This window comes from Vicugna pacos, chromosome X (assembly GCF_048564905.1).
Source record: "Vicugna pacos chromosome X, VicPac4, whole genome shotgun sequence".
In the NCBI taxonomy this organism is placed as follows: Eukaryota; Metazoa; Chordata; class Mammalia; order Artiodactyla; family Camelidae; genus Vicugna; species Vicugna pacos.
Genome location: NC_133023.1, coordinates 1,578,928 through 1,651,016, shown reverse-complemented (window position 1 = coordinate 1,651,016; position 72,089 = coordinate 1,578,928). Strand labels below are relative to the sequence as shown.

At 47.3% G+C, this 72,089-nt stretch overlaps 1 protein-coding gene across 2 annotated transcripts; it reads left to right on the top strand.

Moving 5' to 3' along the window:
* The first annotated feature begins 32,802 nt into the window (after nt 1-32,802).
* MXRA5 (matrix remodeling associated 5) lies at nt 32,803-63,242 on the top strand. 2 transcript variants are annotated; one of them, XM_072955881.1, is made up of 8 exons: nt 32,803-32,818; nt 32,919-33,654; nt 36,384-36,599; nt 42,025-42,154; nt 42,346-42,736; nt 45,735-50,705; nt 54,034-54,934; nt 58,490-63,242. In XM_072955881.1, the coding sequence occupies exons 3-8, from the start codon at nt 36,412-36,414 to the stop codon at nt 60,396-60,398; spliced, it is 8,490 nt and encodes a 2,829-aa protein (XP_072811982.1). In that variant the 5' UTR covers nt 32,803-32,818; nt 32,919-33,654; nt 36,384-36,411; the 3' UTR covers nt 60,399-63,242. The 2 variants fall into 2 exon arrangements, with proteins under 2 accessions (XP_072811982.1, XP_072811983.1); XM_072955882.1 differs by lacking the exon at nt 32,803-32,818 and adding an exon at nt 34,785-35,097.
* The last annotated feature ends 8,847 nt before the right edge of the window (nt 63,243-72,089 follow it).

The following is a 72,089-nucleotide window of genomic DNA, read 5'->3' as shown; positions in this document are numbered from 1 at the left end:
CTGGTGAGATGAAAACCTGCAGCGTCTGCAGAAAGTTGGGAGGAGATCTTAGACCGTTTACCGGCGTTATCTATCACCTTCCTTTCCAAAAGCCTTCCCCACGGGCGTTTGCACCGTCCCTGTAAAACCTCCAAATGTCACCGCCTAGAGGGGGAAGAAACGTAGCCTGTTGAAAAAAATGTTGCTTTGGCCCATTGCATTCTTTTTTTTTTTTTTTTAAAGATAGCTTCTTGGAGCCACAAAGAGGGTCTTACCAGCAGTCCAGATTTAAACCCTTCTTTGGGGGGAAGAAACAAACTTGGAAAAGATAAGGAAAACGGGGACTTTCCCAAAGTGATCCTTGGAGCGTTTGGTGTGGTTGGCAACTGTAGTGGGTCTATTGTTAGAACATCCCCTTTCAAATCACTTCCTGGGAGTGAAGGAAGAGCCAACGATGACCATTTGGGCATTTGCCAAAATCAGCTCATGTTGCTCTTTTCCTGGGTAATGCTGTCTTCTCGGCAGTGACAAAAGGCAGAGGGAGAAATGTGCTACGGCTGCCACTGGACTCAGATGCCCGGGCTGCTGACCGTACCCAGGAATTCCTGGCTTCCTAGATCTCACGTTTTCCACTCTGCATGCACATCGGCTCACCCCCTCACCCAAAAAAAAGTCTTTCTAGAAAGTTATGATCATTTCCTGGCTATGACCCCAAAAGCACAGGCAACAGAAGAAAAAACATTAATAAGTAAATTGGACTTCATCCAAAGTAAAAACTTTTGTGCATCAAAAGACAGTCTCGAAGACAGTGAAAAGACAAACCACGGACTGGGAGAAAATATTCGCCAATCAGGTCTCTACTAAGGGATTCCTATCCAGAAGATGTCAGGAACGCCTCCAGCTCAACAAAAGCTAAGCTCAAATCTAGGGAAATCCAGGGAAACCAAGGAGAGGTGGAAAGCAGGTGGTACTAGCGTCCCTTAGAGCTTGTGGTCACCCATCCCGTTGGCCCTGGGGTGGGGCCGGAGCATTTGCATGCTCTGCAAGGTCGTGGGTGGTGCTGATGCTACTGGGCCGAGGACTCCAGCCTCTGAGACCCTCTGGCGTCGAGGCCACGCTCTGCACTGCGTGGGTGTGGTGAGTATCCACTGACGGTTGCTTGGTTGCTCAAAGGCGTGAGTGACACCATTAAGACAAACAAAACCATTCAGCTCTTTCGACACGTCCAGGAAGCCCCGAGTTACGGAATTCGGACAATACCTTGAAGACAGACGCGTCCACCTGAATATTAAACTCATGTTAAACTCATGATGGTCCCGGTCATGGAGTATCTCAGATGGAAGTTTGCCATGGCCAAGTCAACAACGTCTGTTGGGCTCGACCACAGGTGACAGCTCCAGGTCACTCAAGGTCATGTTAAGGGCATGGAATTCCTCTGCCACAGCCACATTGCGATGGGACACACAGAGACGGGCGCTCCAGCATCCACCTCAGCCCACGCTGAAGGTGGACTCCTGTCCTTTCTCCTGCCCCTACCTTGCTTCCCTTCGGGGCTGTGAAGTTGGCTTCTCTGGGGCTGTCCTGTCCTGGCTGTGAAGAGAGTAGCTCACGGACCTGGAGTCCTAGTGGGGGTCCTAGAACGTAGAGGACGTCCTGTCCTCCTTGGGGCTGTGATGGGAGTGCCAGCTCGGTCCGCAAGGAAGTCTGGGGGGCCTGTGCCAACCTGATAGATCCAAGAGGTCAATTCCACCCTTCGACTCCTCATTCACGACGGTCCGTTCTGCCGGAAGGAGGCACGACCTTCCCAAGAGATCACCTTTCGGTGCAGAGTCACCCACTGCGAGGCCCAGGGCTTGCGGAAAAAGCGGGAGAGGGGACAACACTCCATACATCACCGTTGACCCATCAACAAAAAGACAGAAGTGTGATAAAAACGGTAGCAGGCTTTGCACCAGGTGACATTGTCCATTCAGACGCGGTTTTCTGTGTTCTCCTATTTCTTGGTTTGGTTTGGTTTGGTTTGGTTTTGTGGAGAACATTCTACAAAAGCAAATGCAAAATGTGCACTCGGCTCAAATCGTTCCCTTCATATGTCAGTCCCACTGGAGCCAATCTGTGTGTTTTAAACAAGTGTGATAGCAGACTTGACCGTATAGGGTGTGTATGTGTGTGTGTCTGGGTGTTTGCGTGTGAATTATATCCACCTATGAATCTTCAGTCACACGACAGGGAGTGAATTAAGGCCTGAACATGTAATGCAATTTCTGCTAGAATGTCTGCACACACACGCACACACACACACGTCTTTCCCCCCCAGGGAGAGGACAAATTACTTTTCTGATTCTTTCCGTGGCTTAATTGCTTCATCGTACATCTTTACCGTGATTAGCCCATTTCCACGCTGCTTCCATTCAAAGCGCGCCTCCTGGTGTCTGGGGTCAGGAGACGGTTGTGGGATGGCGGCGGAAGGAGCGTGGGCTTCAGGGTAGTGCCAGGAAGTCCTACAGACTCTGCTTTCTTTGGCTGTGGGTCCTTCCATCTCTCCTGGGACACAGGCGGGACCAGGAAGTCAGAGATTTGTCGGGCATTTAAATGAGCAAGCCGAGTGGGAGAATGGGGAGAGGAGCGAGAAGCTCGGGTCCTGAGACCCTTGGGGAGGGCGAACGCCGTGGCACAGCGGGCTGCTTCCACCCCAAGCCGAGAGCCCTGGGTGGGCCGGGCCGGCCGAGAGCGCCCGGCCGGAAGGCGGGGTCATTGGTCCCGGAGTTCCTTGGCAGCCCCTTCGTTCCGTCGGGTGCACGTGTGTGTGCACACTGGGTGACGGGCGTTGAGCGGGGAGAGCAGAACGCCGCCTTCATGAGGGGGACGCCCTAATGTACTCCAGATGCCACAACAAATACCACAGGCGGGGCAGCTTGCACAACAGACATTTATTTCTCTCAGTCCTGGAGGCTGCCAGTCCAAGACCGAGGTGTCTACAGACGGCCGGCTCCTCCCTGCGTCCTCCCGTGGCCGGCCCTCTGTGTGTGTCTGGGTCCTCATCTCCTCTTCTTATAAGGACCCCAGTCCTACGGGATCAGGACCCACCCCAGTGACCTCATTTTACCTTCATCTCTTTAGAGACCTCATCTCCAAGTCAGCCACATTCTGTGGTCCTGGGGGTCAGGCTGTCAACATACGGACTTGGGGGAACACAATTCAACCCACAGCAGGAGATCGGGGCATTGTACGTGCTCCTCCTTTTGCAACACGACATGGGGAATTCAGGCTTGTACAGACACATGGAAATAAGCACTTTTAAATTTTTGTCTCCATCAAAGAATGCAACCCTTCCCACTTGGAATCATGACAGGGTGTAGAACAATTATTTCAGGGGTGGCAAAGGAAGCCACAAACATGCTCGTGTGTTTCTTTCTTCCCACTTCCAAGAGAGCGTCCTTGAGTCTCTGTCGGTCCCACTGACGGGAAGAGGTCAGGAGGGAGACCTCACTCACCCTCCTCGCTCAGGGGTACATCTCCTCCCATGGTTACTGTCTGTTGAAACAGTTTGCTAAGCAACTCCTGTCACCCACTGGGAGGGACGTGGGTACATGCCTCACCTCACACTGGCAAATGTTTCATCAAAAAGGCAAAGTGTAGGCCAACAGAATCTGCAGGTGAGTCTTCAAGACAGAAGGCAAAATGTCAAAAACACATACTCAGGCGTGCGTGTGGGAGACCGGGGCTGTATCTCCATGACCCAGGAGAACACAGCCATTCTTCCTGCTGAGTGGGACGTGTGTGCACGTGAGCTGCGTTTGAATCTGTAACTTGCTCTTCCATCTTGGACACTCCTTGTTTCTTGAAGGGTTGAGTTTTACCACCTGCAAAATGAGAACCAAGACTCTGTTCTAACGAGGATTATCTACACTTGCTGGGAAGGACTCAGTAAACTCAGTCTGGGTCATGCCAGGCACCCACCGGGAGCTGTTATTGCATTTTTGCCCACACGGGTAGGAGAACGTGGGTTTCCCCTCACATCTCTTGGCTGCGTGCCCCTGATTTCTCATAGGAAGACACCTATGGGTGAGTTTTTTGACCTTATAGCATCCTCAGATCTCCCAAGAACCCTCACTGTCTTTATGACATTCACAACTCAGTGTTCTATATATGCACTGTCATTTAAAGACATCCATCTCACATGAAACTTTTAAAAGATGATGTTTAAACTTTCACCTAGGATGGAATGGATTCTTTTTCCTCTGGCTTTATTGAAGTATAATTGAAAAAAAAACGTAAGATATTTAAGGTGTACACTAGACAAGGAATCAACCACAGAGAGAAACGAGAAAAACGCAATTTCATGGAGACCAAACAACATGTTTCTAAAAAAACAAACAAACAAATGAAAAACAATAGGCCAATGATGAAACCAATGAGGAAATGTTAAAAATACCTTGAGACAAATGACAATGACAACACAATCACACAAAATCTATAGGATGCAGCCAAAGGCCCTTAGAGGGAAGTTCATAGCAATGCAGGCCTTCCTAAACAAACAAACAAACAAACAAACAAACAAAAGACGAATCTCAAGTAAACAAACTAACTTACCACCTAAAAGAATTAGAAGAAGAAAGACAAACAAAAGCTAAATTCAGCAAAAGGAAAGAAATAATAAAGATCAGAGGGGAAATAAATAAAATAGAGATTAAAGGCGGGATGAATTCTTTCTTTTTTTTTCTTCCAGTTTTACTGATGGAATGAACTCTTTTAATGACTATGTGAGCTTAATCCAGGCCCTATAAGGTGACGTTAGTACAAAATACACTGTAAGGATACCAGCTAGTCTGACTCCATAGGACTCAGCGCTGGAAGTCTTCACGATGACTTCCCCACGTTTGAGCTCAGCAGTTGCCCGTGGTGTTTAAGGCAACTGAAAATACTCTTTCCAGAGCCGAGGTGTCTTGACTTGCCAAATCTCTGACTTCCCTTTTTCTCCTGGGTCCTCACGTTGGCTTCATCCCAGTTGTGCTGGGACAGCCCTCCAGCCTTGGATGGATAAAAAGAAGACTCAGATTCCACGAGAAGAACACAAGGGTCTTGTGCTTTCTGACCCCTAAGGGGCCCCGCTCTGTGGGGCTACTCGTCATCAGGGCCAGGTTTGATTTCCATTTACGCTGAAACACAAAAGTCTTCTTCTGGGTTGAGCTTTTTTTTTCCGCTCTTCCACCTGAAAACTCCTTTCATTGTTCTATCTGCCATTCTGCCCAGGATGGGTAGAGGGGTAGATTTTAGCAGCCTCTCCACACCCTAATCTGTCTGATTTGGGGCACCTTGGAGAGGTGACATTCCTTCCCATGAATTTGACCCCTACAGCTGTTCACGAGGAACGCGGGAAGGCCATCTCTCCTCCTAGACTTCAGCAAGCACCCTTTCTAGTTCAACAGAACACTTGGCCTCAAGGAACTCCCTTGATGCTCCCTTAAATCTCTAATGAGTGAGAGTGGAAAGTTCTGTCATGGACCTTTCACGTCTTAAGGCAAGAAAGCTGGTGAATGAAGGTTTAAAGGCCAGCCCTTCCCAAAATAACGCTGACCCCATTTCTATCTGGAGTCCTTGAGTCTGGTCCATGGACAGAGTCTGGAGTTGCTTTGTGGTTTTCAGAGCCGCGGGATATTGTGTTTATGCTACATCACACAAATTATATTACCAATGAGCTCTGACATGAGGGTGGGATGATACAGCTCAAATGATTCTGTTGTTGATTGTTGGTACCTATACACGTCTTTTATGAAGTCCAACGTCAGTGCCAAGGTAAGGGAGAAGAAAGCATTGTAATAATCATTTTGTGTTGCTCCTGGCTTCTCCTAAGAGCAGATTTGTTTTTCAAAACCCTGCTCATTTCACCTTTTGCATTTTAATGTTTATTAAAAACCCCAATACAAAGCATAAGATAAATATATAAACATATGTATATATTAAACTATACGTCATCATATACAAAATTTTATACATAAATAACATGCATTTAATATATTTACATTAAATATAAATATAGCATATCTTAAACTGAAAATGTCTAATGGATTCTTGATATTAACTAGTTATGGCCATATCTACTTGAACTCATTTGTTTAGCAATCTATTTCTCCAGTCATCTTACGTTTTAAGTTTATGGTGAGCTACCTTTTTTTTCTTTAAAGATTTATCTTTTTCTTATTCTATTTACTTATTGGTGGGGAGGGGGATTAGATTGATTGATTGATTTTTAGTGGAGGTACCAGGGATTGAACCCAGGACCTCCTGCCTGCTAAGCACACGCTTTACCACTGAGCTATACCCTCCCCTGTGGTGAGCTGTCTTTGATTCACCTTTTTTCTCATGAAACATGATCCAGGTGTTACTATAAAATATGCATATGTGTAGTGTGCCCGTGGAAGTTTGTATTTGACAATATACTAATAGAGACTGTTAGACATTCTCATTCTACTCTGGGAAAACTTACAATTATTTTTACATGCTGATAATGTGTAAAGCTGTGTTTCTGTTATACTCAATGCCAAAAAAAAAAAGAGAGAGAGAGAGAAAAATCCTATTGGATGAGCTGTAAGTTGATACTGAGAAAAATAAGAATTACTTACTATAAAAGTCTGCCACATGTCATGTCTTCAAGAAAGAAAACCAACTAAAAATATGGTGGCTCTCAGTACTCTGTTTTTCTCTTGCTTCACTGCTGCCCTCATTGAATTCATAACCTCCCAGAATCTTGGCTTTGAACGTTCAAGTCTTTCAACTAGCGGTCCCATCTCATGTATTTTGTACAGAACACAATCAGGTGAGAAACACTTCACGAACACATGCCAGAACAGGAAAGACGCAAAGAGGAAAATGACAGAACTGCCTTATTCATCTTACCAAGTTCATTTAGACCATCACCAAAGAGGAAACAGTAATACAAAGAGCATGTTTGAGGTCTTACCTTCAGCAACAGAATTCCACCATTCATAAAACCCATGCCGCTACGTGCCTAAGAATTCCTTTTTTCTCCAAGAAATGACTCATTTTATTACCATAACCCATCTACACACTGGTTCTGATTCTTAAAAATCATTCTGAATAGGCAGTGTGTTCTTATTTCTTTTTACAGTTGAAGTCATTTTTGGAAAAAAAAAACATTTTACCAGATATGGACCGTCTAGAATACTTTCTATGTGTTCACATTATCTGGAAAGCATTTCAATGGAAATTTCAAAATAGGATTTCATACTAAACACAGGTGTTGGCATGTGAGGAATGACAACCTCTGCTGCTGAGAATGTTTTTCAGATCAAGAGGTAAAATGAACACAGTCAGGTGCAATATATTTTATTACCCCTTTAAAATCTCTAAACGTTTCTTAATTTTATTATTGAATGTTCTTATGATCTCTCTATGAATCAGATAAGGCAATGGCAGAGATGAGGAAAGTCAAGCTTGCTTGAGAAGATTTCAGAATTGGGTCTTGGGCATGGGACTAGAACACAGCTGTCCACCCTTTCAGAAAAAAAAAAAGACTTTGCTCACACATCACATCATCAAATGTTATTCTCAACGTAAACTTCAGAAATTCTGAATCCTTACTCTTTTTAGTCAGAAGAAAGGTGACGTGAAGATGGTGGGAAAATACAAACATGGTGCCAGAAGTCTTGCTAGGCAAATTCTTATTGCTTCTGAGATGAGGTGTCAGATAACTCATCCATTAACTTAACCATCTTTTTAGATGTCAGTCCTTTAAAGATGAAACTTTTGGTTACCAGATCATCCAGAACGTGGTGTCAGAAAGCGAGGGATGGGAGAGTGAATCGGACAATGATGTCGAGCTTGGTTTCCACTGATTCCCTCATGAATAGTTCATCTCCTTGGGATTTTAAGGGGGCTTGGCAATTCTGGTCAAAATAAGAAAAGAGTAATTGCCCACATAAGAAGTAGCCAAAAAGAGCATGGAAACTATTTGAATCCGACATGGCACTCTATTTCAAAATGTCAGCCACAGGAAATGTCTGTGGGTGGATTGGCTTTTTACTAACTGGAGGAGGGGTGGTGGCAGAACTGTAACTGGCAGAGGATAAAACCCAGTACGAAATGGAGAGCTCACTCTGGAAATAAGAAGGGCAGGAATATGCAGTAGAAGAACTGAAATCTCCAAAACACTTTAAACACTTACTTTCCCTAAGTCTGTGTGGCTCCCATTTAGTGAACACAGTGGCTTTGACTTCTGGTCCATAGACTTACTTTGCTGTCCAATATGAATGCTGAGAGCACAGAATTTCCTAGGAAGAGGCATGGAAAGATATGATTACTCTGTTCTTTGGTTCAGCTGTAAATAAAAGCCCCAAATTCTTAGCTCCCTAATGTATTCAGAATTATGTAATCCTAAAATGTGTGATTTTTTTAAAAAAAATATACATATTTTATAAAGCAGCTAATTGGTGTAAGTTTGTGTATGAATTCTTTGTGGTAGTAGAATTATCCTCTGATCCAGCAATTCCATTGCTGGGTATATACCAAAAAGCAATGAAAACAGGGGGTCAAAAAGATACTTGCACACTGACGTTCATAGCAGCATAATTCACGTGAGTCAAACGAAGGACACCATCCAAATGTCCACTGATGGATGAGCAGATAAATAAATGGTCTATGCATACAAGGAGATATCCTTCAGCCTTCAATAGGAAGGAAATTCTGACACAGGCCACAACATGAATGAATCTTGAGAACATTTTGATCAGTGAAATGAATCAGACATGGAAGGACAGAAGGACAGACACTGAATGATTATATGAAGTCCCCGGAGCAGTCAAATCCATCAAGACAGAAAGTAATGCGGTGGGTGCCAGGGGCTGGAGGAGGAAATGGGGAGTTCGTGTTTAATGGGGACAGTTTTCCTTTGGGAAGATGAAAAAGCTCTGGAGAGGGATGGTGGTGATACAATATTGCAAATGTAAGTAATCTCATTAAAGTGTGCACTTAAAGGTGGTTAAAATCGTGAATTTTGTGTTTTGTCTATTTTCCCACAATAAAAAATACTTGGCACAAAATTAAAAAAATGTAAGATTGGCTGATACAAACTACTATGTACAGAATAGATAAACAAGGTCTTAGTATCTAGCACAGGGAACTCTATTCAATGGCTTGTAGAAACCTGGAATGGAAAAATAATTTATATATATATATAGTATAATATAACTGAATCACTATGCTCTATGTCATCAACTAATCCAAGATTGTAAATCAAAAAATAAATTTAATATACAAGAAAGTTTAAAAAAATCTAACCTAGTAGATGTTAAGCATCAAAAACAAAACAAACAAAAAACACCAAAAAAGCTACTACTGTATCGTGATAGTTTTATTAATTTGGGGATTTTACTTATCCACTTAATGGAATATCATCCGTTCATATGAAAGCCTTTTGGGACCATGTTACTAGACTCATTTAGTAAATGAACTGTGCAATTGAAAAATAAAAGCGCATGGCAAATTTCTTCCTCACCAAACAATGGTTACCATGGTGGCTTTATCTAGATATCTTCGTTGCTCTTAAAGACATCTATTAAAACTGAAGGAAAATCCATTTCCATTCAGAAGTGCCAAGGGCTGAGTCCCTACGTGTCCCTGACAAGCAGCATTTAACAAGGCGTATTCTCTCAGATTTTCCCTCCTTAGCGCGAATTCCTGCCAACACGATGCAGAACTCATTGCTGCCCTGTATCTAATATTTTCTCCACACGGGACTCGTAAGAACTGCAACCTCTAAGACTCAGTGTCAGTTGGCAATTTAGGTATGGTGCCATCCTCCTCTCTTGTCACCCAATGAAAAGCATCCTTTAAAATTCCAGGAACACAATGGCTTCTTTTTTTGGTCTAACCTGACACCACTTGGCTTCGTCAGTTCCAGGTCACATCTACCTGCGGACCATGACAAAACTCTGCATCACAGAAACCCTAGACTAAACTGCATATTAAAAAAAAATTTTTTTTTCCTTATCCCAGTTTTTAATTTAGCAATCTAACTGGGGATTTTTTTTTTGAGATTATGTAGAAAAAACAATGTTACTGTTTTACCAAGTGTCATCAAACCTTTATGGAATGTTTATTACATTCTGACAGCTCCATTAAACTCTTGGCATTTATAGCTACTGCAGAAAGTACATTTATTACCATCCCTGCAGTGGGGAGGTGCAGCTTTGTTACGGGAGCTTGAGCAGAGGGATACATCGTCCATCAGGTGGGTCCAGCAGGGATTCCATCTGATGGCTTTACTTTTGTTGAACAGAGACAGCGAGCTCTACACTCACTCTACGGGATGAGGTCTACACATACTCATCTATGGGTGAGACCTCAAGCTCTCACTGGACTCTCATGGGGTCCACGTCTCTGTCCCATGGGTGGTAGACCTCTGGAGATACATGTCAGATTTGAGAAATAGTCCACGGTGACGTATACCAGGCTGGTTCTGGGTGTGACATCCATCCATGCATGGACCAGTGGATGGAGGATGGACAGAAGAGACAGATTCTGGTGGGGTCTACCTGGAGCTCCTCAGGTGGGCTGGGTTCTTCGTTAAGCCTCTCTGAGCACCCAGAGGCTTTGTCTGTGAGGGACGCATCTCTACCTATGCGAGTGAAATTTGTGGTCCCGCTGAGATTCAGCTACCAGGAGGAAATATTTACTGAGGTTAAACTTTTAATAACACTGCACTAAGAGTACATCTTCTGAGGCAACGTGGCTTCCAAAGGCCTAGCTGTTACCATAACCTTGGAGTCCATCAACAGATGAAGAATTGAACCTGACTGATTCCCACATTTCCTGCCTTTTTCTCTTCCTGGCTTAAAAATGCTCCAACAGAGAAAGCATTTCTTTAAGAAGGAGATTTGTTGAAATGCATGGGCATTCATTATGGCGAACAGAATCCAAATACTGAATTTTCATCATTCCTTCCTACTTTTTTTCAGCGTCTGGCTTGGCATTACCTTTTTTTTAGTTCTGAAGGCACATCCAAAAAGCACACAGAAAATAATTTAACAAGTTTTGTCTTCCTAAGGTATTTTCATAACATAACATGTCAATGCCTTCCTTTCAAATTTATGTATGTCTAAAAAGAAAAATGTATCTTCTGGCTGGTGTATGCACATATACTTAAATAATAAAGTACACCTACTCCAAATGCCAGAGGAATGAAGAAAACAGATCCTTCTCTCTCTGGTAACTTTAGAAATGTGTTCAGTTATTTTTATGGCTTCTTGGAGCCAACTTAAGATGCAAGTGGTATTTAGGTTGGGTAATTAGAATGCTCATGCTTGTGAAGTTTGTAAAGCTCATGCCTGCTACTCTTAAGTTGCCTCTGATCCAATAAGCCCCAAGGCATCCTTTCGTTCATCTGTCTCAGCTCTTCTGTTTGGAGGTCACACCTAGACTGATCATGACCAGCACCGCATATGAAACCATGGCTTCCAGAACTCCACTTTGTAAGCCCAGCTCTGGGTCTGTATCTCTAGGGTCCTTCTACACACCATCTGGGAGCCAATACATCGACCAATCTACTTGTATTTCCATGACCCGTGTTCCAATTCATGGCTGAAAGCTGTGTTCACTGCTGTGCAAACACCCCTCAGGTCTCGGACAGCAGATTGAACATCAACCCTGCTAAAATCCAGCCTGCCAATTCCCCACGAGTTGAGCATGCCTGGAGAAAATTCACACCAGCGTGCTCATTTCTCTGTCATATTTCTTTCCTCCTAGTACAATTCTTTCCCCACTTTCTGAAATAATTATTTCCCATCATCTCTTTTTCTTAACCTCTCCCCCCCACCGATATGCCTTCCCCAGCCCAAGCTAGTGATCTTGCCTTCAACCTTCCAGAGAACATAAAGTCTATTGGCTGGGATTGACCTCACCGTCCATCCATCAAATCCACCTGCCTTCTCTGTACTGCCTCTAACAAATGGAAGTACTATCTGAGTATATTTGTGTTGAAGCTCCTGCTTTCACCTCCTGCCCTTGGCAACCAGATGTAATGCCCACAGTCCCAAAGTGCCGGCGTACTGTCCATGGCCCATCTCCTCCGTCATGCACATCTCCACTGCCTTCTGCCCTGGCTGTTGTCCCAGGACTTGTGCAAATCTCACACTTTTGGTGGGGCAGGGGGTAATGCTGAATGCCCTCTGGGTTATCCACAACCAACAAGGACGGATTCAGGGCATAGATATTCCATCCTTGGGGGGACACAGTCCTGAAAATTCAATCTACAAGAATTCTGAGAGAGTTCCCAACAGGACTGCAGTCACCTTCCTTCTTGTCCCTTTCTTCCTGGCTCACGTAGTGCAGCTTTTTAGGGCAACCTAGTACAGGTCCCTCTGTCTTTAATGGAACCCAAACTTGAGACTCCCACCTCACCCAGAAATGCCTCCTTTTCCACCACAGAATATAAGAAGCCTCGTCATTCCTCTGCGAGGAAGAAAGAACTCACCTCAACGCAAAGACTGGAAAAATTTTTTTTTCTTGGGATATTAAACCAAGAGTGGGATACGTTTCAATCTTTCTTTTTTGTCCCCCTCACCAATCTCCCCAGCCCCTGGCAACCACTTTTCTTTTGTCTGTTTCTATGGCTTTGACTTACAAATCATACAGTATTTGTCTTTCTTTGTCTGGTTTACTTCACTTATCACAATGCCTTCAAGGTCCAGCCATATTGTCCCAAATGGCAGGAGGCTTTCCTTCTTATGGGTGTATAATATTCCACTGATACATATATATCAGTGGAATTATATATATATATCTATCTCACCTCTTCCTTATCCATTCATCCATTGATGGACACTTAGATTGTTTCCATCTCTTGATTATGGTAAATAGTGCTGCTATGAACAGGGGAATGTATGTATGTCTTCAATATCCTGATTTCATTTCCTTTGGATAAACACCTGGAAGCAGGATTGCTAGTTCCTATGATAGCTCTATTTTCAATACTCTTAGGGGCCTCCATGCTGTTTTCCACAGTGGCTGCACCAACATCTACTCGCACCAACAGCATGCAGAGGATCCTTTTTCTCCACATCCTCGCCAACACTTGTTATTGCTTTTCTTTCTGATAAGAGCCATCCTAACAGGTATCTGAGGTGACGCCTCCCTGTGGTTTTGTTTTGCGTTTCCCCCACAGTGAGTGATGCAGAGTACCTTCTCATGGAGCTGGCAGCCCATCTGAATGTCTTCTTTAGGAAAATGTCTCATCGGTTCCTCTGCCCATGATTGATGGGATGATTGGTTTTGTTTGCTATTGAGTTATGTCAGATCATCTCATCTTCCTTGATGGCATCTTTTCGAAAAATGCAGCTTTTGGTTTGCAAATGACTTCTTATTAAGTCATGGATGGACACAGGTTGAATGCAAAATAAATGGTGTCCAAGACACAAGCACTCAGGGCCAGGGGTTCTGGCCCAAGCTATCTGGGAATTGTAATGGGGAATAGGAACACTCTTGGCAAAGTGCCCTGGTAGAGTAATTGATCCTAAATTAAAGACTTAGCTGGGTACGGAGGAACTGCGTAAAATTGGCAAAGCCCCTGAAGCACTGTATCTTTATCATCATATTGAAAATGGAATTGGTTAGCGATGATATGCACTCAAAACATAGCTTTAGTTTTTTTTTTAAACTTGAATATTGAATTGGTGGCAAACATTTGGGTTAAATTTATGTTAGAAAAAATGGATAGTGTTCTGAAATGTGGATGGAGTGAGAGTCACATACGCATGGCTTTGTGCTTACGTCCCACACAAGGATTAGTTGAACAGCTGGAGAATTGGTTTTCAAGATTTCTTAACCTGCTAGACAGAACTCCAAGAAATAGAGAAAGTCCATATGCATTTTCACTCTTATGGTATGTTATCCTTTTGAAAAGTGTGACCCAAACGTAGAGGAAATAGAATTACTCACTTCTGGAAAACAGGTGTATCTAACATTATATATATATATATTTTTTTCACCAATTGTCTCTCTTTTATGGCTGTTGGGATCCAACATAAGGCCCACTCCTGATTGGTTATTTCCTTCACTGCTGATTGGTCCATTTGTAGTACTCATTTGCATGGAGCTCACTCCTGATTGGTTATTTCTCTCCCTCCTGAGTGGTCCATTTCTACAAAGCTTGTTCCTAATTAGTCAAGTTTCGTTATATCTCAGGTCACTGTGATTTTGATTTGCATTTCTCTGATAATTAGCAACACTGAGCACCCCTAATTCACTATCTAAATGTGTAATGAGTAATTCGGCATTTCCTCCCTCCAAAATGTCTTAGAATTCCAATGTTTGGATGTGCAACAAACATATGTCATAAAAGTCATTAAATACGTGTTCCCATGAGCAAAACAAGGAACATCTTTAAAACGTGGTCAGGAACTGTGCTGTGTGGCTACCCAAGTACATCCTTTGCTTTTCAGAACTGTCAGCAGGAGCCAGAACAGCAAACTCCCAAGGGACAGACGTTTCCTGTTTAACTTTCTCATCCAAGACAGACTTCCTGGTAGCTCGCTCTCTCTTTTGTTTTTTTTTTAATTATTTTTTTAAAAGACAAAGTAACTTAGGAGAGACCATTGAGGGGAAAACAGGGAAAGTCAAAATGCATCCTTTTGGTTCAATGATGTTAGTTGATATCTCATGGGCTCACTGAGAACCAAGGAGACGTGAGGTAAGGGTGAACTTCAGATTATGTCTGAAGATGAAGGGGGTGGAGAAAAAAAGGCTTTCAGTGTCAACAACCCCAGAATATTGTTCACTATATTGATTTACGGATACTCCTATTTCTTTATATATCATCCATGTATGATGCAGGGTATCTTCACCATCTTTCATGGTTAGAAGCAAACTGTTTTCTGTCATTTCTCTTACCAGTCTGTCAGGTTTCAATTCAGCAAGGAGTGGTGGATTATATTCACTGAAGGAAGGGCAATCTGTGGGTCTCTTATCTCCCTTCGGAGGGAAAAAAAAAATATTTAAAGTCTGGAACTGAAATAACGAACACGCAAAAATAGATCTCCTGCACTGAATGGTGTGGCCAACTGCCAAAAGGCAGCCTCTGCGGAGGGGAACGCTTCCAAAAGTTAACCCGGTCGATGAAAAGAAGAGCATTTCTGAAAATGTCCACAGTTTCAGCAAAGTATCGTATGTCGCAGAAGAAGTCACGAGGAGGGTCCCTGCTGCCCCCGAAAAAATTTGTTCAGTGGGAGGCAGCTCTGTTTTCCCGGATGGAACCACTGTGTCAGCAGTTTCCTGCCCATCAGCTGAGCTGCAAATGGGATTTCCACGGCTAGCCTGCTGACGAGGCTGGACCGCTCCGGAGGGGACCTCTCGTCCAGATGCTCCGGGCCACCCTCCTCTGCGGTTGGCATGTGGTCAGCAGCCAGTCCTCCCGGGGAGGGAAGAGAGACAGACGGCGTGGTCCGGCGAGGGAAGGGCGAGGAGCCGGCATCCATCACCAGCCAGGGGAATCCCAGGGAGGAGGTGAGAGAGCCTTGCTGCCTGAAAGAGCTCGACAGGATTGCGAGCTTTATACATCGCGGTCTCCCGGAGACCACAGGAAATATCGCGGGCGAGAATCTGGCAGCTGCCGGAGGGAGCAAGTTTCTGGAGAGGAAACTGGCCTCCCACGCCATGGACAAAGCACAGAAGGGAGAGAATCAGAAAGTCTGGAGGTGAGCTGAGGAAACCTGAGAGCTCCAGCCGCAGGAACGGAAACGCCGTCGTGCAAGTCTCACTGGGTTCCTCCCTTCCTTTTCTTCTGTACCCACTGATGCCTCGTCTGCCTGTAGCCTCCTTGTCACCCCTCTGCCCTTTCTGTCCCTCCTTCCCATCTCCTTGCTCTCTGCTCCCAGCCTGTTTGCTAACCTTCCTCTAAGTCTCCAGCCTCAGAAAATAACTTTGCATCCAGCTACCCAACACCTCCTTCATTCTCATCCCTTTGCGTCTTCGAGGGCACAATCTCCTTCTAATGCAAGGCTATAAAACGCTGCCAGCAGAGAAAGTCCTTCCCTGGTGAAGTTTCAAAGCTGTGACAGCTGAATGGAGGTTCTGTGCAGAGCTGGAGAAGACTTCTATCTGGCCAGGGAGGCAGTCCTCAAATTCCCCCAGACCCGGGGCTGGCTCCGTGTCATGCTGATGGTTAACGGACAGGCCTTTTCCATGAGATGCATATGTATATATATATATATATATATATATATATATATATATATATATATATGTTTCTGAAGGTCAATAAAGGGTTATGAAGATTAACCCATGAGTCCACACAGAGCAATAGTCATTGCTTGGGGAGCTTCACTTTAGGATCAACTGACATTATGGCGTTAGGACATGGCTTTGACCTCCACCTTGTGTCCACGTTTGTTCAGTGGGGCTGCCGTAATGAAGCACCCCAGCCGGGGGGCTTAAAGAATAAACATTTATGGTCTCCCAGCCCTGGAGGCTGGAGTCTGAGACCAGGTGTCAGCAGGGCTGGTCTCCCCTTGGTGTGCAGACGGCCGTCTCCTCCCTGTGTCCTCACGTGGTTGTCCCTCTGGGCATGTCTGTGTCCTCATCTCCTCTCCTTAGAAGGACCTCAGTTCTATGGGATCAGGACACACCCTAGTGACCTCATTTTACCTCCAAAAGTCCAGTCCCTTAAAGGATTCAAGGGTAAGTCAGAATGCTTGAACAGGAAAGCTGAACCCTTTGATGAGGGTTGCAGAAACTCAAACATTATGAGCCCTTTTAGAAACACAAGGAAAACCTGCATGTGGATGGGACGGTATTTTTAGAGCATCTGCATAAAGTGCAGATTCAACTGAGGTCAATCCTTCTGTGTTTCCATTTTTGTCAAATACACCCCACCACCAACATATGGTGAAGTGTTTATCAAGCTCGGAATAACAGAGCAGACACAGAAAACCAAAGCCACCCGCGAACCTCCCCTCCAGCCCCGACCCAAAGACTAAGGAGGTCTACCATTTTAGTAGCCAGGGAACTATCACTGCAATGGAATCATGCTCCTGGCTCCCTAAGAAGCCAGTCTAAGTCACTTCACTGTTGTCTGCTTGGAGGTGAGACATGGCGGCCGTGATCTGGTGCCTCGCAGCTGGCATGCCTACAATGTCTCCAGGCTTGGGTCTAATCGGAAGATTATCTCCATGTCTAGACAGTCAGTTTGGCTTTGCTCACGCACAGAGAGTGGGCTGGGTCTGTCTACCAAAGGCTTTGACCGCAGAAGCCCGGGAACAGCTCTGCTGTCCACGAGAAATGACACACACCTACCACACAGATTAGCCTTTTGAATTCCAATAAACACACTGGGTCCATTTGACGAAGACCCTCCTACACATTATTTACCTAAAAGGCTGCTTGCTGAGGTCACTTTTTGGCAAGCATCGTCGATCATAATAAATCATTATTTCTTACTCTTCATATTGCTGTGTGTGTGGTTTTTTTTTTTTTTTTGCATGAGTTATTCTGTAATCCTCCGGGGAGATTTTCAGATTCCTAATGACCCTACTTCCCTCTGCACATGAAACTTAAATTGTGTCTGTGTCTTCTCAGTGGGTACCATGTCTGGAATAGCAAGAGGCAAAAGAGAGAGCTAGTTGACCATTTTGCAGAAAAATAAAGAGACAGATGGCCATGACCCACCTTCCTCGTGGTAGAGCAACAAACGTGTTATAAAATCGTCCTGACACTTATCAACTGACTGCTGTGTGTTCGGTCCTGGGCTAATGGCTTCGCAGACATTATCTCCATGAGTCACAACTATTATGATTATTTCAAGTGGGAGCTGGAGTCTGAACTCAGGCCTTGGCTTCTGTCTCTGCGTTCTGAACCACAAGTCTACACAACAGACCATTTTCAGAGCTGAGCATACTTATTATATGTGGGGCTTTTTTTTTCTTTTCACATCAAGATCTTGGACATCCTTCAACATATAAATAAATGGACTTGTTGTGTGTGTGAAACAGAAACTTTTTGCTAGAAATTCTTTTTTTTAATTTAATTTAATTTTTTTTTTTTTGCTTTTTCAATTTCATCTGCCTCCAGGCTGAGGAATATAACTGAAGAAAAAAATGACAGTTAATGGAAGACTAACTTATGATGATGGAGTGGGTACAGACAACCCTTGTGATTTTTGTTCCAACATAAACCAGGAGTGGGGCCACAGCAGACACCAGCTCCCAGCCAACCCTCTCGGCTTTGAATCCACGGCTTCCCTGGAGGTGCACTTTGCCGGTGGTTTCCATGAGGAGCCAAAGGATATTTCTCAACGTGCAATTTCTCAACCAGAGATCCCATGCAGCTCTGTCTCTTAGGTTCCCCCCAGAGCCCTTGCAGCTGTGAAAAAGAAAGCATCTCTTTCTAGAAGTACCGTTTTGGATGGTCCCGACTTTTTCCTTGCTCTGTTCAGCTGCCAGTGGATAAAATGGGATAAAGCTCATGATTCCCTCTTTTTTACCCCCGCCTGGTTCGCATTTCTATAACTCTGAGTGGTGAGAAATTGCCTGTCTGTGGGACCTGCCCTCGGGAGGAAGACGTGTTCAGGCTGACCTCATTGGGCTGTTGCTTGGTGCTGGTTGGGCTTCAGGCATGGTTGGTTCTAGCAGCTCTTCAGGGAATTTCTTTTGGGGAAAAAAATATTTAGCACTAGTAATAATGTGTTTCGGATGATACAATTGGGTATGTCAGGGAGGACAGATGGGTGGTACAGGGAATGGGAAATTTCGTTCCTCTGGAAAATGTGACTTTGCAGAAATGTGTCTTGTGTTGGCGGGAGCTCAGGGCAACCCTGATGAAAAACTTCTGTTGCCACCATGTGTATGTCTCTCTTCTCTCTCATGCTCCCAGTGACCACCTACGTCCTCATCCCAGTGCCTTCAACTACTTTAATCAAATATGGAGAAGGCCCTCTTCCCCACGGGCAGGTGACACCACCGCCCAAGAAGGGATGGGAAGAGTACATTAGTATTTGAATTTTTCCCTCCACTCTTGTATCTTTGAGACATCAGTACAGCCTTTGTGTTCTCATGCATCAAATTCCTGTTGGTCAGCGATGCTAGGGTGATACAGAAACAGGTGCCAACACCTGGGAACCAGGGAAGCAGGTTGCAGTTGCCATGACGCCACCGTGTTGTCATGGGAACACGGCCAAGTCCTAAGAGCCCTGGAACTTACACTTCCTCTTCTGGGAAACCCAGGTGTCTGGGTCAGTCCGAGTTTCTCAATCTTGATTGTGAATTAACGTGACCCGGGAATGTTGAAGAACAAATCCAGTGCCAGGTTCTGGTCCAGGAGATTCTGTTTTCATGGATCTGCTGCTCAAAGTGTGGGTCCTGGACTCACAACACCAGCATCACCTGGGAGGGGTTGGAAATGCAGAATTGGGGTGGTTGAGGGCGGCTGCCTCAGACTTGCTAAGCCAGAATCTGCCTTGTAGGCGCTGGTCTAGGAAGATTTCTCAGATCCTCACATTTCGGTGTTTCTTTCCTTCTTGCAAAGCGTTACGTATGACACCATATGTACTGAAACTAGAAAGCACCACATTTTATTTTAAGAAGCTCTTACCTGCCAGTCCATCTATGAAACACATTCACCCCAGCACCCTCTTCACATGCTTCATAGATATTCCATCTACACTTTTCTCATTTTCTTTTTTGGATCTCTTTAATAGACACTCGCTCTCACAACCCTTTAATTTAATGCAGGACAAATTATGAGCCTTAAACCTCTTTCAAAGTCAAACAATATTGAGAAAGAATCTTTCGATGGCTCATCTTTTTTTTTCCCCCTAAACCAAGGCTAAACACCAAAAAAGCATCTCCTCCAATTCCAGGGCACCACGTGGTCTCTTAGAAACAAATTATATGTTAACAATTCGCGACCGCAAATTCCCAGATGATCAGTAACTTGGCGAGTAGGGACAGCTTAAAGAATAAAGCAAAAATTAAAAAAAAATTTTTTTAAAGGAACCATTCTTTCAGCTATGGCTTTTATTTTTTCATTTGGAAATTGGCTTCTTTTTTTTTTTTTTTTTTTTTTTTTTTGCTGTTTGTATTCCAAAGCAACTTTCAGGGATGGCCACTTGCCATCTGCTTTATTCAATTTAAAGCTCCTCTGATCATGTTAAATTTTTTGTTTTTGACGACTACTCTTCTTTTTTTTTAATCTACCTGCTTAGTGACAGTGAAAATGTGTGTTTGCTCTAAGTGGCTGCGATTTTCAAGGTCTTTGCCAAAATCATCAAAGTAGAGGCAGTTGCTTCTCATTATTAACTTAAATGTTTTCTTTTCCTTCAGGCACTGACACGCTGAAGAGCATGGTTTCTTCTCCTTTCCATTAATACGTCTTTTCCTTCTAAGGAATTTGCATTATTCAGTGACCACATCTTACTTGTTTTGCATTTCTCGTATATTCTACTATAGTAAAATCAGAGCAGATTTTTTTTTCTTCTGTGCTGTGGTCTCAGTAAGAACAGTTGAAATAAAAATATCTAAAAATGCCAATTTTCCCGCCATCTTTTGCATGTAGTAGAATTTAAGATCCAAGGGCTTTCTAGATCATCAAAGTTGACTTCTGACTCCAGCGTCAATACGAAGACGTTCGAGCCTTTTGAACCAGTGTCATTTTTATTTTTCCAAACGTTAGTCCTTTAACAGTTTGCAAATGCAAAGGACCTACTTTAAAAACACCCAGAGGGCAGGAGGCTGAAACTGATCAAAGAAGGAGCGGATGAATACATTAGTGTCACATGTGGAGATGAATTTTTAAGATACATTCGGTCTGCATTTCTGCTTTCAAAAGAAAAGCCTCTGTTTCCTGTGGGTTTAACAATTTGTCTCTGCCTCTGATTATCCTGACCCGGAGATGGGAGAAGAAAGGGCAGACAAACAAAACTCAGCCAGCAGGATTGACTTTGGACGGGTGATGGGATGGCTCCTAACATGATGAGGTTTGAGGCAAACAGGGACATGCTTCCCACAAGCGAAAATAACAATATAATAATAATAATAACTGTATTATCCTATATATCATATGGTGATCAATAGAATAATAATTTTTATGGCATAATTACTCCATAAATAATTTTATACAATTATTATTCTGTAAATAGACTAGTAGTAATTACTACCATTCTATGCATGCTATCATTTTAAGAATGGTCAAAGTTATTATTATTCTCTTGATACCAATGAGTCCAATATTCAGTCTAATATCAAGACACTTTTCTCTTATTTCTCAAATTGCCTATGGCCAGCAGTAGGGTGGTCAGACTTAGAGGACGTCCAGTGAAAGCTGAGTTTCAGATTAAGAGGGGATATTTCTTACTCTAAGTATGATTGTATAAATATACCACAACTTCTTTATCCAGTCCACTTATACTAAAACAATAAACGGTTCATCAGAAAATCAAACTGCACTGAAGTCTTGCATTTAATCAGGCAACTCTCGATCTTTAGGGGGCGTTCCATCTTTAATAACTCTGAAGGCAGGGGAGTTCAGGCTTTCCTCTCCCCAAGAGGAGCAGCCGTTTGGGGGGGCGTAGAGCTGCAGGAATGAGGCACTGCAGGTGGGCGTGGATTGCCACAAAGGACGCAGGCATTGTGGGAAACTCTGCCCAATCAATCAATTGGTCCTGAGCCAGCCTTGCTGCTGGGGCCAACCCCACAGATCTGATATGACCTTCTCCCCTCACTAAAGAAACAGTGGACGGCGAACAAATTATTGAGGAGATAAATGCTAATCTCTGTCTGTTTGCTGACTCTGCATGAATGCATAGGGAGGGGTCTGAATGTCCCATAACCTAGTTTTCCTTGAATGTCCCATAACCTCCTTTTCCATAACCACCTGGCATTCACACTGTCATTAAAAAGCAGGTTACCCTTTCCTTCTGTCGTCCAACCTTCTCTCACCAACGCATGTTCTTCATGACCTTGGTTTTACTTAGTAAAATAAATGTTTTAAAAAGTCATTTATGAAAGCTTTCCTTTGAAAATATTTTTGCACCCCAATGTTCATAGCAGTACTATTTACAGTAGCCAAGACATAGAAGCAACCTAAATGTCCACTGACAGATGACTGGATAAAAAAGATGTGGTACATATATATACAATGGAATACTACTCAGCCATAAAAAGAATAAAGTAATGCCATTTGCAGCAACATGGATGGACCTAGAGAACATCATTCTAAGACAGGAAAGACAAATACCATATGATATCACTTCTATGTGGAATCTTAAAAAAAATGACACAAATGAACTTATTTACAAAACAGAGATAGACTCACAAACATGGAAAACAAACTTATGGCTACCAAATGGGAAAGGAGGGGAGGGATAAATTGGGAGTTTGGGATTAACAGATACACGTTACTATATATAAAATAGATAAGCAACAAAGATTTGCTGTATAGCACAGGGAAGTATATTCAATATCTTGTGATAACTAATAATGGAAAATAATTTTTAAAAAGAACATATATATATATATATACATGTATATGTATAAACAAATCAATTATGTTTCAACTAAAAATAAAAAAACCCTTCTATTCTTTATACATGTTCTCTGAAATTTATTTGGCTTCTTGTTGCCTGCAGTATCTTCTCCCTCTTCCTTTCTGTCACAAATCTATAGCAATACTGATGTCAGGTAGATCTTAACTGATTTTGGGTGGGGGATTGGATAAATCAATGCATGAGGAATTAAAATGGAATTAGGTCGCTCTTCCCCCAACGTAGAGAATCTTTGATTTACCTGGATCCCAGAAGTCTAGTGGTGAGAAAGTTTCCTCTCCCTCATTACCTTGTGTGCAGTACTTGGTAAAGCAGATTGCCCTCCATAATTTGGGTGGGACTTATCCAATCAGTTGAAGGGACTTCATAGGAAAAAAAAAAAAAGATTGGTGTCTCCAGAGGAAGAAGGAATTCTGCAGGAGATGGCCTTTGAACTTAAGCTGTACTATCACCTCTTTCCTGGGTCTCCAGCCTACTGGTCTACCTTACAGATTTTGGCCTTGCCAATTTCTACAGGCATGTGAGCCAATTTCTAACAAAAATAAATCTCTGTGTACATGGCATTGAATTTTATTTTGATATCTGCCTATCTCTCTGTCTCTGTCTCTCTCTGTCTGTCTTTTTATCTATCAGTCTGTCTATATATCACCTATCATCCATCCATCCACTACCAATCAATTTCTAGCTATCATTCTATTGTCTATCATCTATTCATCCATCCATCCATCCATTCATCTATTATCTATCTATCTATCCATCTTTCTATCCATCCAACCACCCAGCCATCCATTTTATCTATCCATCTATGTATGTACATATGTATGTATATATGTATGTGTCTATCCATCCATCCATCCATTCATGTATCTATCTATCTTATTTATCTGTCCATCCATCTAATCTATCTATATCTATCTATCTATCTATCTATCTATCTATCTATCTATCTATCTATCTGTCTATCTATCTATCTATCTTTCCATCCACCAACCCAACCATCCATCCATCCTTTCATCTTTTATCTACATATCTATTTATCTATCTACCTACCTAAATATTGACATAGATTACTATAGATATAGCCACCCTACTAGTTTCCAAGATCCTTGAGACAATATTCGTCTTCCTACTTACAGGGCAGATATATTACTCATCCCTTACATAATCATCCACAAAGTCCAAAACTGCCCACATACTCTGACCCTACTTTATTATCCAGTTTCATTTTCCATATAAGCATTTAAAACTCATGTCCTGGACTCTCTTATGTCCAGGCCAGGGGGGACCAATATTCCTAACTTGTGCCCTGCCTCTTCTCAGTGCCAAGATTTCAGTTTTAGCCTAGCATTCTTGACTGTGTGAATCATTACATTTTTTTTCTCCTTAATTATTTTGACTTATGAAATGGTCACCCCAGAGTATCCTGGCCTGGGCTCCTATGAATCAGAGCTTCAGGGCAGAACTTTTCTTGGCCAAGTGTTTCCCAGGTGGACGGGAGACAGACTGAGATGTGGAGCCGGGAAAGAGGTATAGAGAATAAACCAGATTATGCTGCGGAGTGGATCCCTGTTGCAGATGACTTCACCTTTGGGAGGATGGTGTTGAGAAATTTTGTGTCAGAATTGCTCACCAAGGGATGGAAGGGTAATCATTGCTCCAGAAGCTTTGCACTCTCCTTAGGCATCACCTCACCTGCACTTCTAGGTTGTGCTTACCTGCCTGCAAGAGGAGAGGAACCTGCAGGGAAGCCCTGTGACAGAAGAAAAGGAACGACCCTCACACCTGAGACGGGACCATCGGGTTACACTCTGGGGAGGGTGGCTGAGGGTTCTTCTGGGAATTGGCCACTGCGGTAGTAATTGGAAAAAGAGGTGCAGCTGGGGGGATTCGGTGTGACACCCCAGTGGTGTCCTTTGAAGTGGTCTATAAAAGCAAATAAAATAGAAGTTGGTATATAAAAACATTTTGAGTATCAAATGGGATTCTTGGGTTCAGACATCAAATTTGCTGGCTTGCGATATCCAGATATTCCATCAGTCACCAGTCTAGAGGTTGCGTGAAGATATTTTTCTGGATGGGATTTACACTGAAATCAGTAGACTTTGAGTAAAGCAGATTGCCCTCTGTAGTGTGGGTGGGCCTCATCTAATCAGTTGAAGGAAGAGGGAGGCAAATGAGAGAGAACCAGTGAAGGGGGGGGGACAGCACAAGAATGGCTTGACCAGACACAGTTGATGCAGGAAGGGTCCATGAGCCCAGAAACATGGGAAGACGCGGGAAAACTGATTTGCCCGTAGGGTCCCCAGAAGAAATGCCATTGATTTCAGCCTGGCGACACCCACCTGGGACTTCTGACCTCCCAGCCTGTAAGCTGATCATTTGTGTATTGTTTTAAGCCCCCGAGTCCATGGTCATGGCGACCCTCGGAAACTCGCACGGTGACTCAGAGGAGATGCTCGGGTGAAAAATGGCACCAGAAATAAAAAGTGGAACAAAGAGGTGTCACTTCATACAATTGGATGGAGACAAGAAGACAGAAAATAAGAAAAGAAAGAGTAAATAACTATTCCCTTTTGCCTTTTCCAGGCAGGCTCATGCCCCTAGCACTTTCCTTATTGGACGACTGTGAATGTTAACAGGGTGGCATGTGATTCCACCTGGAACTGATAAGACCAGTTTCTATCTTTCAGTCAGATGTCAGGAGATGCGAGGCAATGCTGGCTGGCTTCTCGACCCACGGTCCTCCAATTGGGCTCTGAACCATTCGCTCCAAAGTCTCCCCTTTTATCCCATCAAATGTTCACAGACACATGGACATCCTGTGTGTGTGTGTGTATGCCTGTGTACCCTTGGACCATTCAGAAAGGGTCTGTAAATACTTTCCAAAAATTTCTTCCTATAAATGTTACTTCCCTGTCTCCGTGTAGTGGAGGTCACTGAGGGGAGACACTAGCTTCCTTTGTTGAGGGTCTAAACTCTTGTTGGGAGCTTTTGGGGTCTCCCATGGTTTTCCAGGTGATTTCTAGGAATTAAACTACAGGGCATTCCTTAGGATGGAACTGCATGGAAAAAATATATATTTACCATTCTCTCTGGGAGCCAAAAGGCAAAGACTCCAGGCACTAACGTTTCCCTTCATAACTTTCAATTTACATGAATTCCAACTGTCTCGAACAATTTAAATCCTGCCAGTTTCCCTTATGTCTGAATACACAGCCAAAAAAAAAAAATTGGGTGGCTTCAGATAAGAGAAAATTGCATTGTTTTCCTGTAGGGCACTGTGTATATATTTTTATTTCAGAAATATAAATTGATAGTATAATGACTCTTAAGTCCTTAATGAATAGATCACACACACACACACACACACACATTCACTTACACACTCAAAGTCAGGTTAAAACCTGAGTTAATTTTACCCTGTAGAAGGAAAATATAACCATCTTGATACTAAAAAATCTGCTTTTTCAAGATTTTTCTTCTTCCCTGATTCCTTGTGGCTCCCGCCTCCTACAACCCGAGGGAATTTTATTTCTCTCTTGGGATCTGAAAGACAGCCCCATATCCATACAAAGGGCATACTCATCACCTGGGGGAACATCCATGGCCCCAGAGTCCAGAGCACACCCAGGACCAATTAAGTGGGAATCTCTGGGCAGGACCACAGGCCTGGGTGTATTCTGAAGCTCATGGTGATTTCCGTGGGTCTGAGAATCACGCCCTGAAGGAGCTTCACCCCACAACCAGAGTCTCAGAGCCAAGGAGATGCCTCCAGGAGGTGGGTGCCCTCTGGCTCTGGCTTCCAATAGTAATAGATTTGTTCTGCTCTCGTCCTAAGAAAACCCCACGGCTCTGTGTGTCCATTATTAGACCTTGTTCCTTAGAGGATATTTTGTATCCATTCAGCATCATACCCCCTAAACCTGAGGGTGCCCCTCCTTCATCCAGTAGGTACTGGTGTTTCCCAGCTGTCTCCTAGAAACCGCAGTGAGAATCCCATTGACCCACGTTCTAGGGGGAACCGCTGGGTACCAGGCCATAAATACCGAATCCGAGGATTTATGACCGTTCCCAAATTCGGGGGGGGGGGGCAAGCTTATTTTGAAAAGCACAGGAGCTGGAGACTCACTCTGAAGAGATGCTGTCTGAACAAAATCACTCAGCACTTGGAGAAAGAGGTTTCCAGCGGACGTTAAGGGCCGGAGGGGGATTTGCTTTGCATGTCGATCTCGTAGGTGGATCAGCGGGATTGACGTGTATTACTCTACTGGGGCTGCTGTAAGAAATGACCACCCACTTAGGGGCCGAAAATAACCCACACGTCCTCTCTTACGGTTCTGGACACCCAAGTCCTAAAATTAAAGTGTGGGCAGTCATGGTTCCCTCTGGAGGCTCCACGGGGAGAATGTGTTTCTTCTCTTTCCACGTGTAAAGGCTGTCTGAATTCCTTGGCTCACTTCACCGCCCCTTCCGCACAGCAATCCAACCTGTTTCTCGGATCACGTGTCCTTCCCCTCGCTTTGAGCCTCTGACCCCCCGTGATGACCGAGGGCCTACCTGGAGAAGCCAGGTGTGCAGACCCGGTCTGCACCCGCACCCACTATCTCTACCCCCGATGGGCAGAGATGGCTAAATGTCTCTAAAGCCTTTTACAAATATTTGCAAATGATTCAGCATGTATCGGTCGCGAGAAACGCTCGCCCAGATCAAATGATGTGCAATGACATTCAGCTCCATCAGCTGAAGTGTGGCCACAGCCGTCCGCCCTACCTGGGCCCACCTGGATACCCATGAGCATAGGGCGCTCTATATTGAAACAACACAGAAAAGCAAAAACAAGGTCTTTTAACCAGGACATGCACGCACATGTATTTATTCTAAAGGAAATAAAACAGGAAGCACAGGGATTTTTTTTAAAAAATATGTAACAATTTAAGGGGCTGCCACGGGGATGAAGTTCCACAGGTACCTTACATATCCCCTCGAGGGCATCTCTGTGACCCATGAATGCTACAGAGAGACAGATTTGGGGCTGGATGTGATGGATTTTTGGCCTGCCTCTCAAAGAAATCAACATTGCGTCACTGGAGAGAGTCAACTCATTTAGTCTGGCCAGGCACTTGGATGTTATGGAATTAATTTAGCCATTGATGGGGTGATAAAATTAGATGGGAACTCTGTAAACCAATAGGAAACTGCACCCCCACCACACACACACACACACACACACACACACACACACACACACACACACACTGGATTTTATTTCCTTTCGAAGCACGGTTATCTGTTCTCTCAATTATTCCTGAAACAGCCGTCCTGAGCTGAGCTCATGGGCTATTATTTCCCTCTTTTTATAGGTCTCCTAACAACTCCAATTAAAGAAGGATCCAGATTTTATATGACTTCCTCTGGATCTGTACCTGCTTTTCGTCCATCAAGTTTATATTCATTATGGCAACGGTGTATTCCTTTGCAATTAACTTAGCCCCTTAGACTGTATGCACAGGCCGTTGTTTCCATACAGTGGAAAGTATGCAAATTGTATCTATGTTCCTTCAAAAAATAAACACACTATATGTATATATAACTTTCCAGGTATTTAATAGGTGTGTTGGCCCCAGGGTTGACGTTTCTGCATGAACATGTTGCTTGCTTTTCATCTACTGAGCAGTCATGAAATGTTTACTCTCTTCTTGAAAGGCTGTTATATAATATCACGGCATGATGGGTGTCACTTAAGGATACAGGATATTCAGCGATGTAAACAAACTCAGCTCCTCTCAGATACCCTTGCAGAACATGTCAGGGAGAAGGGGGGGTCCATTTAGAATACCGACCTCCTATTTCAAGATTCCAATTCACATGCGCTCAGCACTTTTTTTTTCCCTAGGACCAGCAGAAAGAGAGGCTCAAATCATGTTGTTAAATTCATGTAATATTTTAATATTAATTTTATTTTTTTGGTGGGGGAGGAGGTAATTAGGTTTATTTATTTATGTACTTTTTTTTTTTTAATGGAGGGACTGGGGATTGAACCCAGGACCTCGTGCATGCTAGGAATGCACTCTACCACTGAGCTACATACACCCTGCCTAGCAAACTCATGTGATTTTAAAACATTCAATTATGCAATCTAAACTGCAGTGCGTGGCTTAACAGGCACTTTTAAAGAAAGAAAGAAAGTTTGAGGGTAAAGTCGGGAAACTGGAGACTAGGATGCTTAGATTTACGCTGTCCTGTTGACAGCGTGATCCTCGGATTAGAAGAGGAACCCAGGTGGCACGTCATCACCAGGGTTGATCCCTTGGAGTGATAACGTTCCGTGTGGAGAAGAAAATACAGGGCAAAACTTTACAACATGGGGTTTAGCAGTGACTTCTCAGACAGAACACCAAAGACACAGGCAACAAGAGAAAACAAAAATGGACAAAGCGGACCTCATGAAAATTAAGAACTTTTGTGCGTCAAAAGACAAAAATCAGAAGGTAAAAAGGCAGCCTGCAGCATGGGAGAAAACATTTGCAATTCACATCCTTAGTGAGGGATTAATAGCCACAGTATCCGTCAAATGTGAAAACGTCAGAAGGAAGCAGTAGTGATTTCTTTTCACTTCTTGCAGAGTTTTTACACACAGTCAAGCTTGTATATATGGATGCGTGCCATTTACAACACTGTAATACATGAAAGAATAAATATCAAGACGTACGCTTTTCTTTATCATGACTATGCCTGAGAAATCAATGGGGTAAGGCCAGTCGTAAACCATTATCTTAGTAATCGCTCTTAGGAAATCTTGAAAACTCATTAAAAAAAAAAAAAAAGAAAGAAAGGAACGCATGGACACACAACCGTACCTTCTAATAATAATAAAACAGCATCATAATGAAAACAAAGCAGACACACATTTTCTTTACGATATTCCTCTGCCAGTGATTTTGTTGATTCATAAAGTGCTGAATGGTCATTTGTTCTAAATGGTGCAATTAAACCAAACCAAACCAAAAAAAAGGGGGGGGGTTAACATTTGAACCCTGACTGTTATATCATTGAGAACTGAATGATCATTTGTTCTAAATGATGCAATTAAACAAAACAAAACCAAAAAAAAAATGGGTTAAGATTTGAACCCTGACTGCTATATCATTGAGAACTTTTTGCACTGCGAGTAACAAAAACCCAGCTCAACTTGGGAAAGTAATCCAGGTGCACATTGGCTTAGCAGGTCCTGAGAAGGTGATGGAGAAGTTTCCGGAACCAAAGGGACCCACGCTGTGTGTGCAGATGATAACTAAGCTGAAACTCGAAGCTGCCACCCACTTCTCCCTGCCTCTCCTCCGGTCATCAGCCTTTTCTGGGCTCCAACCTGTGACACAGTAAAGCAAGGAAGGAGAAGGAAAGAGGCATTGTCTGCCTACAACACACACCTATCTTGACGGCCCTGCCGGTCGGTGTTTCCTCTTCCCTGACGTGCACGGACAATGGACGGTCACCCGACCCAAGGATGTCTTGTCTGTTTTCAGGAAAGGCTGAAACTCTCTCCATAACTTATCTGTTGCCTACTAAGGAGGCTGGCCCTTCCAGTTCATGAAAGAGGCATGTTTCCGAAGAATTAGGAACCTTACCTGGTGTTTTGAATGCATCCGCAGGTGAGAGAAGTACTCCGAGACCTTTCCTTAGGAGACCCACTGAAGGGCTGGGTCTCACCAGCCTTCATAGCTCAGAAGCAGCTTTTAATGACCTTCCATTCGACCTTTTAGGGCAGCTACTATGTGAAATCCCGCAGAAGCGAGTCGGTTTCTCTTCCTAGAGGTGGGGAGCATGCCTGGAGGAACGAAACTCAGCATCCATGCAGACCAAGACGCTTTGTCAAAAAAGAAAAAAATATATCTTGACGCTTCCTGGAATTTTAAATAGCCACCATCACAGAACTTCTCTCTGAAGGAAATATTTTCACGTCGAGGGAGAGACCCCTTGTAATCTTTATTTTGAAAAGCGAGCTGGCTGTCGGTTTCAGACAAACAGCCACCCAGAGCTGACGTCTTCGAAGGGACGCCCCAGGACGGGCTGCTTTCTGACTCTGTGGTACAGAGGAAAGAGGGAGCTGACATTCCAACATCTTATCCACCGGCCGTTGGTTCTCTACCTAATGGAACTGGAAGGAAGACCCAGCACAGAAGAGCGTGTGTCTGTCTGTGCCTTCCCTTGTTCTAGGTGCTTCTGGTTCAGAAAAGGGGCAGGGATGGAGACACACTTTCCAACGTGCCAAGAAATCCCTTTCCGCGTGCCCCCCACGATGGGTCAGGCTGAGTTCACGTCTATAGACGATGCTTTTTTCCTGTAGGTTGCTACCCCCCTGGCTGAGCAGAATTTTCTCCAGCCTCCCCCCGCCCCCAGAAATCATTCCACTGTTATTCAGAGATCTGGGGAGTTCCTCTGACATGTAGTTCTTCTTTTTTTCCCCCCCTCTTCATGCTATTCCGTTTAAAATCACGCTGCTGAGAAAATCTGGAAGCATTTTAGTAAATGCAATGGAACAGGAGACTTCCACCGCCCGTGGTAGGAAAGAACAAAGCAAAACAAAAACTACCCCCTGATTTTCAGAGTGAGTGCCAGTAGCCTGTAGTCTCATCTAAGGTTTACCCTAGACAGACTGGGGGCACGACTCACACGGAGCCTTTCTAAAAGTCTGTTTCTGCTCAAATAAAGATACAGCCCCACTGGCTATTAGCCCACCCCTGGGATTTCCCAGCTATGCAAGTAGACATTTCCTGCGCAGACTTCTTTTTCTGTTTTTTTTTTTCTTCCTCCCCAGTCATCCTACAATAGCTAGGGTCAGCTCGCCTTCTGTGTATGGACAGCAGCCTGTGCTGCACTCACGTGATGCAACGTTTACTTTTATGAACCCCCCGCTCAGCAAAGAACCCCGTCATTCCGCGGTGACGCCCGGCCTCCCTTGGAACGTGAAACTCCCCCATTCAGGAGTCTGAGCCTTTCAGAACTTTAGCTCATGCGAGAACTAGGCACGCGTCCCCAGAGATCCTGCCGGGAGGCGGGGGTGGGGGTTTCCATATGTCGCCCTAGAATTAGACAAGTGCAAGTACCCGGCCTCAATGCAAGCGAAGGGCCGTGTGCATGGGCCTGAATGTTGGTAAATGCTATGAGATGGAAGCTGGGGAAGAGATTATCCATCAATGGTAGGGAAGGGACTATGACTGGACAAAAACAAGTACCTCAACAACGCATGGACATTGAAGGAGGAGGAGAGGAAGGAGGAGAAGGAGGAAGAGGGATCTGCCACCATCCCCGCAAAGCCAGGGACATCAGCAGACACCAGTTCCCTGGGACAGGCTGGCAAGACCCTCCCGTGTCATGTGTCGCCCGTGGACAACCTTCAGCACTTGTTTCCAGGACAATGGCACCCTCCAAGTTCTGCTGACCCACCGGAGGTTGAACAAAGAAAGAGTGAGCGGAGGAAGAGGCAGGCGGGAGCTGAGACACGACCACCCATTCCGCAGCGCTGAGAAGGGGCAGGTCGCTGGGCCCAAAGCTTCTTAGGAGTCAGAATCCACTGGACTTGGAGGCCCGTTGCACTGCAAGGTCCTGCAGGAGAGGCACCTGGGGACCGAGACCTGAGTTTCCAGTTGAGCTGAGTAGCTGGACGGCAGTGCCGTGAACAAGGATCAGGAGATATTCCGGGGGGCACAGGTTTCTGATAAATACAATCAAAGCGTTTTGGGAATGCCGAGAAAGAGGACTCCCAAAGCCAGTCCCTGGAAATACGCACCCCCACACACAATTGAAAAACAAGCCTATAGAATCAGCAAATGGACCCACTTACGAACCAGACCTATTAATGGCCTGCCCCGTGGACGCTGCCTTGGGCCAGGGCAGCGAGGAATTCCCAGACACTTCTTAGGAGAAACCAAGCCAGTCCAGACTCTGCACCTCAGCAGCAAGTCGTCTGAAGATTCATTTCCAGGCACCTCCTCGCAGCCCTTGGCCGGGCGCCGGGCGGCCCAGCCGGCTCGGTCAGGACACCTGGAACGGTCCCTTCCTGCATGCTGGCCCGGGGACACCCCCGGTTTTTCCCTTCGCAGTGGGAGCTCTAAGCCCGTCTCAGCTCTGCCCAGGTGGCTTTGCTGACGACCTTCCCCACCTGTCTCAGCTCTGATTCCTCCTGGGCGCCGGGACCCCGCCTTCTTTGCCCCTCCCCTGCTGCCTGAAGGGCGCACCGCCCTCCCCAGCCTGTCTCCTGCCCTCCGGAGGCACAGGCCCTTCTCACTTGCCCCGGCGAGTATCACCAGGCTCCCCAGAGTCCCCGGCCCCAGCCCAGCCCCCTCAGGCTCTCCAAACGGGAGAAGAGCGTTCACCTTTTTTTTTCTTTTGGCAGGAGGATTCTGGCAGGCGGAGGGAAGCTGGCGGCCAGGAGCTACGGGAGAGGCGGGAGGGCGTGGCCGCGGGGCTCACGTTGCAGCCGCGCCTGCCGCTCGGGGGATGCCGGCGGGGCGCAGCCGGCTCCCGCCAGCACTCGGGTTCCGAGGCGCCGCCAGAGGAAACCCCGTCCGGCCCGGGGGAGTGCAAACTCGCTTCCTCCTCTCCTCCCCGGAGGGCAACACACCGTCTCCAGCTCCGCCGGGAAGAGCGCTCTGGGTGCGGACTTTGGGCTGCAGCTCGCCCCGCGCCCCCAGCTTCTGCGCCTCGGCCGCGCCCTCGGACTTGCCCTGGGACTGGAGACGTTCCTTCCCGCAGCCGCGCGCCTTCGGCCCCCGCGGCTCCTCCCGCCTGCGCGGGCGAGGCGTGCCCGCTCCGGACGCAGCGCCATGAGCGGCGGAGAGGAGGGCTGAGCGCAGAGCGGCGCGGCCAGGGTCCCTGGGCTGGGGCCCGCGCCCTGTGTCCCCGGGGTGGGGCAGGGTGGGGGTGGGCCGAGGCGTGCACTCGGGGAAGTCTCTCGGCGCCGGGAATAAAAGGGGGCCGGCTCTCCTTGCGGCGCTGGGAAGCCGCCCTGCCTCGCCCCCAGCGCCGGGAAGGGCATGGCCCCGGCGGACCCCCGGCGGTGACTCGCGCGCCCCGGCCCCGCGGATTCGCTGGACGCACGGCTCCCGTGTGTCGCGGCTCCCGAAGGACAGGTGAGGACCGAGCGCGGCCAGGGCGCCCGGGGGCGGGGTGGGGTGGGTGGTGCTGGCTCCGTCTACAGGGGGTGGAAAGAGTTGGGGGCGGCCAAAGGAGGGACTCTGCTGGGTTTGGGACGAGAGGGGAGGCGAACAGACACGTTGAACTGTTAATCTTGGCACCGCGTCAAGGGGCTGAGGGAGCTGTTACCCTCCAGGGGAGAAGCTGGCGGAATCTTGCGGGAAGGTGCGTGGAGTAGGTCTGAGGAACGCACAACCCTTTCTCTTTACTCCTACGCTCCCCTCTCCGACCGACCCCTCACTCACGCACCCCCGGTTTCCAGGGAGTCACCAGCCGGATCTCCAAGTAAAACCGGCTGCGCTCTTGGGTTGGTGGGGAGAGAAGCCACTTTTGCGGAGCCTCTTTCCAAATTCCTCTGGTTCCCGGCACTAAAAACCTCTCCCCCGTTCCTCACCTCCCCCCCCACCCCCCGACCCCGCTCCTCCTCTTCCCCTGAAACAGAGAGACGGGAAGCCCCCGGGGGTAGCGGGGTGGCTGAGCCGCGCGAAAGCTGGGTAAGTCGCCATCTGGGACAGTGTCCGGCTCCCAGGCCTCGGAGGTCTGCAGGGCCGCCGGGCCGCGCCCCGGGAAGGCGTTGGAGCGGCCGCCGGCAGCCCGCCGGGGGCGCAGGGCCACGCGCCCGGCCGCTGCAGGTTGTCCCCCGCCGGCGGGGACGAAGGCCGAGCGCCGCGAGCCGCGGCCCCAGCTTCCCGGGGCTCGCCGGGCGTGCCCGGCGGTCCTGCAGGCTTGGGGCGCCTTCCCTCGCGGCCTCGGGGCTGGGGTTCCCTGGGGCGCGTTCCCGCGGACTTCCGAGGGGACCTGCGTGGAAGGCGGGGCGGAGCGCGAGGCTGCGGAGGAGGCAGCGGGCCGCCGGGGCCAGGCCCGCCGGCGGGCGCACGGCGCGGGCCGCGCAGCCCTTGGCAGGAGCCCCGCGCGGAGGTCAAGCGCGCGGGCGGGAGCGGGGGAGGCGCGGGCCCGGAGGGCGAGGAAACCGCTCTCCGCGGGGCTTCGGGAGCCGGTTCGCCCCAGGGCGCGGAGGAGGAGCCTGAATGTGTGTGTTTTTTTTTTTCTTTCTTTTTTTGCAAAGCTGCCTGCACCGTCAGCTCCTTCTGGGCAGCTGAAAGGCGAGACGCGTACGGGCTTAAGGGAGTATCTGTTTCGAGGTCCTGCGGATTGGGGATGCCCGTGCCGCGTGTGATCCGATGGAGAGCTTATGATCAGAAGTTAGGGCTTGCCCAGAGCAGGGGCGAACGGACGGGCGCGTTTCTCTGCGCTGCTCTTTACTGCCCGTGTGCATTACCCGTTTCTAAATAAATCTCGTGCAAGAGTTGACAAAAATCTCCCACGGTGAAGGCCAGAATGGATGCATGAAAAAAATAATCGCTGACGTTCTAAAGGAGGTAGCTGATGCTAGTACTTACCTGACCATCTTTTTCCTTCCTCCGTCCCTCCCTCCCTCCCTCCCTTCCTCCCCCTCCCTCCCTCCCCCTCCCTCCCTTCCTTCCTCCCTCCCTCCCTTCCTGCCTCCCTTCCTCCCTCCCTCCCTTCCTCCCTCCCTTCCTTCCTTCCTTTCTTCCTCCCTCCCTTCCTTCCTTCCTCCCTCCCTCCCTCCCTTCCTTCCTCCCTCCCTCCCTACCTTCCTTCCTTTCTTCCTCCCTCCCTTCCTCCCTCCCTCCCTTCCTTCCTCCCTCCCTCCCTACCTTCCTTCCTTTCTTCCTCCCTCCCTTCCTCCCTCCCTCCCTTCCTTCCTCCCTCCCTCCCTTCCTCCCTCCCTCCCTTCCTCCCTCCCTCCCTTCCTCCCTTCCTTCCTCCCTCCCTCCCTTCCTTCCTCCCTCCCTCCCTCCCTCCCTTCCTTCCTTCCTTTCTTCCTCCCTCCCTCCCTTCCTCCCTTCCTTCCTTCCTTTCTTCCTCCCTCCCTTCCTTCCTCCCTCCCTCCCTTCCTTCCTTCCTCCCTCCCTCCCTACCTTCCTTCCTTTCTTCCCCTTCTCTTTCTTTCTTCTTCTGCTTTTTGTCCTCTTGATTATATTTTTGTTGGCCTGAAGATTCTTAGTCAGGCACTTTTCCTTCGTCTATCCGATAGTAGATTTTTCAAGGATTTCCCCAAACTTTCTCCTGATAAACAGTGACAGTGAACCAGCTCAACGTTCTGGTTATTGCAAGAAAAAAAATTTTTAAAACAGAGTAAAAAACCCACAGACAGAGGAATGAATTTGGTTTTAGCGAATGCCTCTGAAAGCACATTTAAGAAGATACAATTAAAACTTTAAAGGATGTCATTGAAAGAAGGTAGCAGTCCTGATAGCAAATTGAGATGCTTTCTGTTCACGTATGTACAATGTATTAGTGGCTCGGGATTAACATTATAGGTGGACACATATGTATTTTTATTATTTATTATGGAAACATAAATGTATCTCTTCTCTCTATACGAACACAAATATATAGATACATTTATACAAATACATATGTGTGTGTAAATATACGTTTATACAAGTATATAGTTGTATATGTTTATGTATCTTTGTGGGTGTCTGTGTCGGTGTGTGTATTGCGTATGCTCTCACAACGTAGTGAGACTTCCAAATCGCAGTATCCAAGTCAAGAATGGAGGTTACTGTGCTGAAAATACAGACGTGCTCCCTTGGCACTAAACGCCTCTGGTTTTGTGGTCCCCCCCCCCCCACAGGTGTTCTGGGATAACGCCCCCCGACAAGATGCCAACGCGGGCGCCGTGGCAAGCACTCTCCGTGGTGCTGATTCTGCTCTGGGGACACCCGCGCGCCGCGCTCGCCTGTCCTCACCCTTGCGCCTGCTACGTTCCCAGCGAGGTCCACTGCACGTTCCGCTCCTTGGCTTCAGTGCCCGCCGGGATCTCTAAACATGTGGAAAGGATCAATTTGGGGTTTGTACCGCATTCTTTGTGAGCAATTTCAGCCTCCTCGCATGCGTGTTTGTTTGGTTTTCCGAACGTGTCTGTGCATTCGCGCAACAGCAAATGTATCCTCCTTCATTCGTCCCCGTTTTGGGTTATCTGCTCCTTTGTGCGCTGAATCGCGGGGACGTGTGTAACTACAGTAAAGGTGGTCTTTTGGGGGGCTGTCATCTGAAGTGATCCACCAGCCACAGCCTCCATCACAAGGCTTAATAATGAACCATCATGGACAGCTTCAGTTCCTCGATAAGTCTCCTTTGATAACATTTCTTTAGTGCACTGCAGATGTGAACGCATATGACACACACATAAATACACTCATAGTATTTAAGTAGACCTCAGAAACTATTAGAGAATAATAATTTTTTTTAAAAAAAAGGATGAATCAGACATCTCTGACACCTTGTAAGTTACCCTCATGATGTGATTTTGACCCTGACGAAATAAGAGTTCTTTCAGATTCTGCCTTTGGAAAACATTGATATCTTTGGAACAGATATTTCTGTGCAGCATTTCAAGGAGGATTTTTCTATTTTTATTCTGTTTTAGACACATCGATGCTCTCTATGCCTCAGTGTGAGTTGCTGTGAATTGTAGCTGCCTCATGTACCATTTTCATACTTGACAGTCACTCGTACAATGTTAATAGCGAACAATCATTTGGACTCCTTCAGCAAAATATATTTGCCACTTTCTACCATCTATAAAGCAACAAAATGACTTAGGATTTGAGGAGTAGCCACCATGGGGACATTTTAGAGAAATGGCCAAGCTTGAGTCAATGAACAAAAACCCATAAATATGCCTCAATATCTTTGAGTAGAGAGTTTTTTTTTAAATTCTCATATTTATTGATTATGAAGTCCAGCAGTAAAATAAAAGGATGAGAAGTTAGGGCAATAAGATATAACCTTCCCTCATCCATAGCAACAGACCATTAAATAACTTTCTCCAAAAAATGTTGACAAACTTTACGGTGTGATTATCTGAAAATCTAACCACAAGGATGAAAGCTCTTTGCCAGAAGAGGGGCAATTAACAGTTTTCTTTTTACAGCTTTTAAACCAGTTGCCATTCTTAACAATCGTACAGTTTATTAAGAAGAGGAACTTGCTTTGAATCAGGGTAAAATGGGTCATGCTAGGTTTGTGGGAAGGAAAATGGAGTTTGTGTGTGATTTCTCTTCTCTCTTACACCTCCTGGTGTGCAAAATGCCTCTGCCTACGAATTGCGTCTTCCACGGGCCGTTTCTTAGCATAGTGTCCCACTTCCTGGTTTACCCACTTAATCCCTCAATTCTGACCCCTTTGCAGGGCACAGAATGGGGGGCCCTGTCAGATAGGCCATAGGGGGCCCCCTAAAAAGGGTGGGGGTGAGGGTGTGACTCCTGCCTAAGAGGCATGAATTCCTCCCCTGTTGTGTGTTGGGGTTCTGGGCTGTCAGGTTGGAACTGGGTTTGCGGAAGATACTGCACGCACCCTAAAAAAAAAGTTAACTGATGGATCTAAATGTGCAAAGACCTATAAACTATATCTGTCAAGCTCTTTGCATCTCATTCACATTGTTCAGGATGACTTTCACCTGCCCAGCTTTAAATTGACGTGCTCTGTAAGTGGGGGCACTTAAGTAGCGTCTCAATTAGAACACAGTTTTTGGAGGTTTCATTTCAAACAATGGATGGTGAACACGGTGTGTTATGGTATCTTAAAGGCATTGCCCCTGGGAAGAAAGGCAGATACGAAAATGCTTCTTTTTCATACTGCGCGCAATAGTACCTTGAGATGGTTTTGTATCATGTTAAAGCTAAAAGGTGGGAAAAAAAAAAAAAAGAACAAGTAAGCAATAGCTTCACTGCGCCAAATCTATGACTTCCATCTGGCTTAATTTTTAACATGACTCAGTGTGTCACAGTTTTAAACCACTCTTATAATGTCACAGCACTGTTTCCGAAAATCAGTCTCAAAGTAGAAAATGAGGCTGGCATTGCGCATTCTGTTGGGGAAAAAAGGGGGAAGGAAGAAAGAAAAAACATCAGTGTTTGCTACAGATAGAACTCAGGATCTGCACTGTCTTTTAGCAGTCAGCAAAGGGTTTAAAACTCAAGGAATGAGGGATTCTTGGCAGAGCACTAATGGAATTTTTCATTCCCACACACATTATTTTCAGGGTTCTCATTCAGCATTGAAAGAACATTGGTTTTTCCTGTTTGGACAGCCCCAAAAAGCTTTCTCAAAAGTTATTTTCCAAATATTTCTGAGTAAGAAAAACAATCATCCACTTAATGTCTAATTTATGGACCTTTAAAGATATTTTTTTCCCCTTGATGAAAAGGTGACTTTTGATGACATCTTTCTGGAATTTCCCACATGCCCATACTGCTTTTTTTTTTTTTAATTTTTAAATTTACTTCAGATTTTATTTTAAATTTTACTTTATTTTAAATTTAAATTTATTTTAAATTTTACTAGATACACATGGATATCCATGAAGCAGTTTTACATATATTTATTTTTCTTTCTTTTTTTTTATTGAGATATCACTGACCTATGCCATTATGAGTTTTAGGTGTACAACATAATGATTCCGTATATGTGTATCTTGCAAAACCATCATGTATTTCTGATATTAAGAAACCACTTCATCTAGGAGGTTATGTAGTCACTAGTTGCCAATCAACAGATGAGGAAGGTAAAGAGGTAATCAATTACAGAATGGGGCTGTATCCCAGGTCTTCTCAGCCCCCATCAAATTCTCTTCCTTGAATGCCACGTGAATTTCCCTGTCTCTCTGCTGATTTTTAGACAGACGCAGAGAGAATTCATCCCCACCCCTCAGGTGTGGAGGGAGAAGGAATCACCTCCTCCACTTGGCATTCAGGTGGTTCCCTTGCCTCTTGTGTCTCCCAGAAAAGTTACCCCATTCTTATCTCTGACACCAACAACACTTGCATCTGTAGCTCTTGGATGTCTCTTAAAGACAAGCACCAAGAAGATAATATAGGGGAAAATCCTGGAGGATTTATATAGGTGATAGATAGATAGATAGATAAGTTAGATGTACAGATGGATAAATTCATGGATGGATGGATGGATGGATGGGTAGGTAGATAGATTAGATGGACAGATGGATAGATTCATGGATGGATGGATGGATAGGTAGGTAGACAAATAGATTAGATAGATACGATGGGTGGATAGATAGATAGCTAGATAAGAATGGATGGATGGATGAATGGATGGATGGATAGATAGATAGATAGATAGATAGATAGATAGATAGATAGATAAATAGAATGGCTGGCTGGCTGGCTGGATGGACGGATGGATGGGTGGTTGGGTGGGTGGATGGATGGATGGATGGATAGATAGATAGATAGATAGATAGATAGATAGATAGATGGATGGGTAGGTAGATAGATTAGATGGACAGATGGATAGATTCATGGATGGATGGATGGATAGGTAGGTAGACAAATAGATTAGATAGATACGATGGGTGGATAGATAGATAGCTAGATAAGAATGGATGGATGGATGAATGGATGGATGGATAGATAGATAGATAGATGGATAGATAGATATGATGGATGAATGAGTGGTTGGGTGGATAGAGAGACAGAGAGAATGACCAACAGTCTCTCATGCTAAGACAGTTTCCACTCTTGATATTTGACGCTGAGTTACTCTCTGTGGTGGGAGCGTCCTCTGCACTGTAGGGTGCTGAGCAGGGTCCCTGTTTTCCACCCACCAGCTGCCACTCACACATCCCAGCCAGTTGTGACGCCCCCAAAATATCTCCAGACCTCGTCCAATGTCCACAGTAGAACTGTTAACTCTCCAAGTTCTTTGCTGTTTGCGTCAGAGGTGGAACCCTCTGCCACCTTTCTGTTCTGCGGACTTGCTGAGGATAAAGGCCTGCTGGTCCCTGTCGCTTGATTTGTTCTCTGCTGAGTCCTCTGATCAGGGTTTCTTAACTGGGCCATTTCTCTGTAGTATTTTGCCTCTTAGCCGTCAAAGAGAGCAGAGGTCAGCTGACAAGACAGAGGAGCAAGGCATTACAGAGGAACGGGGTCAGCGGGGCGGAGTAGGGGATGCTTTATAATGTAAAAAAGAGAAACTCTCCATATAACGGTCCATTGACTGCATGAGTCAAAATGAGAAACAAGAAACATGATTACCTTTTATAATATTTCCCCCTCATGCGCAATTTTGGATCCTTCTAGTGGTACCCTAATAGGATGGGGTATATGTCATTCCATATGAAGCTTCCTTTGCCTGACTTGGTCTTATTAAAACAATGCAATGATGAAAAGGGTTATTTGAAGAGTCAGAAGCAATTGAGGTGAGCGGTTTTTGCGGTCGAAGGTCATGTTGCCTGCACTCAGCCAACATTTATAGCTGAAAGGTGCTTCCTATGGATGGCTCTTAGGGGAGTAATTACCCAGCTAAAAATTGGGATCCGCTTTGAGGCTCATGGGTGTTTATGAGAAAAAGTGGACCTGGCTGTCATCTGCTGAATTAGCTATGAGCTCTTTGTGTCCTCTGCAGACGTAGTTCCTTTTATTTAGGTGACGAGGGGAAACAACAAATGGTGTTACGATAGGTGTGTTTCACTGAGCAGAAGCACTGACCCAGGGTGACCGCCCGACAACAGAGCAGAGTCCAGGATTCTCCATTCATCTTATAATTCATTCTCCAGGGATAAACGTTGGGGATTGTCCGGTGCCACTAACAACGGCGGAGAAACGAGGAATTTCTGTACCAGTCAGGGAAGCATCAATTGTCTAGGCGGAACCAAAACCCAGAACACGCCAGGATGTTTACAAATGACTTAAATCATCCATCGGAACCGGCAACTCGTTTCTGTGAAGTCGGGGTGGCCATGTTCACCTGCCAAACTTTTCACTTTTGTACTTTATCTTAGAGAATCTCCTTCTCTCATTATATGGAAAACTGCTTCTGATGCCTGTTTTATTTTTTTGTTTGGTGTTTTGTCCATTTTGTCCATTTTTTAAATTGATTTATAGTCAGTTTACAATTTTTTTTGTCCATTTGGCTGCCTATATGTCTTTGGTATGACTCCCAATCGCAAGCAGAATTTCCAATGAGGGGCTGTTTCCACCAGCTTCCTTCTAAAGCCTAAATCCCACCAACCACATTAGCATCCTCCAGGTCTGAATTCCCAGCCTCGAATATGCCTGAACTGAATGAAAGCCGGTTAAAACAATGGGTCTGTTTCCTTGCTGCCTTAGACATGGACACTGCAGACAGGAATGTGCTTTGAGAAGAGTACTGTTACAATGTTTTGCTTCGTTGCCCCCTGGGCAGGCTGGGAGATCCTCCCCAGAGGGGACTGACGAAGTCACTATGTCTGACTGCAGTGTTTTATTTTCTAGGTTCAATAGCATACAGGCCTTGTCAGAAACCTCGTTTGCGGGACTGACCAAGTTGGAGCTGCTGATGATTCACGGCAACGACATTCCCAGCATCCCCGATGGGGCTTTAAGAGACCTCACGTCTCTCCAGGTAAGCCCAGGCGTTATGAGTGACATTGATTGCAGCCTGTAGGACCACGAAGGGAATGAATGAAACAGCATTTAAAAAAAAAAAAAAACAACGAGCTTAATGTCATTTGTTTCCTGCCCTTTGTTCTGGTTTTGTTTTTGTTTCTGTTTTTTAATTGTAAGCAGGATTTTCCGCCCTCCCTGTCTTTGCAGGTCTTCAAGTTCAGCTACAATAAGCTTCGAGTGATCACGGGGCAGACCCTGCAGGGCCTCTGGAATTTAATGAGGCTCCACGTCGACCACAACAAGATCGAGTTCATCCACCCGCAAGCTTTCAGCGGCTTAACGTCCCTACGGCTCCTCCACCTGGAGGGGAACATGCTCCACCAGCTCCACCCCGCCACGTTCTCCACGTTCTCCTTTCTGGATTATTTCAGACTCTCCACCATCAGACACCTCTACTTGGCGGAGAACAGGATTAGAACCCTCCCCGCCGGCATGCTCCAGAACATGCCACTGCTGGAGAACCTTTACCTGCACGGGAATCCGTGGTCCTGTGACTGTGAGATGAGGTGGTTCCTGGAATGGGATGCGAAGTCCAAAGGTAAGAAGAGCCAGCGTGACTCCTGGATGCCCTCTCCTTACCTTTCTGCAAAGATTCCTTTCTCCAGCATGCCAGTGTTGCTCCATCTTGGGTCGGGTTAAATCCCATCCCCAAATCAGCGAGGCAGGAAATGTTATAACTTAAATGTCAAGACACCCCCCCCCCATTGCATAATTCAAACGTGTGTGTCGTTTAGTAAAACGTAGAGTAACCATCATTTAATCGACCATAGACCGTTGACCATGGTTGGCATAGAATGGGTGTCTGGAACATTATTTTTAACCGTGGGCTACAGCTAAAGGTGAGATTTTTCTATGCATCCACGTCCTATGGGAAGTACTCAACAATGCTTGGAAAAGAGAAGGCTGGGGGTGGCTGTGAGATTATGATCTTATTATGGGGGAAGACAGGTGTTCTGTATTGATCCAGAGGACAACCACAGAAACCAGGATTGACATGTAGACGTTGCAAGAGAGTGGATTTTGAATCAAAGTAAAGATTCTCTTTCCCAACCCCTTCTCCAAGCCCCACATGGGAACCCGTCCTCAGAGCCCGTTGGGTTTGCCATCTCTGGGTCTCTGTCCATTTCCGTCCCCACCGCCACCAGCCTGGGGCTGCCTCCTTTCTCAGGTGTCTAAGGAGGCGCGTGGAGCATTCTGAGCGGGTTTTACTGCGATGTTGATGGATCACGTTCCCCTTGAATCAACGCCTGCAGTGGTCAGAACACATTTTTCACTGGTTTTTCACTGGTTTCCACCCACTCCCCATGCTCCTGGCAAGGGGCTGGCCCCACTGTCCTGTGTATTCAGCCACTTCCATCTGCACTGCTCTCCTTTCTGTCCTCTGTCACTCCACTCCAAATCTGGTATCAGGTTTGCTCAGCCAGGCAAGCGATGGGGAAAGACAGTAACATACGCACTGCTTCATAGTCTCAACCAGAAATGTCACATGTCACTTCCACTCATAGATCAGTGCTTGAACCTCCGCAGGTCTGGGCATGGAGAAGGGTGGGGAGTGCTGAAAATCCTTCGGGAGACTCATTTCCCAGCAGAAACGCTACAGTACGGAAATGGAATCGTGAAGCTTTTTCGGTCAGCGAGACATAGTCATTCTGGAGATTCACGCGTGTGCCTTTGTGTGTGTGTATGTGCATGTATGTCTCTATATGTTTGTGTGTTTCCTCTGTGTGTATGTGCGGTGTGTATTATATTTGTGTGTATCATATTTGTGTGTGTGTGTGTGTGTCTGTGTTGGGGGAGGTATGTGAAACCATCATATTTGCAAGTTGGGGGTTTTTGCTTTGAACAATGCATGGAAAACCATGTTCAGTGGCGCAGAAGTAAATAGAGTGACACCAGCTAGAAGGTTTATAATACTCCGAGTCATAGACGATGGGATGTTGGCTGGTTTGTTCCCAGTGGAATTAGATTAAACAAGTAGGCAGATACCATGAAGACTGTCCAAAAAAAAAAAAAATCTTCATCTTCTACTCTCCCCAATAGGAGAGATGAGAGCAGCAGTGACTAATACAGAAAAGCCATGAGACATCCAGCAGGAAAAAAAACATAAGATGGCTCTACAAATGTCCGTTTCAGGGGCCTCTTTACCATTCAAATAGACATGTCAAGTAGGGCGTTGGGTGTGGGGCTCAGGAGGATGTGTTTGGACGGCAGACGCACATGTGGAACTCATCAGGGGCGGGTGGATGGTAATTGAATCCATGCACGTGGGCGAGGCTGTCTACGGTGAGTGCAGAGCAAGAAGTGGGAAGCGCTTACACCAAATCAAGGAACACTTCATCCCTAATGTGTTGGCCGGAGAAGGAGAAAATTCTGGAGGATTTGATGTCCCAGAAGCCAAGCGTGGAACATAAATCCAAAAAAAAAAGTAATCAGTGCCTGAAATGAAAAATTCTAGCAAAAAAAAAATAACTATAAAAGGTAGACATGATTCATGCCAAAGTTTGGTCCTGCAACCTGGAAATATTTTCATGGGTTGCAGTTCCTTATGCAGATTCTCCTGGACCTTTGGAAAAGGTAAATTATATAATATCTGTGAATAGAGATTCTTTTTTAAAAATTTTTGAAGGATAATTTATTTACAATGTTTTGTTAATTTTAAGGGTACAGCAAAGTGATTCGTTATATTTATCTATCTACCTATCTGTCCGTATATTCTTTCTCAGATTCTTTTGCTTTGTAGGTTCTTACAAGATGTTGAATATAGTTCCCTGTGCTAGACAGAAGGTCCTTGTTGTTTATGTATTTTATATAAAGTAGTTTGTATCTACTGATCCCAAACTTCTGATTTGTTCCTCCCCTCTCCTTTTCCCTTTTGGGGACCATAAGTTTGTTTTCTATGTCTGTGAGTCTCTTTCTGTTTTGTAAATAAGATCACTTGAGTCATTTGTTTTAGATTCCACATATACGTGGTATCATATGATATTTGTCTTTCTCTGTCATAGTTCACTTAGTATGATCATCTCCAGGCCCATCCATGTTGTTAAAAATGGCATGATTTCATTCTTTTTTATGGCTGAGTAGTATTCCACTGTATATATACACCACTTCCTCTTTATCCAGTCACCTGTCGATGGACATTTAGGTTACTTCCATGACTTCCATATTTATAAATAATGCTTCTATGAACATTGGGGTGCATGTATCTTTTCGAATTACAGTTTTCTCCAGATACATGCCTGGGATTGGGATTGCAAGATTCTTTTGTAACTGAAAAAAAAAAAAAACCTTTTAAAAAAGTACTCATTATGAGTAATCACGTTCAAGAAGTGACAAAACCCGGGTGAGTTCCCACACACTGCGCTAAATGGGTTGAAAGTCCGAGGTGGAGTCGGAGAGGCAAGGTGGGCAAAGCATTAGATCATTCTGGAAATGCAGCCCCCGCCCCCAGGTGACAAAACTGCAGATGAGGGCTTTATCCTCTGGCCAGTTCTTTGGTCCCCTGACTTACAGGGTGTGTGTTCGATTATGTGTTTCAGGCATTCTGAAGTGTAAGAAGGACAAAGCTTACGAAGGGGGTCAGTTGTGCTCCGCGTGCTCCAGCCCCGAGAAGCTGCACAAACAGGAGATTCAGAATCTGAAGGACGTCACGTGTCAAAAGCCGTCCATAGAGTCCCCTCTGAGGCAGAACAGGAGCAGGGGTAGCGAGGAAGAGCAGGATGCAGAGGAGGATGGTGACAGCCAGTTCCCATTGGAGGACTTCCAGTATCCCCGGTGGAACGTCTCTCTGAATATGAGCGACGAACACGGGAACACGGTGAGCTTGGCCTGTGACATCAAGAAGCCGATGGACTTGTACAAAATACACTTGAACCAAACGGACACTCAGGAGCTGGATATAAATGCAACCGTCGCCTTGGACTTTGAGTGTCCGATGACTCGGGAAACGTACGAGAAGCTGTGGAAGCTGATCGCCTACTACAGTGAGGTTCCTGTCAAGCTGCACCGAGAACTCGCGCTCGGGATTGACCCCCGACTCGGCTACCAGTACAGGCAGGATGCGGACGACGACACGCTCTACTACACGGGCGTCAGAGCCCACGTCCTTACGGAGCCAGAGTGGGTCATGCAGCCGTCCATCCACATCCAGCTCAACCGGCGTCAGAGCACGGCCAAGACGGTGCTGCTCTCCTATTCGTCTCAGCACGCCCTCACCGTGTCTGCCAAAGACGCGCGGCAGGCGCGGAGCAGGAGCTGGGTGATGATCGAGCCTGGCAGAGCGGTGCAGAGGGCCCAGACGGTCTTGGAAGGGAGCCCGTGCCAGCTGAGCTGCAACGTGAAGGCTTCCGAGAGCCCGTCCATCTTCTGGGTGTTCCCGGATGGCTCCATCCTGAAAGCTCCGGTGGAGGATGAGCATGGCAGGTTCTCCATCCTCACCAGCGGCTGGCTGAAGATCAAGTCCACGGAGCAGTCGGACGCCGGCCTGTACCAGTGCATCGCTCGGGTGAGGGGTGAAACGGATCGAGTGGTGCACAGGGTCCTCGTGCAGACGCCTGCCGCGCCGCCCCCCGATGGACATACGGTGACCGTTCAGAAGGACCCAGGGGAGTCGGTGATGCTGCCTTGCCGTGCGCTGGCCATACCCGAAGCCCAGATTAGCTGGATCCTCCCAAACAGAAGGATAGTTAACGATATGGCTAACACGTCCCACGCGTACATGTTGGCAGACGGAACCCTTTCCATCCCAAAGGTCCAAGGCAGCGACAGCGGTTACTACAGGTGCGTGGCGGTCAACCAGCAAGGGGCGGACCATTTTACCGTAGGGGTCACAGTCCACAGGAAAGGATCTGGCAGGTCATCCAAAAGAGGCAGGCGCCCAGGCGGGAAGACTCTTCCCAGGGGAAGGGGAGACGTCGTGGAGGACGAAGGGGGATCCGGCATGGCAGACGGAGACAGCGTGTCCAGGACGGCGCAGCTGCACCCGAAGGACCAAGAGATGTTCCTCAAAACAAAAGACGACGCAGGTATCCCCGGAGATCAGAAAGCCAAGAAGGGGCGAAGGAAACTGAAACCCTGGAAGAATTCTGAAAAGGAGCCGGAGACACACGTCGCTGAAGGTCGCAGGGCGTTTGAGGCCAGACGGAGAATAAACGTGGCCAACAAACAGATTAACCCGGAGCACTGGGCAGACATTTTAGCCAGAGTGCGCGGGAGAAACCCGCCTAAGGGCACAGAAGTACCCCCGGTCGTGAAGAGCACCACCCTTCCAGCGGTGAGTCAACAGGTGACGTCCCTTTCGCCCGCCGTGCGTCCCCCGTCAGCATCTCCTGTGCGGACCGCGACCAGCGTTGAAGAATCCTCAGGAGATGCACCCTTCTTTGGGGAGGAAGAGCAGGCGTCTAGCGCTGTTTCCTCCACCAAGAAGGCTCCAGTCGAGCACGGCCACGACGGGGCAGTCCCCGCTGAGCCCCACGTGACAAGCACGCGCCCGGAAGGACTTACCGACGACGAGTTTTCTGCAAAGACCAAGGCTGCGGCCCCCACTGAAGCTGACTTGAAGTGGGCCGCAAGCACAACGGCTTACCAGTCCTCTGCTACTCGGCCGAGCCTGGGCGTGGTCCGCGGAGAGCCCACCACTGGCAACGTAGCCACGGGGCGCTGGTCTGCACGAGGCGCTGGAGCCAAGCCGGGGCGTACGTCCAAGGAGTATGAGTCTCCCCTGGACGCCACCTCCTTGGCCGAGTCTGAAACGGTGCTCAGCTTTTACCCAGATCTGGAGACGAATTCAGTACCAGGTGGAGCTAAGGTGAACGACCTGACCGCTACAGACGTGACTGCAGCCCCCACCCCGGGGGTCGCTGACTCCAGGACGTCCGAGCCACTCGAAAACCCCACTTTAGCAGAGCCAGGTGTCCCAGCAGAAGCGCAGCTACAGAAGCAGACAGATGACCCGCAGCTTCTGGAAAACGGTTCGAGCCCTCAGGGCCACCCGCTGATGGAAAAGGACAGAGAGGGGGGATCTCAGACACGGCCGGGAGGGGATCTGCACAAGGGAGACGCCGTGGACTCCAGAAGTCCTGAGAGCAGGAGGCCAGGTGCTGAGCCTTCCCCTCCACTTGACCCTGCGCTGGAAGTGACGGACACCGTCGCTCCCTTCCAGCGTCCCAGGGGAACCACGCGTGGCCCTCTGTGGGACGCGGACGCCACCACGGAAGCAACGATGCCGATGCCGGCCCAAACGGCCACTTCGCCGCCGGCCCTGACCACTCACGCTTCTCGAAAGAGGCCCAACGGCAGGAGACGACTCCGCCCCCACAGGTTCCGGCAGCGGCCCAGACAAGGCCTGCCCACGACGCTCGCCCCGGGGGAGACCTTTTCTGCTCCACCAGCGACGCGCGTACCCGAAATGCAGGCTCCAAACCCAGCGGCCAGTTTGCCGGTTCCCGCGACCGCGGCTGGCAGCACGGCTGGAACAGCAAAACAACTGGATGCGCAGAAGCACGCAGAACCCGCATCCAAGGGGACGCACCCACGCCGGAAGCACGGCAAGAGGCCGAACAAACATCGGCTCCCCACGTCCACGGACGGCCCTCCAGCTTCTGCGTCCAAGCCCAGCCCTGCCCCAGAAGACAGACACAAACACGTCGTCACCCCCAGGTCAGAAGTTGTCCCCTCATCGACAGCCATCTCTCTCCCAACGGGGGGCCCACGTGAGATGAGCGGAGTGGAAGATTATAGGACAGCCACCACGAAAGTAAATTTATCTCATGATAAATTGCAAGGGACAATTCCTGTATCAGACGGAAGGGAAATGAAGAACTATGAGGTCACAACCGTCCGTGGCTACGAAACTGCCAGGCTCGTCCCCGGCGAGTCCGTCACGGACGTGGCGTCCCCTTCTGGGGCCGAGGTCTTCACGGTGGGCGGATTTAAGGCAGAATCCTGCCCTTTGGGCTTTGAAGGGAACGCGAGCTGCCGCCCCGCCACGTCGGCCCGGCCTGACAGGCTGCGGACAGACCCAACCGTCGCCAGCTCTTCAAACACTCTTACGGACTCGCCCCTTTTAAAAGAGCTGCAGGACGTAGATTCTCGTGCTGAGTTTTCACCTTTGGCCGCCACCTCTGCGCTGTTGCCGCAGGAAGACGTCACCACTTCGACGCCTCCCCCAAGCGTGAAAGTAGAGGCGTCTTCAAACCAGGCAGAGACCGCCCTCAGGGCGGAGGGCCATCCCGCAACCACTGCAGTCGTGACCCAGTCCGAAATTCGACCCCAGAGTCACGCGTCCCCACCGTCCCCAACGGAGCAGCTGGCATCCCCCAGCGTCCCACCCACAACCCCCGTGTCTTTGGCACAAACCAGCACGAAGCCCACGCCTCTCACTCCGAGACCGTCGCCGACATCAAGAGCTTCCAAAGACAGCGCCTCCTCCAACCGTGTGGGGGTCCCAGGAGCCCGCACGCCGTCCGTGCCTACTGAAGGAACACCGCGTACGTCGAGGCCACATGAATTTTCCAGCCGGGACAAACCGAACTTCACTCCAAAGCAGGAGTTAGGAAAGGAGGCGTTTGACGGTAGAACCAAGAACGTTCTTCCACCACGCGGCCCAGACGGGAGCGTGCAAGTGTCCCAGCCACCAGCCAGAGTCCCCGACGGGGTGCTCCCTCCGAGAGGGACGGTGAGGCCACCACCGCCTGCGGCCACACAAAGCTCCCTGAGACACTTTGGGACTTCCCAGGCCTCTCGGCTCCTGACCAGCAGCCCGGAAGCCGCCGCGTCTCCGTCGAGGGCTCGGCCGGAGCACAGGCACGTCACGACGGCAAGATGGTCAGGCACGACAGCTCCCGTGGTTCCGCTGCCCGGGTCCAAACCCGGCCTTCCCAGTGCGTCGGCAGACCGGGCCGCTGACCGACTCAGCGGCAAGTCCCAGCTGTTCGGCAGTAACAGCCTCCCCGATGTGAGGGGCCCTGCTGGCAAGCCCCCAGGTGCGAGAGCTCCCCACTACTCCAACGGAAGGTTGCCTTTCTTTTTCAACAGGACCCTCTCTTTCCCGCAGTTGGGGGTCACTCCGAAGCCGCAGACACCCACCTCTCCTGCCCCAGCGATGAGAGAGAGGAAGGTCAACCCAGGCCCCTACAACAGGATCCATTCTCAGAGCGTCGTCACCCACGTGGATTTCGGTCCCCCAGCACCTCCGGTATTACATCCTCCCCGGACCGCGGCGCCGCCCTCGACCAACGTCCAGAGCGTCCCTCTGGTCTCCTCTACCCGGAGCCCCATCCCTTCCTTGACGCCTTCCGTCCAGCCTTCCAGAAGCTTCCATCAGAGCAGCTCCAAGCTTTTCTCTGCCGGGGGACTTCCTGCGTCCAAGTTCTGGGTGCCTGGGGAAAAGCCCCAGATCGTCACCAAGTTCCCCCAGACCGTGTCCGTCATCGCTGAGAGCGACGTTGTGTTCCCGTGCGAGGCGACGGGGAAACCCAAGCCCTTTGTTACCTGGACCAAGGTCTCCACAGGTAGGGGATTTGAACGTCTGCATTTTAACTAGGGCTTGTGTGAGGGGATGTCTTGAGTCTGGGACTCCAGGTAGAACCACAGACTCTGGGGAAGGGACAGGTAGATGGGACAAGAAGGGACGTCTGAGAAACCATCAGCAGACATATTCCTTTACGAGAAACGGGAAGTAAGGAGCCAGAATGGGTGTGAGATCTTCACGGAGCCGTGGAAACACGTATGAAGTTCTTTGGATAGGAAGGGTCCGCAAAGGCGCCTCTTGCCTTCTCCCGGGGGGATCCAGTGCAGAAGTCTTCCACAAGCCCTTTGTGGGGGCAGGGGGGTGGGGACAACAGTGCAGAGTCCCCTTGTCCTTCCACTGGCTTGAGAGGTCAGTACAGCTTGGTTTGCGCTCATCACGCATTGCTTGATTTGATCCTAGAGATACGGGCATCAGCTTGGAATGTTGTAAGAAAGCACCGCGGATGGGGCACCTTACACAAGAGACATGTCTGGTCTCCCCGTCCTGGAGGCTGGGATCTGAGGCCAGGTGTGAGCAGGGCTGGTGTCTCCTGAGCCCTCTCCTCTTGGTGTGCGGACGGCCATCTCCTCCCTGTGTCCTCCTGTGGGCGTCCCTCTGTGTGTGTCTGGGTCCTCGTCTCCTCTTCTTTATAAGGACCCCCCTCCTATATGATCAGGACCCACCCTAGGGACCTCATTTTACCTCTATCACGTCTTCAAAGACCCCCATCTCCAAACCAGCCAGATTCGGAGGTCCTGGGGGTCAGGGCTTCAGCACGTGGGTTTGGAGGTGGAGTTGGGGGAGGCACCATTCAGCCCATGACAAAGGTCTTTGCAGTGACCTCTACCTACTTGGCATCCAGGGCTGGTGCCCCAAGAGCACTTGGCTTCGTAGAAATGACCATCTGCTTTGTGGATGGTGACACAGACTCTAGATGACAGAAGAAAGTAAAAGCTGAGATGGGAGGGAGTGGCTTCAAGACGGCAGAGCAGAAGGACCCAGAGCTCACCCTCGCCCACAAATACATAAAAAAAGGAAAAATACACCGGCACGGGGAACAGTTCTCTTAGGAACAGCTGAGGAGCTGCGCCTTGCATAAAGGACCTCTCTTCTCCTCTCTCAGCACGGCTGTATCTTTCATGCTCAGATTCTGCTCAGAGGGTTGGAGTTTTGGTTTTCTTCCCAGTTGCCATTTAGACAATCCAGGATAGGACTGACGTGGATAGCGCCGTCTCTCCGGCTGCACCTGCCCCGCTCAGCTTTATCTCACACACCTCGGACGTGCTCCGATGGTGAGCAGAGGCGCTGAGCGTAGGGAAGTCACTGCCATCTTGTATCCGCTCAGCTTTCCACTGCAGATGCTTTCGTAAAGACTGAATAAGGGATTTGCTTGAAGCAGCAGATGGGGGGCGCCATGGGGTTTTCGTTCTAAAAGGGCTCGTGCCTTTGCGGGAAAGCCCCTTCCTCCACTGGGACGTCCCATTTGCATTCACGCTTGGGGTCTTCCGTGCCTTGTGCCACTTTAGAGCATCCGTGGACCACGTCCCCTCCCTAGACATGCAGACACACTCCTGTCCTCGGTCAGGAACCTGCCTCTGCTGCTGGCTTCTCCCCTGGAAGCCAGCCAGCTCACGGCGTGCGCAGACCACTTACCCTCACGTGCACCCCAGCGTTGTTGTCTGTCACCCTGGAACTGCATGGTGCCTGCATGTTATGGAGCCTTTTCTACCCAATAAACCAAATCAGCGCCCTCAACCTGCCCCACCAGAATCAGCGGGAGGTTTTCACGGACCTCCCCTCCCAGCTCAACCCCAGTGAAGCAGACAGGCTCTCGTGCATCTGTGCATCCTGCAGTGCGTCAGTGGGAAGCTGGGATGCTGTGGGTGAGGGGCAGGCAGCAGGTGGCTTCCCGTGCCCACAGTCACGTGTCATTCAGGAGGGCTCAGACGTGAAGCGGGATGATGTTGCTGCGTCCCGGCGAGGGCAGGGGGGTTATACTGTCATCAGGCAACACCTGTCTCCCTAGGGCCTGGCGGGCTGGGCAGATGCCCCTGGAGGGCCCCATCCAGCGTGGAAAGCCTCGTCACGGGGCATGCAGATAACTTAGGAGGTAGAAGCCATGAGTCATCCTTGGGGTGGGGGCTGGGGAGAGCTCCCAGGGCCCGAGGGCTCCGTGCGAAGGCAGGACTCCCGTCTTAGAGGAAATCATTACGGGAAGAAGCAAAGGAGCTTGTCCAAGCTCAATGATGGAAGCGTGGGGCCAGGAACCCAGCAGTGCGGGAGAGGAAGAGAGGACTGAAACTCGGGGTCTCCTAGTTTTCAAATATAGGATTCATTATTATTTAGGGATGGTGACACCAACAGATCAGCAGATGACTGCCACGGAAGAGCGAGCTGGTCACTCACTGTCCCCCAGGGGAGAGGGGACACTGCGCCACACAGGGTTGCACGGGGACACACCAGGGTCAGTCAGGAGGCAGGGAAGAGAGAAACACTAGATAAGAGGTTTTATTGTGGTTCCCACAGAAAGGAACGGCTGAGGCGGGGGAGCAGTCTTAGGATGGGCTCGTGTGGACAATTTCAGCAGGTCCTGGACGCAGGGCCTGTCTGGTACCTGGCTCTGGGGCGATGAGAACAGGTGGGTGGCGGCCCTGAGTATGGGAGCCCCCTGGAGGATGCTCTGGAGTGAGGGGTCGTTTTGCATTTGAAAGGTGAGTTGTTTGCTATGTGCAGAAATTGGCCAGCCCTGGGCAGGGCAGTCCCTCCAAGGTCACCAAGACCCCTGATGTCAATGCATCAGAAACACTTTAAAAATACAGACCCGGCCTGTGGCAGAGCTCCAAGAGGATGAGCTATAAAACATGTGCCGTGTAGAGGGAGGGAGGAAACAGTGACGCTGCCAGGCACCATCTAGAACCATGAGTTGGTGCTCAGCTCAGCCAGGCTGGGCCGAGAATGAGCTGCCCATCGTAACTCCCAGAAGCCTGGCTGGGCAGAGGCGGATGGTGACTGCCAACCTGGGGCACCCCTGCAGCCGAACAGTAACTAAAGTAAAGCAGGAGGCCACCTTGGGAAGGTCCGGGGCTCATGGCGGCTTGCAGATTGGCCATGAGACCCCTACTGGCTGCCCTTGGCTGGAAGGTTACGGTTATGCACCCTGATTTGGGGGTTAGTGCAAGATTGAAGAATATCGGAGATATTGGGGATGGGTCTTCGCTTTTGTTGTTTGGATATGAAGAGGAGGATTAATTTAAGTCATGATCCTCGTTCGGTCCGTTTGAAAGGGCACATCTGTGTTGGACCTAATGGCACCTGCTTTTGACTTCCAGGAGCTCTCATGACCCCACACACCAGAGTCCAGCGCTTTGAAGTCCTGAAGAATGGCACCTTCGTCATCCGCAACGTACAGGTGCAGGACCGCGGCCAGTACATGTGCACCGCCAAGAACTTGCACGGAGCAGACAGGATGGTGGTCCTGCTGTCCGTGACGGTGCAGCAGCCGCAGATCCTGGCGTCCCACTACAAGGATGTCACGGTCTACCTGGGAGACACCATTGCCATGGAGTGTCTGGCTAAGGGGACCCCAGCTCCCCAGATCTCCTGGATTTTCCCCGACAGGAGGGTGTGGCAGACCGTGTCCCCCGTGGAGGGCAGGATTACGCTGCACGAAAACCGGACCCTGTCCATCAAAGAGGCGTCCTTCACGGACAGGGGCGTGTACAAGTGCGTGGCCAGCAACGCAGCCGGGGCGGACAGCCTGGCCATCCGGCTCCACGTGGCGGCCCTGCCCCCGGTCATCCACCAGGAGCGGCTGGAGAACATCTCGCTGCCCCCGGGGCTCAGCATCCACATCCACTGCAGCGCCAAGGCCGCGCCGCTGCCCAGCGTGCGCTGGGTGCTCTGGGATGGCACGCAGATCCGCCCCTCCCAGTTCGTCAACGGGAACCTGTTCGTCTTCCCCAACGGGACGCTCTACATTCGCAACCTGGCGCCCAAGGACAGCGGGCGGTACGAGTGCGTGGCCGCCAACCTGGTGGGCTCAGCGCGCAGGACCGTCCAGCTGACCGTGCAGCGCGCGGCGGCCAACGCGCGCATCACCGGCACCTCCCCGCAGAGGACCGACGTCCGGTACGGGGGGACCCTCCAGCTGGACTGCAGCGCCTCGGGGGACCCCTGGCCGCGCATCCTCTGGAGGCTGCCGTCCAAGAGAATGATCGACGCGCTCTTCAGGTACGTGGGGTTGCTCCTGCCTCGCCGCCGATCCCTGGGGTCCACGCTCGCCTCGCCTTGGGATGCTGGGCGCCCCTCTGCATGGAGTCGGGCAGCAAAAAGGATGCCTGCTTGTTCGGAGTGAATCCGCACAGACGTTGCTTCCTGTGTGTGCTGCGTGGGGGTGTCGGGGCCAGTTTCCTTTCTCACACGAGGAAATCTCGCCTTTATAAATTGATGCAGAGCATACAGCTGGATCTTGCCTGCTCCCCCACCGCACCCTCCCACCAAAAGAGTGACAAACCAGTAGATTTTTTTTTTTATTGAGGGGGCATAATTACATTTATTGATTTATTTTCAATGTAGGTACTGGGGATTGAACCCAGGACCTGGTGCATACTAGGCATGCGCTCTACCACTAGAGCTATACCCTCCCCACCCAATCGGGTTTGTTTTATTGATCATAGTTTAACTGCATTTTCAGAAATTAGATGAAACAATTTAAGTTGTCTTCTCTGTTACCTAATCTCAGCAAAACCCATGGAAGCCTCAGATGTTATGTTAAAATGGTATTAGGGGTAGAAGGAATGTATGTAAAACAAAAGAAAGTTTTAAAGGCATTATGACTGCATGAGGGTAGTGCTTTTGGAATTCTAAAAGTTCACTGTGGCTAAGAAAAAAGGAAAAAAAAAAACACGTTCTGTTGCCCTGTTTTCAATTTCCAAATCTAGGAAAGTGAGTCACCACCAAAGGGGATTTTGTCCCCAGGGACATTTAGTCATGTTTGGAGACATTTTTGGCTGGTGTGACTTAGGGAACAGAGTCGGGGGGCATTACTGGTATGTGGTGCGTGAAGACCAGGGGTGCTGCTCAACACCCCACAGTGCACAGGGCACCCCCACCAGAGAGTCCTCCAGCCCCAGTGTCAGCAGTGCTGAGAAACTCTGCTTTATCAAGAAAAACTATTATCTGTCTCTCTATCGACTATCTATCATCTGTATCCATTGATCAATCATCTATTTTAATCTATCATCACCTATCTGATATCTACCATTTATCTATCTAGTATCTATCTATGTATCTATCTATCTAATCTATTTGTCTATCCATCTATCCATCCATCTATTGATGTATCTTTCCACCCACCGAACTATCTATCTATCACCTATTTATCGTCTAATCTGTCTATCCATCCATCCATCCATCCATACATACATACATACATGTATCTATCCATCTAATCTATCTATCCATCTGTCTATCTAATCTGTCTGTCTATCTATCTATCTATCTAATCTATTTGTCTTTCTATCTACCTATCCATCCTTCTATCCATCCATCCATCCATGTATCTATCCATCCATCCATCTAGTCTGTCTGTCTATCTATCTATCTATCTATCTATCTATCTATCTATCTATCTATCACCTATCTATGGAAGTGCTTGTCAGCTAGATGGTTCTATGCCCCAGGGCACACTCATGAATGTCTGACGATATTTTTAATGGCAACAACTACTGGGAAAGAGATGCTACTGTTTAATTAGGGGAGACCGGGGACGCAGCTCCACACCCTACAGTGCACAGGATGCCCCCCCATCAGAGACAGTCCTCCAGCCACTTATATCAGTAGTGCCGAGGCTGAGAAATCCTGGGTTAGATCCCAAAAAGGCAACGCCTCTCTAATAAATGTTTCAAGATGTAGAGGAAAAAGGCAGTGATTGGCAACATGGAAGTGAAGACATGTCAGTGGCGCCATGTTGGAAATCCCCTGGCTTGACGGTGTGCCTTCAGCCTCCACGGCCTGGCAGCTCAGGCCGGGAATCTCACTGTGCGTGACCGAAAGCAGTGTCGATCCAGGATACCACGTACGCAATTTTCCCTGCGGTGTCTTCCAGCTGAGCCTCTGCCCTGCCATGTGGAGAAGTGTTTTCCATTGATGTTGGCAGGGTTGAGCCAGTGTTGAACGCACGCTGAAGAAAAAGAGTGTTGCTCCAGTGTGAATGGGGGCCACCCTACTAGTATCTCATGATTCAGTTGTAAACCACGGTCTCTGTATAGCTTCATCATTCCTAGATTCTGACTCGCTACGTTCTCAGTGGCGTGTAATTAAACAGCCCAAGTGAGCTTCATAAAACAGCGGGCTCTTTTCCCCGCCTACACATTGGCACTATTTGGAAGCAGAGATGTCAGACTTGCTTGTCTCGAAGCCAAGTCCCCTGCGATGTGTGCACATGGGTAGTTTTCAGAGCCGCTCTGTTGGTTCTCATTATGCCCAGGCTAGGAGCTGCTGCTACAGAAGTGTTGAAATGTTTACAGACACATGCTACTGTACTCATTTTTGGATTCTAACTCCAAGAGACACCAAAATATCTCTGTCTGCTCTACTGTCATTGAATGACCTGCTAATTCATGTTAACTTGACTCTCACTCATGGCCAACGAAACCATTTACTTAGTCCTTGTTAGGAGGAGCTTGGATGAACAATAATCGAGTTACTAGGTTGGGTTCCATCACAGGGAGACGTTTTTGTTTGCCTGTTTAATCGATGACAGAGTTCCAGACAGGCTATTAGAATGACATAGTGTGCAGCAGATATTTAAGTATGAATATTCAAGCTCCCCTGGCGGGTGCCAGTATTACAATTTATATGAAATTGAGGGTGTTTTGTTTTTTTTTTTCACTCTGGACGTTTTTAAAGTAGGAACTTCCCAAATCTCTTCACCCTGTTATTCCAAACATTAGTTCTGCAGTGCTGAGGGACACGCCAGTGTGTATTTCTGAAAATGTCACATGCCAAGTAAGACTCTTGTATTGTTCTTGCCGTGTTGCATCCTCACACGGCAAATCTTTCTTAAATATTAAGTCAGCAGTGTGAGAGTTCAGGTCCGTCCCATGAGGGGAAGGGAATGACAGCATGGGTGGGGTGGGGTGGGAGCTGGTGACGGTCATTAAGCTTTTGTTACAGATTCTAGGGAAGAAGACTTTAAAGCAGTAGCACCAATCTCTGAAGAATCGTCTTAGCATCGAAACTCTGGGTCCAGCCGCAGTTACGTGATCCATTGCACGGCCCCTGCCTGGTTGCCTTGTGATGGGAGACAATATAATCAAAAATTGCCAAGAGTAAAAACAGCCTGTAAAGCACTTTCTTTAGGAACAAATTCACCTCTTTCTAAGGTTAATGCGTATTCATTCTCTCCACGACTCTAGCATCTCATCTGATTTTTTCATTACAATCAGCTCCACGCTGACCCCCATGCAAATATTTGGTCCCCACACCCCTACCCTCCCACACTGCGTCTGCGACTGCATCGCACATCTTCAGTGGCCAGGCCAGCCAGAGGTCAGACTTCTACTGGAGAGCTGTTATTTGTGGTAAATAAATCACTTCCGCATTTGGACGCCATATCCCCTGCAGGCTGCAAAAACCAGCTGACATTTTGAGCGGTAACCCTGAGCGCTGCTCGTTTTCAGAACCATCTGTTTCTGTTTCATTTCAGTGACCTCAAGCCAGGAGAGAGTGTTTGGGAGACTCACATCTTACTCCTTTTTCTTTCTTTTTTTTTTTTTTGGTCAGCTTTGATTCCAGAATTAAGGTGTTTGCCAACGGGACCCTGGTGGTGAAGTCCGTCACGGACAGAGACGCTGGGGATTACCTGTGTGTCGCCCGGAATAAGGTTGGGGATGACTTTGTCGTCCTCAAGGTGAACGTGGTCATGAAGCCAGCCAAGATCGAACACAAAGAGGAAAATGATCACAGAGTCTTCTACGGGGGCGACCTCAAGGTCGACTGCGTGGCCACCGGGCTCCCCAACCCTGAGATCTCCTGGAGCCTCCCGGATGGGAGCCTGGTCAACGCTTTCATGCAGTCCGATGACAGCGGCGGACGCACCAAGCGTTACGTTGTCTTCAACAACGGCACGCTCTACTTCAACGAAGTCGGGTTGCGGGAGGAGGGCGACTATACCTGCTTCGCTGAAAACCAAGTTGGCAAGGATGAGATGAGGGTGCGGGTCAAGGTGGTGACCGAGCCCGCTGCCATCCGGAACAAGACGTACTCTGTGGTCCACGTCCCCTACGGGGACGTGGTCGCCGTGGCTTGTGAGGCCAAAGGCGAGCCCACGCCCAGGGTGACGTGGCTTTCTCCGACCAGCAGGCTGATCCCCACCTCCTCCGAGAAGTACCAGATATTTCCCGACGGCACCCTCCTTATTCAGAAAACCCAGCGCTCGGACAGCGGCAACTACACCTGCGTGGTCAGGAACAGCGCCGGCGAGGACCGGAAGATGGTCTGGATTCACGTCGACGTGCAGCCGCCCAAGATCAACGGGAACCCCGACGCCATCACCACGGTGCGGGAGATAGCGCCGGGAGGGAGCCGGAAGCTGATCGACTGCAGAGCGGAGGGCATCCCCACGCCGAGAGTGTTCTGGGCCTTTCCCGAGGGCGTGGTGCTGCCGGCCCCGTACTACGGCAACCGGATCACCATCCATCGCAACGGCACGCTGGACATGAGGAGTCTGCGGAAGAGCGACTCCGTGCAGCTGGCTTGCATTGGGCGCAATGAAGGTGGAGAAGCCAGGCTGATGGTCCAGCTCACGGTCTTGGAGCCGGTGGAGAAGCCCGTCTTCCACGACCCGGTCAGCGAGAAGATCACGGCCATGGCCGGCCACACCATCAGTCTGAACTGCTCGGCAACAGGGACCCCGACGCCCAGCCTGCTGTGGGTCCTTCCCAACGGGACGGAGCTCCAGAGTGGCCAGCAGCTGCACAGGTTCTTCCACAAGGGGGACGGCAGGCTGCACATCAGTGGCCTCTCGTCCGTGGACGCTGGCGCTTACCGCTGCGTGGCCAGGAACTCGGCGGGCTACACCGAGCGGCTGGTCTCTCTGAAGGTGGGGCTGAAACCTGAGACGAGCAACCAGTACCACAACCTGGTGAGCATCATCAACGGCGAGACCCTGCAACTGCCCTGCACCCCTCCGGGGCGCCGGCAGGCACGCTCCTCTTGGACGCTGCCCAACGGCCTGGTTCTGGAGGGCCCCCAGACACGGGGACGCTTCACCCTTTGGGAGAACGGCACCCTCACCGTGCTCGACGCCTCGGTGTTCGACCGGGGGACCTACGTGTGCAAGACACACACCGAGTATGGCCCTTCCGTCGTGAACGTCCCGGTCATCGTGATTGCCTACCCGCCGCGAATCACCAGTGAGCCCGCGCCGGTCATCTACACCCGGCCCGGGAGCACCGTCAAGATGAGCTGCATGGCCATGGGGATTCCCAAGGCCGAGATCACCTGGGAGCTGCCGGACAGACTGCACCTGACGGCAGGAACGCAGGCCCGTCTCTACGGGAACAGATTCCTTCACCCGCAGGGATCCTTAACCATCCAACAGGCCACCCAGAGAGACGCGGGCTTTTACAAGTGCACCGCGAAAAACATCCTTGGCAGTGACTCCAAGACAACGTACGTCCACGTCTACTGAAACACCGGAGCTCATGGACCCCACGGCCGCTGCTTGGGGAGTTGGCACAAGGCCTCGTTCGTACGGGAGGCTGGGGCCCGAGAGTTGGAGCTCTGAAAGGATGTGTCGTGGGTCACCGTGGCCGCCCCCATCCCCAGGATGGATTTCAGGCTCATACTGACCTTGACCTACGCTTGTTGACGAAAGGAAGGAACGCAGACATTGGGGAATCTTTCTTCCGTGTTTACAGGCTTCCATGTGTTCTTGCATTTCTCGGCACTTGGGTGCAAACTGCCGTCTCTGTGCTGCAGACACTGCCCGGATGCTTTAAGGAGCATCTGTAGGATCCTTAAGGAACATCCATGGAAAAGAAATGGTAGACAGTCACAGTGCCTTGCTACCCTGAGGAAGACGCATCGCCTTAGTTAACCCGCTGCCATTTTAACATGGTAGCATGTTCTAGAATGAGCACCATCACCTGCTGCCGTTTTAACGTGGTAGCACGTTCTAGAATGAGCACCATCACCTGCTGCCTTTTTAACGTGGTAGAACGTTCTAGAATGAGCACCATCACCTGCTGCCGCTTTAATGTGGTAGAATGTTCTAGAATGAGCACCCATTTTCCCCTTCTTTCCTCTGTCACTTCAAATCTTCAGTTTGCCCGACCAGGGCTGAAAACCACAGTGATTGATTTTTTTTTATTTGTTTTTTCATGTACAAGTTGCATACAATACAGCTATCATTTTATATGAAAGAATACTTTCTCCCTGGAACTCACTTTTTAAATAGTGTTTTATAGATAGATAGATATTATAAAATTTTTTTCTTTCTAATCAGACGATGAGAGTAGAAAGAGAAAGACATGCTTTCTGTCTCATTAAAGATAATAAATTATTGGTCTTTACAAGACTTGGATACATTACAGCAGTTATGGAAATGCAATTAAAAAATATTTCCCTCCCCGACTTCCTTCGTATTCATTAACCACTGGAATATTTCCTTTCCCAGGAACCCTACGTTGGGGGAGGCTGAGATGCTGGATTTCCTTGTTTATGGAGTTCACCCTGAGAGAGCTGTGGGGGCGGGGAGCGGACATGAGGGGAAGGGAAGGAGAGAGTTAAGTTGTGACCCCACAAAGTGAATCCAGAGCTTTTAGGAGAAGCCTGGAATATCCCACATCCTATGAATTTGTGTCCACGGAAAGTAGGACACCTGTTACTTCCATGACTGCTTTACTGTATTTTTAAGGTCAATAAAAGTGTACATTTGATAATAAAATAATATTTTCCAAACAACTGGGCAACGATGGCAGTATTTTCAAGGGCCAAAGCACTTCAGCGTGATTTGGGGTTTAAGTCAGGTTGGTTGAAAAATTGCTTTCACTCACCATATTGGAATTATTCTGTTCTTTGCGAAGCTTTGACAGGCAAGGAAGCTGAGTGAAAGGTAGTGGGCCCAGCGATCTCTTTGGCAGGGACCCGTGGTCCCCGATGGTGACGGTTCCAGTATGAAGCAAGACAATTTGAGGGTGGAGAAGTGGTGCCACAGCAATCCTCAGACAGTACTCTTTAGGAAAGAGATGTCTTGGACCCATGTACCAGTATTCCTCAAACACACAAGCACGGCATTCTTTTGCTTCCCCCGAGAGGGAGGAGAAAGGAAACTCAAGGTAAATATGTGGGAAGAATGTGACTTTCGGTAGCGCTGCCAATCTTGAAAGACTGCCAGTCGTTGAAACAAAAGAGAGCTTGGCTTTTCGTGACTGTGGGGAGCACGGACACACTCTCGCTCATTAATTACTTGCTTGAGTATAACTGCACAGCCCTCACCGTGTGCCAGGTACCAGGGTGGGGCCCAGCGGTAACCAGATGTGCAGGAGATACATCCTGCTTGAAGAGTTCGTGCTCCATAGTCAAACCCTTCATCTGGGGCAGGGTTTCTCAATATTTGCACTGCAGATGGTTGGGGCCGGGTCATTTTCTGGGCTGGGGGCTGTCCTGTGCATTGTTGGGTGTTTAGCAACATCCATAAGCTACGTCTACTAGATGCCAGCAGCATCCTTCACTCCAGGTGTGACATGGAAGAAGGCCTCCAGATATTTTCAATGCCCCCTAATCACCCCTGGATGAGAACCACTGCCACAGATGTTAAATAGATACAAATATGAAGATAGATAGATGATACATAGATAGGTGGATAGACATGATTCACTGATAGGCAGGTAGACAATACCTAGACAGATAGATGGATACATAGATACATAGATGATATATAGATACATGATAGTTAGACACATAGATAGATTAGATAGATACATAGATAGAATTGATCTGATGGATAGATAGATAGGATGGATGGATACATACATACATACATAGATGATATTTAGACACATGATAGATAAATGATAGATACATAGAATTGATGGATGGATAGATAGATACATAGATAGATACATAGATGATATTTAGATACGTAATAGATAAATGATAGATACATAGATAGCTACATAGACAGATTAGATAGATAGGGTGGGTGGATGGATAGATAGGTAGGTAGGTAGACTAGATAGAAGATAGATTACATGATGGATGGATGGATGGATAGATTGATAGATGATAGATAAATAGATAGATGATAGATTAGACAGATGGATGGATAGACCGATTAGATGGATGGACGGACAGACAGACAGACAGTTACATGGTTAGACAGGTGATACATAGATAACATAGATATGGTATATAATATATAAATGTACAATATACATAAATGAATGTAAGATTATATATACGTGAGTATGTATTGGAATTCAAGAGTCAAGGACTCCTATTTAGGTATCTTATTAAATCAATTTTAAATTTCCTGCTGAATCCTTTACTGCACAAAATAGTCACACAAATCTCCTACTCTGCTCACCACTGCTCACCTGGACCTGGTCCACACACTATAAACCTATTGTACAGGACTCATTTCTTCCAGTTACAGCATCTCACCTGTACAGATAACTCTCCTCTTGTTTATAAAAAGCCTTCCATGCATAGAAGAGAATGCCACCCTCCTGAAGAGTAGCCAGGTACCTTCACATATCCTAGCATCTTTTTAATAGTTACTTCTTATTTTAAATGTCTTTTTCCTTTCTCTGGAGACGGAATGTAATAATAGATGGAGAAATGAACAGATAGGGTTCCAGGTATACAGGTGGGTAACCCAAAAATTCATACCCAGGAGAGGACACATAACTTGGGGGACATTTTCAACCCTCAAAAAATGAATTTTAAAAATCACGGTCGTATTTTTGGGGGGAATGTCCCACATTTTACTGCCCAGAAGACACATTTAAGAAGCCATTCCACCTCGCTGTAAGCTGGCTCCCAGTTACTGAGTACCTAGTTCATTCATCTGCTAAAACAGCAACAGGGATGCATTGGCCCTGAGGCAGAGGTGGTTACCTGGCTCCCAAGCCTCAAGCACCGGCTGCCATATTGGTGGGAGAACAGCTTCCCAGGCAGAAACTACATTTCCCAGGCTCCTTTGCCTCGAGGTGTGGTCACATGTCTAATTCTCACCAATGCTGTGTGTCCCTTCCAGGCAGAGAAGGTGGAGAAGTGAGGATGGCTTTGTTCCCATCTGCCAAATGAATAAAGAGGTTATAAGACACTAGGGGATGAGAGAGCCACAAGATGGGAGGAACCTCAGTCCCTGGATCACTGTGGATCCAAAACACCTGGCAGGGGGTGCCCTGGGGGCTCCATTGTGCTATGATAACCACCATGCCTCCTGAGAACCATCTTTGCTCTTGAAAGTAGAAAAAAAGTACTATTTTTATTATCATCTTGGTGGATTGAAATTTGTACACGAGTTGTAAATTTTCAAAGTCTTTCATGTACATGATTTAATAGATAACCAAGGAACTGTCAGTATTACATCTTTAGTCTAGTTCATGGGATTCCATGGCCAGCCCTGATTTTTCTGGACTATCAGTGGCGGAGAAATACTGTCTGGAGTCTAGGCTAAAGTTTCAGTTAGGTTATTAAACATGGCGTACATTAAACCTTTCCACGGTGCCTCAGTCAGGAAGTCCAGACCCTGACTCCCCCTTTATCATTTAAAAAAGAGAACGAGGAAATTATATTTTAATTTTTACAAACTCATGAGAAGATTGGGAGTAGTGATGCATTGTTGGCGAAAAACCTAATTCAACTTTCTTTTATTAAAAATAAATGTGGACATGCTGCCTTTGGAAGGGAAAAATACAAGACCATTTTCCATTAATGTCTGGCAACATGAATTTAAAAACATTAATAACAAAAGCAAACAAACAGAGAAATCCAAGAGATTTCATGTGTACCGTGAAGGTTCACAGTCTTTCTGTTGTATAAGCTCTTGTGAAATATGTCAAAATAATTCAATGATACATTTTCAGAATCTGGATGAAGCAGTGGAGTTTATGGATTTCCTCAGGATTTGGCTTTGAATGATTATGAAAATAGATTCTGTGTGTAAACCCTTTTTTTCCTTCTATTTTTTTTTTCTGGACTATTGCAGAAACTGGAGGTCTATTTTAAATGAATAGTTAAAGAGGAAGCTACGAAAAACACAGTTTTCAGAGGACTGGATTAGTATCCACTGCCATTTCATTTTCTTACTGTTGATTCTGGAAAATGAGACATTTTCTCAAAGCTGGGATTTAAACTAATAATTAAAATAAAAACCCACTGAGATTTTTCCTACAGAAAATATTGCATTGAGTACATTTCAAAATGGGGAAAAGTAACCTTTCTTGACATCCTTCCAGCAGAAACCAGAATATTACACAGAAGGCCACCCACCATGAGGCCAGGTTGCTTGGAAAGACAGAAGGATTTGGCCAGAAAGAGGCAGATGTGACTAGGGGTGGGGAGCCTTTTTGGTGAGAAAGATCAAATTCCTAGTGTTTTCACATAGAAAGCTCGTAGCATACGGAATTTATGTAAAGCCTTCTTTCGTCTTATACATTTTATAAATAATCACATATAGAAATGTAGGAAAAACAGAAAGTACTCATAGAAAAAATTCACAATCCCATTACCCAAGGAATAAACACTCTAAACATGCTCAGATTTTGGTAAGTGTGTGTGCAAAAAAAAAAAAAAATATATATATATATATATACACACACACATATATATAACAGTTCTGCTTCTAAGTCAAACCATATGGCTTTAAATCCATTTATTTTCCACATAACAATATATGACTTTCATATCCCAATGTTATTAGTCAGACTAACACCTCTTTCAATGGCTGCACATGGAGTCCATTAATGGACATGCTGTTTCACCCTATCTTCGTGGGAATAGCTACATTGTTCCCCATCGTTGGCCATCTCTGCCAAGACTCTCCCATAAATCTCTGAAATTCTGAGATCTATCATTGCTACAGCGAGGGGTATGAATATAGTTAAGGTTCCTGCCAACCATTTGGCAAGTGGAAACATTTCAGGTTTTCCCAAAACCCTGAAAGGGTTTCCCAGTTCCTACTGCCGCCATATTGGCGTACGAGGATCTGGTTCCCCACACGCATGCCCAAGAAAGGCTCTCACTGTCACAACCCCAAGTTTCATCCTCAAAGACAGCAATGTATTTTCTACCTTTAATGCTTTTTAATTAACAGTCAAAATGCGTAACTTGGCTGTTTCATAAAGGGATCACTTATTAGCTTTTGGGCTGTTTAGAACTTTGGTTTTTAAGTAATGAGAATGATTTACGTAACAAACCATAACAAACCGTGCTAAATACAGCAAGTACACAACAAGGCATTAACACTCGTTCTAAATTCAGCAGATAATTAATTTTTTTAGTCATCATCTTTTTTTTCAGTTTTTTTTTTATAGAACTGCAGATGTTTTCAAAATAGTTGGTCACTGTAGTTCTCGTTTTTTTCCTTTTTTTTCTTTTTACCCTTTTGTTATGTTTAGAAAGTCCTTCTTCATTCTAAGATTAGATATTTTTGTGCATGCTTTTGTAATAGTTTTCATTCTTAAATATCAAAACTCAAGACATTTGTAACTCGCTTGCTCTATGGTAGGAGGTGGAAATCAAATCTTCCTTGACTTGAACATTAAACTGGTTTTTCTACTACCACAGATTGATTAGTTATTTCCCAGGTGATCAGAAGGTTCCCTTACACTAAGTACCCCTGTGAGTTTCTGTTGTCAGCCTTATTTTAGGGTTTTTTTTTTTAATGTCCTATTTTAACAGGTCGGTTCATGCTTCTTAGTATTTTCCATATTGCTCTCTGCATTCTTGCCCAATTTTGCCTTGAGATAAATGTCATTTAGTAAGATTTCCCAATAAAAGTTGTCAAGATTTCACTGGGAAGGTTTTTTTTCAGTATGAACCAGTTTTCCAATATTTATAGTTTATGAACTTGTGTCTTCCTACACAAGGATGTGACTTGTGCCTCTGTGTTTACAAGCATCTTTTTATTTCAGAAACTCTCTGATCTCTTCTTCACAGTTGTCCTGAAAACCTTTGCTGAGTCTTTTCGTGGAGGTCTTTTTTACATACATCATTTTCGGCTGAGCTACTTAATTGATCACATCGTCTGTGAAAAATCATAGCTCATTCTTTTGTCCGTTCCATCTCTTATTTATGCTTCTTGTTCTATTCTACTGGTTATATGTCTCAAAGCCATGCTTGGCAACATTTCTGCTTGTTACAGGAAGAAACTATGTCTGGAACAGCATTTCCTAGGTAAAGCTCCGAACTCTGGTTCTGGTTCTGCTAGATGCTCTCCAAAAGAAACAAGGGCTTCTCTACTCAAGAAAATCTGCTTCCAGCAACACAAAGCAAATAATTATTTAAGAAGAATCTTTCTGACCCCAAATGACTAACCATGTTCTTTTGTTGAGAAGGGGTGTTCCCATGAATCCAAGAGCTTTCCCGCACACGGTGGATGAGCCGTGTACTGCAGTGGCTCATCTTGGCTCTAGGATGATTTCCAGCAATTCTGCGAGCCATCTGGTCAACGACAGATAGTCTGACATCAACTCTGATTGAGTATTTACACCATGGAAATTGTAAACCGCAAATCCGTGTGTGTTTGGAAGACGGTCCGCTTCACACACCATGTATTCTATAGATTGTCTCATTCGTGCAGTCATTCAATACGTATTTTTGAGCACAGCCCGTATGCCAAATCACGTGGAAAGGGAATAATTGAAACATGCCACAAATGGAGGCAAAAAGTAAATGAATAACCACACAATAACCAGCTGAGGAATGCAGTCATGATTAAGTCTTACAAGGAAGAATAGACATGATCCGAGTTTGAATAGCAGGTATCCAGCCAAGCCTGAACTTCCAAGATTTCCCTGAAACAATATCTCACCTTTACGCTTGCCACCTGCTAGGACTGTCTGCCTCCACCCCATAAATATATAAGCAATCGTTTTGTAACTGGAATTCCCTACATCAACTACAGAGAGACCGCTTAGAAAACAACCACTTAACCAACCAACCAAACAAACAATAAGCCCTGTTTGCCATGGTAAGCAGAACACACTTCAGTAAGAGCAACCAAGACTCGGAGCAAAAAAGACTGACTCATATGAGAGAGATCTGAGGTCAAAGAACAGGGTCAAGCATTTACAGTGGAATCTGCAGGAGGCCCTCAGGACCCACCACGGCTTCTGAAACTTCCTCCTGGTTGAAGCTTCTCAGGTTGTTTCTTCTCACACGTCAAACCTACCACCAGTTCTGGTCCTCCGGTTTCTAGATAAGTGACTGTCTCTGGGTAGCAGCGTGCTCCGTGAAAAAGAAGCCTAATGAGTCCCACATGGTTTCGAAAAGGAACAAGACAACAAAAGGGAACTTGGAATAATTCATATTCCCTCGCTTCCCACCCCAGTTCTGCGTGTGTGTGTGTGTGTGTGCACGCGTGCATGTGTGCATGTGTGTTTAGGAACTTGGAAACCTCTTCCTTCTCCCCCCGACTCTGTGTCTTGGGTTTGCAAGCAGTAGAAGCTAGAAATAGGTTTTACTTTTTCAAGTACTGTCTGCATTAGCCTCGTGTCCCAGAAGTGGTGTCTTTACTGTGTTTGCTACTAAAATAGCTGATGAAATAGCATGCCGATGTGTTTATGCGTTCAGTTTCCTTTTGAGACCCAAGCTGAATGCTTAGCTGCAGAGTTCCAAGGACAGCCAGCCTTGCCTGGCATTCTTAACCCAGAGAGAGATGATAACTGCACATTGTGATGACATATCCCCCAGCTTCACTCACTCACGTCTTCTCATATTTGGTGAAGACGTTCTGTCGAAATCTAGCCACAATTTAGTAGAGAAAGCGAGGGAGATATTCCAGTGACCGCAGGGACAGAATAGATCACCAACTACACGCTCATTAGCAGAGCTAAGTTTGAGAGAGTTTTAAAGAAAAAATAAAATGTGATGAGAAATGTGTTCCCGAAGGGTCAGTCCGGGAGGGTTACCATTGGCTCAAGCACATCCCTGGCAGAAAGTCCTCTTGAGAAAGTCGCAGGGGTGTGATGTTCTGGTGCTTTGGGAAACAGTGGCGGAGACGGGGGTGGATCTCAGTGTAGTTCAGAGCAGAGTTTTGCAGGGTGTAGGGTGGAAGAGAAAGCTGGAGGTGGCCATGTGCTTTGTTGTGATGTATGTCCTGTGGTGGGATGAACCGGACAGTCCGTTTGGAATGGTTGGTAGGGATTTCTGTTACCTTTCGGCTTTATAGCCCAGATTGTTTGACTACTAAGGAATTTCAAGAAAATCAATGTGGACATGGCAAGTTGGATTGAATTCCATTAATGGGGAAACATTCACAGGGCTCCCGGTAAAGTTAGTTCAGTAATGACTTTCGTAATCTAGACAAAGATTAATGAAGGTTTCGATTAAGGTGGTCTGGGCAGAAGTAGGAGAAAAGACAGATGAGAAACACAACAGGAAGACTGTCTAGGATTTGGTGGCTGTTTGTATGTCAGACAGGAAATATGAATGTCTAAAAATAGTTAGATCCGAGTGACTAAGAGTAATTTAGTATCTCCTTCAGCAAGAAGGGAGCGTTGAAAGGTGAAGCTGTTTTTGTTTTTATTTTCCCCCCTAGATGCTGAATTGAATCTATCAGGCAAATCATTACAAATTGACTAGATGTCTCTTTGGTATTACCAGATCGAGAAGTAATTACATTTTAAAAACTATTTTTGCCATTATTTTCAAGATGAACTTTTTGACTATGAGTTACTTACTGACATGCTGCGAGCAGAAGATCCCAAAAGAGGGACGGTAGAGGTCCTGGGGCAAAGAACTCGAACCAGAGCTGGCACAGTGAGCTTGTGGAGAGCATGCACGGAGGTAAACTGGAGATTTGGGGTTTGATTTCAACATGCATCCTCATAACCCCAAGCCCGTGCTGCTTGCAGATCGGTGAAAGCTTTATTAACCTCCTATAAAACATTTGTTACTTGGCCCAAGTGGAGGCAGTTGAGAGCCAACCCAGAAAACCTGCCTATTGCAACAGAGCCCAGTAAAATCCACTAACAGGCAGCGTTCCCAGCTGGCCTGCAAACAACGCGCCTGGAGCTGGAGGACCCAGGGCGACTGCTTGCAGAGGTGGCCGCCCAGTAGGCTGTGGGGGCGTCGTGGCTCTCTACAAGGACACGCAGGCGCAGAGCCTTTCCCTGCCTGCGTGTCAGCAAGAAAAATCTCAGAGGTGCAGAAGGACCCCGGTTTCCCTCTCAGCACGTGGCAATGATTCAGGCTCTACCATCACGGCTCGGAACCACAGAAGCCAGCAGGAGAAAACATACAGGGAAGGGGGAAAAAATCACATTTCCTTTGCAAAACCAGGGGCATGGGCAAGAGAGGGAAGACCCAATGGGTGCAGTCTGAAGAATCGCAAAGGCTTGATGGTCAGCGCCACGCACGAGCTTCTCTCTAAAGCCTGACGCGATCTCCATCCGGTGTTCCTGCCAACAAAACAACCACCCGTTGCCATCCGACTTGCCAGAATAACTAAAGCGGGCTGGGCCAGTCCGGGCTTGGTGAATGGCTCTTGTGCTGAGGGTGGCGCAAGGGGAGGCTTGCCTTTCAACCAGGAGCTCACGAAAGCTCGGTCCACATGCCTAGAGAATGAGTCACGCTAAAGCCGGATCTGCAGTAAATGCACCGGCAGAGCAGGGAGCAGGGTGAATGATGCTCACAGGCGGTTGGCAGTCTGTTGGGTTTTTATTTTATTTTTTCAGTGGCTGTAACCATGGGAGCAAGAAGGAAGGGTCACGCTGAACCACAGGCACTGCCATACATTTCGGAAAACCCTCCATCATAATTTTCTCATTTTACCACGTGAGGGAAACTGTATGTCATAATGGAAGCCACGTACACCAGGGAGACAGAAACTCGTACATAAAAGTCGTGCAACGGTGTGGAGAGACTTAACCCGGGATAAAGGACGTGTTTGTTCGAAATGATGGGCGGGAATGCTGTCATTAAAGGGATAGGCTGGCATTATTAATACAAGAAATTTACTCAAAATAAAAATAAAATATAAGTACTGCAAATAATGATAAAGAATATATATGTATATATACACACACACACATATATATATACATATATATATATGTATAAGTGAACCACGATGCTGTACTCCAGAAACTAAGACAACATTGTGGATCGACTCTACTTCAACCAAAAAAAATCAGTCAGTAAAGTAAATAACTAAAGGTACTTATCATCACGAAACTAAGAGTGTAGCATACACAGTCAGCTAACAGAATGTTTGAAACCTAGCTGAATGCTGCAGAACTTTATAACAAATCAAACAACACATATAGGCTTGGTAGGATAAAGAAGTCAAGTTTTTGTCCTTTTGTGAACAAACTAGTGACCCATGGAGTCAATGATGGGTATTCACAAAAGTCTGCAGACCTGAGCTTTGTGGATTTTCTGTGGTTGCTTCCTGAAACACAGTCCATCCTCTGTGTGCACAGATCCCATATTCTCAGGTCCGCTGACGTGCTAACGTGTGATCTGTAATCAACCGCTGAATCAACCCCAGTGCTGCTTTTGCTGTCGCTGGCAGACCGCAGAGAGCGGCAGAAAGACGAGAGTCTCCGGACACGCTCCACAGCTGAAGTTAAGGCGGGTTACGCTCTGCCTCCTTGTTTCCAGCTCTCCAAGGATCGACGTGTCCTTTCCGCCGGCTCTTGGATGCCGTATTTTTCTCACGGTGCTGTTTTGCTCACAGTTTTGTTTGAGATGGCCCCAAGCACTGTGCACAAGAGCTGTCTGGTGTTTCTAAGCACAAAAAGGCTGCCTTGTGCCCAACGGAGGAAACAGAAGCATTGACTTAGCTTGGTCGAGGCGTGAATGGCAGTACCGTGCTGTCGGCTGTGAGATTAATGTGGATGAATCAGCAAAATCTAGTGAAGAAGCTGTCTTTAGATAGAAACACACCTGAAACAAGGTTACATATTAATTGTTTACGAAAATGTTGTGCCCAGAGGCTGTAAGGACCTGCTCTTGTGTATCCCTTAGGGGCAATGTTAATTATTCACTAGCTCATTGTTCTTGGTGGCTTTGTAGGACTTAGTCGCTCTGCATGAACAGAATTAGCAGAAACCCCAATTTTCCTCTTTTTCAGAATGGTGACCTCCATCGATGTGTTGGGTCTGCTCATTCTTGCATTTCTGGTGCCCAAGTTGAGCTCACTGCA

Excerpts from the sequence above, each read along its gene's own strand:
- MXRA5 (XM_072955881.1), top strand. The coding sequence starts at position 36,412 with ATGCCAACGCGGGCGCCGTGGCAAGCACTCTCCGTGGTGCTGATTCTG. Across the intron at positions 36,600-42,024 it reads GTGGAAAGGATCAATTTGGG|GTTCAATAGCATACAGGCCT; the intron begins GTTTGTACCGCA and ends TTTATTTTCTAG. Across the intron at positions 54,935-58,489 it reads ATGATCGACGCGCTCTTCAG|CTTTGATTCCAGAATTAAGG; the intron begins GTACGTGGGGTT and ends TTTTTTGGTCAG.